General features: G+C 35.6%; 1 pseudogene; it reads right to left on the reverse strand.

Annotated features, from left to right (window-relative positions):
* Nucleotides 1-36,373: 36,373 nt before the first annotated feature.
* LOC112605871 lies at nucleotides 36,374-57,261 on the reverse strand (annotated as a pseudogene).
* Between the last annotated feature and the right edge of the window lie 14,828 nt (nucleotides 57,262-72,089).

The raw sequence follows: 72,089 nt of genomic DNA on the forward strand, positions 1-72,089 counted from the left end.
CCCAACAGTAACAAGGAGTCCTTACCTCAGGTATCAACTAAGGCCAGGAGGAGAAGCTGATCTTCTACCTCTGTCTGGTAATAAAGATACAGTGCCCTCCCCTTCCTTTGCTGGGAGGAAACTGGCTAAAATAGGTTTAAATAAGATTCAGAGACTCATTACATAATATCTAAAATATCCAGGTTTCAACAGAAATTATCTTGTCAAATCAAGAACCTGGAAAATTACCAATGAATGAAAAAAGACAATACATGACAGTACTGAGATGACAGAGATTAGTTAGTCAGCAAATATTTTAGAGAAGCCATCATAAAAATGATTCAACAAACAATTGTGAATGTGTGGAACAAATGAAAACATAGTCTCAGGAAAAAAAAAAAAAAAAAACCTCCAACAAATAAATACAAGATTGTAATTTAAAAACAGGTAGAAACAATAAAACTGAAACAAATGCAATAATGGTATTTTTAAAAGAAAAAAAAAAACCTTAATGAACCTTATGTCTTAACCCCATAATGGAGATGAAAGAGGAAAGAATTAATAAATTGGAAGTGAATAACAGAGAGAACATTCACAAAAAAATAAATAAGCAGACTCAAATAACTGTGGGAACATAGTAAATAATCTAAAATTCATGTCATCAGAGTCTCAGGAAGAGGGAAGAAAGAAGACAAAGCTGAACAAATGCTGAAGGAAATTCCTAATGAAACCTTCACAAGTTTGGAAAAAATTATAGACCTGCAGGTTCAAAACACTGACAGAATCGCAAACAAGACAAACCCCAAAAAATCCACATCACAACACATCATAGTCAAACTTCTGAAAACGACAGTAAAAAAATATTAAAAGCAGTGACAGAGACATAAAACTTTAAGACAAAAGCAATTCTAGTCATAGCAGGTTACACATTAAAAAACAAACAAACAAAAACACACATACACACACAGAAGACCAGCTGAGCGCTGTGGCTCAGGCCTGTATTACTTCAGGTCAAGAGTTCCAGCCCAGACTGGCCAACATGGTGAAACTCTGTCTCTACTAAAAAATTAAAATAAAATTAGCCAGGCGTGGTGGCAGGCGTCTGTAATCCCAGCTTCTCAGGCGGCTGAGGCAGGAGAACCGATTGAACCCAGGTGGCAGAGGTTGCAGTGAGCCAAGATCGCACCACCACAATCCAGCCCGGTAAACAGAGCTAGACTCTATCTCAAAACAAAACAAAATACAATAAAACAAAGAACATGGAAACAAAAATAAAGTGAAAAGACATTTTTCAAGTGCTGAAACAAAAGAATTGTCAATCTAAAATTGTATATCCAACCAAAATGCTTTTAAGTATGAAACAAAAATTAAGAGATTCAAAATAAAAAAAAATCTAAATAAAATTTTCTTAAGCAGACCTATCTTAACGACTGATTAAGCACAGTTCTGTAAACAAAAAGAAACAATGAAAGAAGACACTTTGGAATTTCAGGAATGGAGAAAGAATGTTAAGAATGACCAAAGAACATAGTCAGTCAATAAATAAAACAGGTGTTCCCCAATTTCTAAAAAATATTTGAGAGTTGAAGCAAAAATGATAACACGGTCTGATGTGGATTTTAAGGTAGATAAATAAAATATTTATGAAAATTATACGATAATGGAATAGGGTAAAAGGTATAAAAGCAGGTAATGTTTCTACATTCAACTCTTACAACATCATTATACTATGGTAAATTCTGTATATATAATATAATAACTGAGAAGCCAATGAAAAAGCTATACAAAAGTTACTAAAAAGCAAATTCGAGAAAAAAATTTCAAATAACTCACAGGAAGACAGGAGAAAATAGTAAAATCAAAACAAAATAAACATAAAACAAAGAATTAAATACAATGAAAGCTTAAGCCTTATTCAATAAATATGTAATTTATAAATGGCCTAAAAACACCAATAAACGAAGAGAGAGAGGCAGACTTGAATAAAAACCAAACTGCTTATTTGTGTCTACAAAAAACTAACTCCAAATATAATGATATATACTGGTTGAAAGCAAAAGGATGGAAAAATATACGTTGTGCAAACAATCCACATAAGACAAGAGATAAAGATACAGAGATAAAAGGATAAAGATACAGAGATAAAGATAAAGTACCAGAGATAAAGTGTTACGTTATATATGATAACAGTTTTAATTCACCAGGAAGATATAAAAATCCTAAATGTATAAACAACAAACAGCAGAGTTGTAAAATAATGAAAAGCAAAAATAGATACAAATAAAAGAAAAAATAGGCAAATACACGCTTATAGTTGGAGACTTCCTTACCCTTCTCTCAACAATAAATAAAACAATTAGAAAAAAAATTAGCAAAATATAAAGGATTTCAAACATCATCAACAACAGAATCTAATTGACATCTGTAGAATACTACACTCCACCATAGCAGAATGCACATTCTTTTCTACTATACGCAAGATATACATAAAGACAGACTATTGAGCCATAAGAAAATTAACATTGATTTTGGAAAATTAGTAACATGCACATTGTTTTCTCTATCCACAATGGACTGAAACTGAATATCAGTTACAGAAAGATAATAAACATTTCAAAACTAAACAATATATTTTTAAATAATTCATTGGTCAAAAGATATTCTCAAGGGAAATCAACAAATATATTGAACTGAAGGAAATACAAATGCAACTTATCAAAGTTTTCGGACACAGCAAAGTTTTGTTTAGAGGAAAATTTCGAGTACTGATGTGTACATTATAGAAGAAAAAATGTCTAATCAATACGCTGTGTTCACACCTCAAGAAACTAGAAAAAGTAGAGCAAGATAAACTTAAAGCAAAAATAAAAAAGGAATAATAAAGATAAGAACAGAAATTTATCAAATTGAAAAGAGAAAATAAAACAGAGAGGTGTTAAAAAGATTAATAAAATTGACAAACTTCTAACAAGACTCAGAAAAAAATACAGATTACAAAAATTACCAACAAAAATGAGAGAGAATATTATCAGAGAGTCTAAAGGCACTAAAATGATAGTAAGTGAATACAATGAACATTTCTACACACCTATATTTAACAACTTAGATGTAATGAACCATTCACTGGAAAACACAAAGAACTACAACTCACTCAATATGCAATAGGTAATAGATACCTCTCTACTTATCAAGAAAGTTTATTGTACTTAAAAACTCTCCCAAAAAGAAATTTTTAAGCACAGATGAATTTAGTGGAGAACTCTAGCAAACATTTAAAAAAGAATTAGCACAAAATCAACGATCTTATCCAGAAAATAGAAAAGAATGGAGCAATGCTTAGTTTATTTCATGAAGCTAGGATTACCCTGATAATAAAATCAGTTGAAGATACTACAAAGAAAGGACACCACAGATCAATATTCCACACGTACAGATATAAAACCCCTGAACAAATACTAACTGCTAAGAAGTTAGCGATATATAAAAAGAAATATACATAATGACCAGATTGGGTTTATTTCAGATATTCAAAGAAATTTTAATATTTAAAAACTAATCAATGTCAATATGTAAAAACTACTACAATGTTACCATATCAATAAACTAATAAAGAAAATGCACACAATTATATAATTTAATGCAGAAAAATATTGGCAAGATTTAACATCCCTTTATGAATAAAATTCTCAGAAACCTAAAATAGAGTGAGATTTCAACTTAGTAAACAGCACCTGCAAAAACCCTACAACTAACATCGTACCTAGTAATTAAACTGAGTGTTTTTTCCCTAAGATTAGAAACATTACTATAATGCTAGTTTTCACTACTCTTATTCAAAACAGTGGTGGATATTCTACCCAATTTATAAGGCAAGAAAAGCAAATAAAGAGCCTACAAATTGGAAAGAAGGAAATACAGCTGCTCCTATTTTTAAATGAAATTATTTTTTGTTTTTGTGTTATACAAGATAAACATATAAAATTCAGTTGTATTACTATAACAGCAATGGATGTGTAAATATAGATGATAAAAATATAATACCATTTACAATCACTTAAAAAACAAAATAGAAATCTTACATAATGTGTATAAGACTTGAAAGCCAAAAACCCTGGAACACTGATGAAAGAAGTCAAATAATATCTAAATAAATAAAGAGACATACCATTTACATGGATTGGAGACTCAGCATAGTAAAGATGTCAGTTACACCTCAGTTGATATACAAGTTTAATAATGTTTCACCACATTCCAAGAAGGTGTTTTTTTAAATATATATACATATAGTCAAGCTTATTCTTAAATTTATATCAAAAAGCTGAGGCTTGAGAAAAGAAAATAATTTTGAAAATAGCATAAAAAGTGGTATACCTGAATCTATTTAATTTCCAGAATAATTGTATTGCTGCCATAATTAAGACTGTGTGGTACTGTCTGAAGACAGATCAAAAAAATAGGAAAATCACAAAATAGGGATCCAAGAAGTAGACACAAACAAATATGCCCAGCTGATTTTTGACAAAGATGTAAAAGGAATTCAATAGAAGAAAGAGAGCCACTTAAAAAATGGTTCTAGAACTTTTGGTCATTCATAGGCAAAACAAAACAAAAGTCTCAACACACATCTTATATCTCATAAAATGAATTCAAAATAGATCATATTTAGTAAAAAATAGGATAAAATCTTTTAGATTTTGGGTTAAGAGTCATTAAATTTAACGCCAAAGACATAATGCATAAAAAAATTAAAAATTGGCCTTTGTCAAATTTTAAAATTTTACTCTATGAAAGACTTTGTTAAGAAAATAAAAAGATAAGCTATAGACTGGAAGAAAATATTTTCAAACTACATATCCAAAAATGATGGGAATGGGAATATTCTAGAAAGAGAAATTACACATTCTTTGTTTTTGTTTTTTATATGCAGCCTCCTGAAAATATGATGTTTTAAAAATCACTTCTTTGTGTTTAGAACAATCTGCCCTAATCAAGAATGTTGCTAATTTCCTTAAAGAAAAAATGCTAAAGAGAATGGGGTTTGAATGTTTGTGCTCTTTTGTTCTGTTTGTACTTTTTTTAAAACTTTACTTTCTAATGAATTAAATAACAATTTCAAAGGCAGCCTATAAAAAGACATGATACAATTGTTACATCATGTGGTATTTTTTATATGGCAGCAAAATGGTGAAATATTGATGGACTTTAAAAAAAACTGAGTTCATGAATATCTGGTATGGAACTGAAAGGAGATCAGCCCTATGAAAACTGGAGCTAAGGGCTGGTGAAAAGTTTTTCAATGGGAAACATCTAGTGTACTCTAGGAGACAGGTGAAAGAAAGGAGGATAGTATTAGTCTGAGTGGAGATATTTAAAGTTAGAATATCATTTTACATCTGAGATATACAATATTGATATCCACTGTTCAAATAACAAAAATTAGATATCTGGCAAACACAAGGATGACAGTCATTGTTCTAATAATACAAATCAGAAAATGAATAGTTTAAGATATGTCCAAAAATAAAGAATCCCAAGTTTACAAAATGGAAAACTTTAAAAAAAAAAGAGCTTTCTTAATCAATTAGATGAACATGGAAATAAATTATCTGATTAGGAGCTGTCAAAATTTATTGCATCTTCCTACTCTTAATTCCTTACAATAATAAGAAAAGTTATAATTTATCATTTTACATACCATAAAATTACACAGCAGTGACTGAAATATGTGCAGCAAGATGTGATCAAGATTTTCTTGTGAGAGAAAGAAAATGTAAAAATTTTAAAAACGTGGTTTTTAAATCATTCATACACATTTAGCATAGTGAATTATTATTGATTATTTTAATGTAGGCAACTAAATGGATAAGAAAGGCAGTAATATAATACATGTTTGAAATGTGTCATTTTGAAGACTTGATTTCCAACAATGGATTACAATTGAGTATACTTAAGTAATTTTCTGCAATTATCAGCAAAGCTAAATGTTCATTTCATTTTCTTCTTTGTAGTTGAGATAGCAGTAGAGTATTTCATGGTATTAAGATAATACAATCATATGTGAAACTGAAGGACTTTAAATTCTATTCTTACAATTTGTCTACTCTGTGACGTCAGTGAAGTTAATTGAGCTCTCAACTGTAGTTTTCTCATGTATAAAATAGGCATGGTAATAGCATATGCCTTCTAAGGTTGTTGTGAAGATTAACTGAGGTAATTAACTGAGACAATCCAAGAAGAATGATTAAGACAGTGCCTTGAACATTGAAAATCTCAAAAATGTTAACTTTTATCATCATCTGCTCTCTTTTCTACTTTGCATACGTCTCATCTGTGCCAGTAATATTAAGATAATATTGTACCTCATGTTTTGCATTATCCTGTATGAGCAACATTGCTTTATAATAAAAAACCCTGAATGAAAATGTACAGGTTTTTAATTATAGATCTTGCATTTATACAGGATAAGGCTGAGAAAGTTGTTTAGCCTCATCTTCGTTTTCTTATTTATTTATTTATTTAATAGACTATTTTTAGGGAAGTTTTGGATTTATAGAAAAATTGAACAAATACAATATGATTTTCTGTTTTTGCCTGTCTCTCTAAATTTAGAGGCAGTTTACCTTGTGTCCTCAATTCTCCAATGAATCTAAGAAGAATTGTTGTCTTTCAATTTGTTCAGATTTTTTATTTTTGTGAGAGTGAGAGTGATGACATCCAAGCTCCTTATATTTTTTCAGAGGAAACTGGAAATCTCTCATTTGTCTTAACCTGTTAGAGTTCTCTGCCACTATTCATAGATCTGAAGCCCACTCCTTAGGTATCATTTACACAAAGGGACTCACGCTGGGGGCCATTTTCAATGCCTACCATGCTGAGTAGTAGCAAAGATCCATGGAATCTACCAGAACTAATAATACCTAAGCCCCACCCTGTCAGGATCTCCAGGAAATCAAGGGAATTTATCTTTGTGTAACTGTGTCCTACTTTCTCAATTTACATAACAGATATGCGAGTCCAGAAAGATGTAGCCTCAGAATCCTTTTCAACCCGGTACCCTGAGGAGTCACTATCAAACCATTTGCACTGGCTCAGGAGATTGAACTAGTTCTCCATTTCTCCTTAAGACAATACAAGGAAACCTATATTAAAATAGGGATTCTTTCCTCACAATGTTACACTCTGGCTCAGGTAACAAATTGAACACAATAAGAGTACAATGCAAAGCAGTTGTTTTACTTAGGAAAACACTAGACTCTGGAAGAGACAGACCTCTAAATCTCAATAGCTTAATATAAAAGAAGTTTATCTTTTTATTCATGTAAAGTCAGGATTATGCATTCCTAAGCAGTGGGAACTCTTTATCCAGCATGTTTTAAAAATCCAGGTTTCTTCCCTGAAGTGGTTCTTTCATCTTCCAAAATAAGTTGTTTATCGGCAACGAGAGAATAAAAAAGAGTGTGGAAGATCACATTTGGGAGAGTTCTGGGTACAGATGAATTGGACCTAAAAATTAGCTATACTTATTATATAACCTGTATGGCTTTTACCTAGCTATTTAAGTTTTCTGAATCTATTTTGGTTCTAAAGTTGATGCAATGATACCCAACTTTCAAAGATTATAGCTAAAATTAAAGAACGTGGCTAAAGCCCCTAACAAGTAAGGGTTAAACACTTACTAAATAAGCATTAAATTAACACTAGTATTATTTCCCTTCTTTTTTAAAAAATAGGTTTTTACTAGATTGTGTAGACTATGTATAAATAAATATATGTGTATACAAACATCCACACAAACATACATGTAGGTAACTTTCTATATGTAGTTTAATTTAGAGCTTTTTGTATCATTACTTAATAGCTTTCTAAAGCACTTTCAAATCCCTTGAATCTCAGAAAAGTAAAGAATAGGTGATGTGTTCATAGCAAGTATATTAAATTGAAACAAATTATTATTTTTAAGTCAAAAATAGTTGTTAGCATTTTTGCACAGTTCAACCTAGTCGATCACATTATAATTAGGGAAGGTTATAGAGAAAGAAGCTGTACTGGTTTCGAAGGATGGATAAGATCAAGATACACAACACTTGAAAGGAAACATCTTTATACAGGCCAGAAATATTCTTTGTTCACAGCAGAAACATTTGAAATAAAATAAGCCAGTTGCAGGTTGCTCGGTATTGCCCAAGATAGAGGCAAAAATACACCCTCATTGCTCATCAAATATATTCAAACTTTATAAAAGGAAATGACTTGATACGTATCAGTAGCTGCTTTAATTACTTTTATTCATTCTGGTTCACTTGTGAGCAGCTCTCAGGATACTTGAAAGGACAGTATAAAGTCAATGAGTTCTTGCTCTTCATGAATAATCTTTTTATTCTCTAAACAGTCATTTTATAAAGGAAGACCCATATGAGTACAGTGCTTAATTCCAATCAAGTTGTCCACTTTAATTTGGGAGGTGTGAAGTGTGCTCAAGCACTGATGTAGGACTATTCACCATGCCTCTTATGTCTCCAATAGAATTATATGGTGTATAATTTAAATCCCATGATGCAAATGACAAAAAGCCTTATATCCTGGTCTGATGTTTAAAGCTAATGAGGAAGTCTGCTATACAAGGGAGAATTTTCATGCTAAGAATATACTGTGACAGAGCACATGTAACATAGACTTTGGACTAGAACCTTTCAGAGTGAAAACTGCTCTCTTATATATTAACTTGGACATTTAACCCCTTGCCTTGCTTTCCTCATCTATAAAACACATGTATACAGGTATTTGATGTAAAGCTGAATGAATTTATTGGAACCCCAATTAAATAATATTCATAAATATTCCTTATAAGTGGTAAAGTACATTGACATATAAACTTCATTTGGTAAATGTCATGCGCGTACTAGTGAAGAGACCACCAGACAGGCTTTGTGTGAGCAACAAGACTGTTTATTTCACCTGGGTGCAGGTGAGCTGAGTCCGAAAAGAGAGTCAGCAAAGGGTGGTGGGATTATCATTAGTTCTTATAGGTTTTGGGATAGGTGGTGGAGTTAGGAGCAATGCTTTACTGGCAGGGGGTGGATTTCTCAAAGTACATTCTCAAGGGTGGGTAGAATTACAAAGAACCTTCTTAAGGGTGGGGGAGATTACAAAGAAACTTCTTAAGGGTAGGGGTGATTACAAAGTACATTGTTCAGTTAGTGTGAGGCAGAAACAAATCACAGTGGTGGAATATCATCAGTTGAGGCTATTTTTACTTCTTTTGTGGATCTTCAGTTGCTTCAAGCCATCTGGATGTATACCTGCAGGTCACAGGGGATATGATGGCTTGGCTTGGGCTCAGAGGCCTGACAGTAAACAGATACTAAGTACTTACTAGGTACCAGGCAGTATGTCTAAACCTGGAGACACAAGAATAAATCTTAATGAGAGACAGGACTAGCTGAATTTCCTAGCCTGACTAAGAATCCCTAAACCTAGCTGGGAAGGTAACTGCTTCCACTTTTAAACACGGGGCTTGCAACTTAGGTCACACCCTACCAATCAGATAGTAAAGATAGCTCACTAAAATGCTAATTAGACAAAAACAGGAGGTAAAGAAATAGCCAATCATCTGTTGCCTGAGAGCACAGCAGGAGGGACAATGATTGGGATATAAACCCAGGCATTCAAGCTGGCAACCACTACCTTCTTTGGGTCCCCTCCCTTTGTATGGGAGCTCTGTTTTCACTCTACTTCACTCTATTAAATCTTGCAACTGCACTCTTCTGGTCCATGTTTGTTATGGCTCGAGCTGAGCTTTCGCTTGCTCGAAAGCTCATTTACTGCCTTCGGAGACCTGCCGCAGACTCCCATTCCTCCCGATCTGGCAGGGTGTCCGCTGTGCTCCTGATCCAGTGAGGCGCCCGTTGCCACTCCCCATCAGGCTAAGGGCTTGCCATTGTTCCTGCAAGGCTAAGTTCCCGGGTTCCTCCTAATCAAGCTGAACACTGGTCACTGCGTTCCACAGTTCTCTTCCATGACGCAGGGCTCCTCATAGAGCTATAACACTCACCACATGGCCCAAGATTCCATTCCTTGTAATCCCTGAGGCTAAGAACCCCAGGTCAGAGTACACGAGGCTTGCCACCATCTTGGAAGTGGCCCACCACCATTTTGGAAGTGACCCGCCACCATCTTGGGAGCTCTGGGAGCAAGGACCCCCCAGTAACTATGATCCCATGTAGCACTTTGGGAGGCTGAGGTGGGTGAATTGCTTGAACTCAGGAATTAGAGACCAGTTTGGGCAACATGGTAAAACCTGTCTCTACAGAAAATACAAAAATTAGTTGGGGCATGGTGGCTCATGCCTCTACTCCAAACTACTTGTGGGCTGAGGCGAGAGGCTTGAGCCTAGAAGGGAGAGATTTCAGTGAGCAGAGATCTCACCACTGCACTCCAGCCTGGGTGACAGAGTGAGACCCTGTCTCAAAAAAAAAAAAAAAAAGAAAAGAAAAAAAAAAAAAATCATGATCCCTGCACTCAGAATTCTTAATCTGGAATATAATTCAGTAAAAGGTAATTTCAATTTAATATGGGAAGGTCTATTTTAAGAATTAACATTTTGTTGCACAACTAGTGAAGGGTAGAGCTGGGAAATAACTTCTAATCCATTTAACTTTAGAGCCCTTGTATCAACCACTGCACTAATTTGCAGTGATAGTGATGCTGCTAGCATGCTAAGAAAGCATCAGATGTAAAAACTCACCCAATCTTACCATTAAAGAGTTTATAGAACATATTTCCTGGAAAACATAAAAAGGAGTTTCTCATGTAAAAAAGAGAGAGAAATAATTGCAAACAGAGAAAAGAGAACTAAGAAAAGCAAAGAAAGCTAGAAAAAGGAAGATGTGCTCTGAAAACATCAGTAAGGTTTCTGATGCTAGAGTGTTAGTTGCCGGTTGCTACAACAACAGATTACCACACATTTAGTGTCTTAAAAAAACACTATCACAACACTTAAAACTTACTATCACACAGTTCTGAAGATCTGAATCTCGATGTAGCATAGATTAAAAGGGTACACTGTTTAGAATTTTACAATGCCAAAACCAAGGAATCAGTAGTCTGCAATCCTTTCTGGAAGCTCTGAGGATAAATCTGCTTCTAAGTTCATTTAGGCTATTAGTCAAATTCAGTTCCCTGCTGTTGAAAGCTTCCTGTTTCCTACCTGGTTGTCAGCCTGGGAGCCAGTCTTTGCCTCTAGAGGATGCCCACATTCTTTCTCATGCTTTTCATTTGACTCACACTCTCCAGCCCTTCTTAGCAATGGTGGATCAAGCCACCTTCCTGTCTGCCCAGGGCAAAGAGCTAGTGCATCCCCCTCCCCCACCTCCCACCCCCGCCCCCGACTCCGCCACACCCCTGTAGGAGAGATTTCAGCGCATCTTACCCAAGCTCTCCCTATCACCCCTGTCAGGACAGGTGTTTCCACTCTTCAATGGGGCATGGGTGTGTCGGCTCTTACTCACAAGTGCCGTCTACTGGAAGGAACATTGAACTGCAGAACCAAATTTAAAAACCTGCTAACAGAAGGGAATAGAAGTCGGGAACAAGATAATCTTCCTGAGACCTCTGTACTCCCAGCCCCACAGAAGATAGCGAGCCTGAGCATATGTCCACTACATTACTACTATAATCAACATTTGAGAAAGCCACCACTCAACAAAAAATCTATCTATAACCAAGGAAGTATATACAGAGCTTTTGCCTGCTGAAAGCACTCAGAATCAAAGCCAATTGATCATATAAAACATAGGTTACAGTCACCTTCAAGGAGGAAAAAAAAAAAAAAAAAAAACCTACCATCCAAATGAGAATAAATTGGCTGGATGTGGTGACTCACATGTGTAATCCTAGCACTCTGGGAGGCTGAGGAGGACAAATTGGTTTAGCCCAGGAGTTGAAGACCAGACTGGGCAACATGACAAAACCCTATCTCTACAAAAAATACAAAAATTAGATGATGGTGGTGGCACGTGCCTGTGGTCCCAGCTACTTGGGAGGGTGAGGTGGGAGGGTCACTTGAGCCTGAGGGGTCGAGGCTGTGGTTAGCCACGGCCATGCCACGATCATGCCACTGCACTCCAGCCTGGGTGACAGAGCAAGACCCTGTCTCAAACACAAAATAAAAGAAAAACAAATAGGAGTAAACTGAAAAATAAGAAGTAAAGGCTTCTTCAGATGAGAAGGAATCAATACAAACAAAACAAAACGCAACAGTATTTCCACACCCCTAAAGAGCACACTAGCTATCTAGCAATGTACCCTAACCAAATTGAAAATTCTGAAATGACAGATAAATAATTCAAAACATGGGTTGTAATAAACCTCAATGAGATCCAAGAGAAAATTGAAACACAAAATTGAAAATACAAACCATACAAACAAAACCCAAAAGGAAGTAGGTATACTTAGATAAAACAGATTGTAAGTCAATTAAAAATTACAGTAAAAAATGACAAAGATTATTATATAATGATAAAGAAATCAATTCAAGAAGTTGTAACTATTCTAAATGTGTATGCACTCAACACCAGAGCACTCAGATTCATAAAACAAACACTAATAGACCTAAGAAAAGATGTAGAAGATAATACAGTAATTGTGGGATATTTCAATACTGCATTGACAGCACTAGACAGATCACTGAGGCAGAAAATTAACAAAAGAACCCCGGATTTAAGTTGTATTCTACAATAAATAGACCTAACCGACATTTGCAGAACATCCTGCACTACAACTGCAGAATACACATTATTCTCATCTGTACATAAAACATTCTTAAAAATTTCCTATATATTAGGTCACAAGTCAAGTCTCAATAAATTTTTAAAAAGTCAAAATTATATCAGACATGTTCTCAGGACACAATGGAATACAAAAAAAAAAAGCCAAGATTAATTCTCAAAACTATACAAATACACGGAAATTAAACAACTTACTGTGACTATAAATAGTGAAATCAAGGTAGAAATTAAAAATTATTTAAAATAAATGAAAATAAACACATGGCATACCAAAATCTCTGGGAAACAGCAAAGCAGTGCTAAGAGTGAGATTTATTTCAAAAACATAGAAAGATCCAAATTAACCTTACTTAGCACTTTGAGGAACTAGAAAAAGAAAAACAAACAAAACCCAAAGCTAACAGAAGGAAAATTATAACAAAGATCAAAGCTGAACTAAATGAAATTGAGACCAAAAAAAAAAAAAATACTAAGAATCAATAAAATAAAAAGATGGTTATTTGAAAAGATAAAAATGACAGACTACTAGCTAGATTAACCAAGACAAAAAAGAGATTCAAATAAGCACAATCAGAAATGATAAGGGTGACATTACAACGACTAATACCACCGTAATAAAAAAGAGTATTATATACCACTATGAGCATATCTGCCTACACAAACTAGGAAACCTAGAGGAATGGATAAAGTCCTGAAAACATATAACCTCCCAAAATTTAACAAGGAAGAAGTAGAAATCTTGAACAGACCAATAGCAAGTAATGAAACTAAACCAATAATAAAACATTTCCTGACACTAAAAATTCCAGGACCAAATGGACTTATAGCTGAATGCTTCCAGACATGCAAAGAATTATACCATTCTCACTGAAACTCTTCCAAAAAAGATTGAGGAGGAAGGAATCCTCTCTAGCTCATTCTAAGAAGGAGTATCACTCTGATGCCAAAGCCAAGTAAAGATACAACAACAAAAAAAGAAAACTACAGGACAATATTTTCATGAACAGAGATGCAAAAATCCTCAACAAAATACTAGCAAACTGAATGCAGCATCACATCAAAAAGATAATGCACCATGATTAAGTGGGTTTTATTCCTGGCGTGCAAGGATGTTTCAACACATGAGAATCAATAAATGTGATTCACCAGGTAAACAGAATTAGAAGTAAAAATATTATGATCATCTCAACAGATGCGGGAAAGCATTTGATAAAATACAACATTCCTTCATAATAAAAACCCTCAATAAACTAACCATCCAAAGATCGTAACTCAAAATAAGAAAAGCCACATGTGACAAACCTTTAGCCAACATCATTTTGAGTGAGGAATAGTTTAAAGCAGCAATTCCCAACCTTTTTGGCACTGGGGACAGGTTTCGTGAAAGACAATTTTTCCACTGACTGTGCAGGGAGTGGGGAATGGTTTTGTGATAAAACTGTTCCAGCTCAGATCATCAGGCAGTAGTTAGATTCTCATAAGGAGTGCACAAACTAGATCCCTCTCATGTGAAATTTACAACAGGGTTCATGCTCCTATGATAATCTAATGCCACTACTGATTTGATAAGAGGCTGAGCTCAGGAGGTAATGCTTGCTTGCCCACCACTCACCTCCTGCTGTGTGGCTGGGTTCCTAACTGGTCATGGACCGCTACTGGTTGGCAGCCAGGTGTTTGAGACCCCTAAGTCACAAAGAATTAAAGGATTGCCCCTAAGTCCTGGAACAAAACAAGGATGCCAATTTTTACTACCCCTACTCAATTTAAAACTGGAAGCCCTAAGTAGAGCAATCAGGCAAGAAAAATAAATAAAAACCTTCCACATCAGAAAAGAAGAAGTCAAATTATCTGTTTGCTGATAATATGATTCAACACCTAGAAAACACTAAAGACTCCTACAAAAAGATGCCTAGACTTGATGTAAAGTTTCAGGGTACAAAATCAAGGTACAAGAAATCAGTAGCATTTCTGTATACCAATAACAACCGAGCTGAGAACCAAACCCAAAATTTGATACTATTTATAATGTCTATAAAAACATAAAATACCTAAGAGTACATTTAACCAAGGAAGTAAAAGAACTCTGCAAGGAGAAATAGAAGACACTAATGAAAGGAATTGTAAGTGACACAAACAAATGGAAAAACATCTGATGCTCATGGATTGGAAGAATTGATATAATTAAAATGACCATACTGCCCAAAGCAATCTACAGATTCAATGAAATGTCTAACAAATTACCAATGTCATTTTTTGAAGAATTAGGAAAACCAATTCTGAAATTCATATGGAACCAAAAAAAGAGCCTGAATAGCCAATGAAATTACAAGCAAAAGTACAAAGCTAGAGATGTCACGTTACCTGACTTCAAATTGTATTACAAAACTACAGTAGCCAAGACTGCAAGATATTGTTATAAGAATAGATACATAAATCAACTAAGTAGAATAGATAACCCAGAAATAAAGCCACATACCCACAACCGACTGATATTTGACAAAGTCAACAAAAACAAACACTGGGGACAGAACACCCTGTTCAATAAATGGTGCTTGAAAAAAAATGTTTAGCCATATGCAAAAGAATGAAACTGAACCCACATCCCTCACCATACATAAAAATTAAGTCAAAATAAATTAAAAACTTAAATGTAAGACCTGAAACTATACAAATCCTAAAGAAAAACCTAGGAGAAATTATTCTGGATATTGGCCTAGGCAGAGAATTTATGATCCACTTCTCAAAAACAAATGCAACAAAAACAAAACTGGACAAATTAGACTCAGTTAAGTTACAAAGCTTCTGCACAGCAAAAGAAACAATAATCAGAGTAAACAGACAACCTGCAGAATGGGAAAATATATGTAAACTATGCATTTGACAAAGGGCTAATATCCAGAATCTGCAAGGAATTCAAACAACTCAAGAAAAAATATCAATATAAAAAATATCCCCATTAAAAAATAGACAAAGGACATGAACAGACATTTTTCAAAAGGAGATATACAAGCAGCCAGCAAACATAAAAAATGCTCATCATTACTAATCACCAGAGAAATGCAAATTAAAACTACCATCATACACCAGTCAGAATGGCTATTATTAAAAAGTCAAAAAATGATAGATGTTGGCTTGGATGTGGAGAAAAGGAAATGCTTATACACCATTGCCGAGAAGGTAAATTTGTATAACCTTTATGAAAAATAGTATGACGATTTCTCAAAGAACTGAAAATAGAACTACCATTTGACTCAGCAATCCCACTACTAGGTATATACCAAAATGGAAAGAAACCATTATACCAAAAAGATATCTACTCTTGTTTATCACAGTGCTATTCACAGTAATAGAGCCATAGCATCAACATAAGTGTCCATCAACAGATGACTGGATAAAGAACATGTGGTATATCTATAAACTATAGAATACTACCCAGCCATAAAAAAATGGAATCATGTCTTTTGCAGCAACATGGATGGAACTGAAGGCCATTAAGGCCATTATCCTAAGTGAAATAACTCAGAAACATGTGTTCTCATTTATAAGTGGGAACTAAACAGCAGGTACACATAGACATACAGAGTGGAATAATAAACACTGGAGATTCCAAAAGGTGGGAGGGTGGGAGGGGCTTGAGGGCTGGAAAATGACCCATTTTGTTTTTTTTGTTTTTTTGTTTTTTTTTTTTTTTTTGAGACGGAGTCTCACTGTGTCTCTCAGGCTGGAGTGCAGTGGCCGGATCTCAGCTCACTGCAAGCTCCGCCCCCCGGGTTCACGCCATTCTCCCGCCTCAGCCTCCGGAGTAGCTGGGACTACAGGCGCCCGCCACCTCGCCCGGCTAATTTTTTGTATTTTTAGTAGAGACGGGGTTTCACCATGTTAGCCAGGATGGTCTCGATCTCCTGACCTTGTGATCCACCCGCCTCGGCCTCCCAAAGTGCTGGGATTACAGGCTTGAGCCACCGCGCCCGGCCAATGACCCATTTTGTACAGTGTTCACTACTTAAGTAATGCGCACACTAAAAGCCCAGACTTCACTGCTTGTAATATATGTATATCAGAAATATGCACATATAATCTCTAATACAAAAATAAGAAAAAGAAATAAAAACTTGGTGAGGGACTACTGAACAGTTTGAAATAAGAGAGCAAAGAGGTCAAACCTTCCTCTTAGAAAATAAAGCATAGTAACTACAGATGAAAATGACATAAACACCAGTATGTCACCAGTATATGATAGTGGCTCATACTTGTAATCCCAGCGTTTCGGGAGGTCTAGGTGGGAGGATCACTAGAGCCTAGGAGTTCAAGACCAGCCTGAGCAACATGGTGAAACCCTTGTCTCTAAAAAAATCCAAAAATTTAGCCTGATGCCTGATTGTAGTCCCAGCTACTCGGGGAGCTGAGGTGTGAGGATCACCTGAGCCTAGATTATGCCACTGCACTCTGGTCTGGGTGACAGAGTGATACCTTGTCTAAAACACAAAGAAGAAGAAATAAAATAAAATGACATAAGAAGAGAAACTAGGGGTAGAGACTTTAGTTTGAAGAACACTGGAAATGTTTAAATTAAGAATCCTAAAATGGTTTAGCTGGATGATTTCAGTTCAGGGTCTCTCATTAGTTGCAGTCAAGATGTTGAACAAGGCTGCAGCATCTAAAGGCTTGACGGGGTCTTGAAGATCCATTTCCAAGATGATTCACTCATGTGATTGTATCTTGCCACATGGGCTCCTTTATAAAGTTCCTTACAACATGGCAGTTGGTTTCCATCTTGGTGACTGGCTACTATCACTTTATGAAATTACTGGTGCTCAAAGTTGCTGAAAACTGACCTGAAATATGGTAAATAATCTGAAAACGTCATCTTTTATTATTTTCATTTTTTCTGTAATACTATGTAAACAAATTGCTAAGGAAGACAACACAAGTGAAATAATTAAGATGGCTGAAATAAATGGAGAAAAATATTAATAAGTGGGTTACATCTAAGTTAGTGATTGAATTTAATAAACAGACATGGAAAAAAACTCATTTGATGGAATAAAATAGTTTAAAATGTCCATTTTCAAAAGAATGAAGGATATGCACACAGACAATTCTAGAGACTTGTGAGGTATATTGTGGGAATGGAGAGAAAAAGAGGTTAAAAACAAAAATCAACAAGATCAGTCAGAATCAGATTTTGAAGGGCTACAGCAAGGCATACTAAAAGCACACAATGGTCTATTTTGTAGAATAAATAAAAATAACTCAATTGAAGGTCTTGCCTTTGAATATAGAATATAGTTAAGAGCTGTATTCAAAAGATGGCAAAAATCTTTATGTTTAAATATCATACTATATAATGTGGAGCTATCAAAAATTTATTAAAATCATTATGTAACAATACATTTATTTTATCAATAAAATTTTAAAATAAATAGAAATTTCTTATCAAGTAACTCCTGAAGTAAGTATACCTGGTTAAAAATTGTGATGTAACTTATTATCACAGACAAAATTATTTAATGTTTCAGAGGTGTTCATTTAAAATAATGTTAAACAACTTGCATGGTATTTTTAGTAATATGAGTCTGTAATGTCCAGGTAACAAAAACATAAGTTTGAAGTATCTCTTAAAGTTTATTTTCTAATTAGAAACACCAAGTCGTACCAGTCTAGGTGGGATGAGATATGGCTCAAATCCCTGAAAAGTCATCAGACTCTCCAGAAACCTCACATGCTCATATTTTGTGTTTTCCTAATACAGTAAATATATGTCCCATTACTCTTGTAAACAATGAATTGATTCAGTTGGCAAACCACACAATTCCCTGGAAAGTAACACTGCAATATGTCACACTGTCTTTTTAATTACTTTGCTGCTGCTTCTAACAACAACAGAAAAACATTGTTCACTTTATTTGTTTTCTCATTGCAATAACCTATAAACTCAGATGTGAAAATGGAATTTCACTGATAGCACATCCATATTTCCACATTTATGGCTATTCACTTGAATTTGAGGCACAGACTAGTCCCAGCCTTGATCCTGGGACTGAGACCTAAAGAAATGCAGCCTCTCATATAGGAAGTCAGATGGGTATTGTACAACTGGAGACCTTGCTTTTTATTGCAATGCCTCTGAAAGGATTAATAAATTTTTTAGAAATAAGAACTGCAAATAAATATTTAAAACAGTGTTAATTTCTTATAGATATATTGCATGCTTTTAATAGCATTTATATGTAATTATGGAATACACATTTATTAGGTTTTTTTTTAAGAAAAAGTCTGATATTTTATGGCTGGGTGAAAACTAACAAACTTTCTATTGAGCTATTGAAACAAATAAATTGCATAATACAACATGCTAATAGGGAGTAATGGGGAGTTGATCTAGGAAAAGTAAATGCTATAAAGTGGAGTAGCAATAATCCCGTTTTATAATTTTTCAAAATGATTTTTTAAAAAACTGGTATTTGTTTCTAATTTCTAAAACTGTATATATTTTATATATGTTTATAAAATATATCTAGGAAACATAATTATAAGAGTATATACCAAAGGACTTCTAATTTTTTAAAGAAATTACTTGATTTTGCCTGGTGATTTATCATTGTCTACAGGGAAAAACATTGTATAATATAGAAGAGGACAATAAAGAATGGCTGAGAAAATGAGGAAAAAGTCTAGGAACATAACAGTATGAGGACAAAAGAGACAGAGTAGTCTATGTAAGAACTTACAAATGTGACATCAAAAATAATAACAGGATGTCATAGAGTGCTGATGGTACCTAGTATACTCTAGGCACAGAGTTAGCAGATTTTAAAAAAATAAATAAAAATCTATGAATGAGCCAGGCACAGCGGCTCATGCCTGTAATCCCAGCGCTTTGGGAGGCCCAGGCGGGCGGATCACGAGGTCAGGAGATCGAGACCATCCTGGCCAACATAAGGAAACCCCGTCTCTACTGAAAATACAAAAAATTAGCCAGGTGTGTTGGCAGATGCCTGTAGTCCCAGCTACTCGGGAGGCTGAGGCAGGAGAATGGCGTGAACCTGGGAGTAGAAGCTTGCAGTGAGCCGAGATCACGCCACTGCCCTCCAGCCTGGGTGACAGAGCGAGACTCCGTATCAAAAAAAAAAAAAAAAGAAAAGAAAAGAAAAAAAGAAAAAATCTACAAATGAATGCTAAAAAGCAATTTAAAAGAAAATGAAATAACAAAACTCACTGATAAAATGATAAAAGTAAATATATAGCCAAATACAGAATAATGTAACACCATAACAGTGATGGATAAATAACTTTTATTTCTAGGACAAAAGTGAAAAGAAAATAATATTTAAAAAGCTGTAAATTTAAAATATGTTAGTGGTTACACAAGATAGAAAATGTAAATTGTGATAATAATTACAAAGTATGTAGTCAGACAAGTAAAAGTGTAACATCTTTGAATGCAATTGAAGTTATCAGCTTAAAATAGAATATTATAATTGTAAGATGTTTTATGTAAGCTCCGTGGTAACCCCAAAGAAAATACCTATAGGAAACATACAAAAGAAAAAGAAAGTAATTAAAACATAGCAATATGAAAAAAAAATCATACATAAAGGAAGATAGAGAGGAAAAATGGACAAAAATAACCACAAAACAAATAGGAAACAATTTAAAAAATGGCAATAGTACATCATTCAGTATCAATAATTACTTTAAGAGAAAGTAGATTAAACTCCCTAATCAAACTAGAGAGATCAATGAATAAATAAAAAACAAAACATAATACACTGTCTACAAGCCATTCACATTAGATTTAAGGATTCAAGTAAGCTGAAAGTGAAGGGATGGGAAAAGGTATTTCATGCAAATAATAAACAGAGGAGAACAGCAGTCATTATACTTATATCAGACAAAATAGACTATAAGTCAAAAACTGTTATAAGAGTGCATTTATAAAAATAAATGGACAATCTACCAGGAAAATATAATAATTATAAATATAACAAATATAAATACAAGATATCCCCTTAAGATCAGGTACAAAACAGGGATGCCCATTCTTGCCAATTCTATTCAACACAGAACTGGAAGTACTAGCCAGAGTAATTAGGCAAGAAAGAAACCCTACATGATTACCTCATGTAAGCTGCTATGGAACACATGGAGGTTCTTAAAAAATTAAAAATAAAACTACCTAGCAATCACACTTCTGGGTATATATGCAAAAGAATTGAAAAAGAATTTCAAAAATATATCTATACTTTTATGGTGATTGTGGCATTGTTCATAATAGTCAAGATACGGAAACAACCTTAAATGTCCATGGGCAAATTAATAAAGAAAAAGTGGTAAATACATACAAGAGAATATCATTCAGCCTTAAAAAAAAAACAGGAAAATTCTTCAATATTTGACAATATGGCTGACATTGAGGACATTATGCTAAGTGAAATGAGCAATTCAGAAGACAAACACTGCATTATTCCACTTGCATGAGGCATCTAAAATAGTCAAATCATGGAAATAAAAAATAAAATTGTCATTGCCAGGAACAGCAGAGAGGGGAAAATGAGAGTCATTAATCAACTGGTATGAAATTTCTATTGTGCAAGGATAAGTTCTAGAGATCTGTTATACAACATTGTGCCCATAGATAACAATATTCTATTGTATGCTTAAAAATCTGTTAAAAAGATAGAACCCATGTTGTTTTACAACAATGAAAAAAGGACAAGAATATGGTTGTTTACATATGAAGAAACACGTCTTAAGTGTTCTTACAATTAAAAAAAATAATTATCAGGATGCATTACAAGGATATGAGGAAAGAAATTACATTTAATACCTACTTTTTTAACTACCTGGAAAAGGAGTTTATAATGATGTAGATTTATATCACTAAACTTCAATCTTCTCATAAGGTAATTGGTATCTGTAATTCTAAAATAAGTCAGTATTCTGCTATAATTTTGCTATTCTTGCCCCAAAATCACAAAATATAGTTATTTATAGTATATATGTGTGTGTATGTGTATACATATGTAAAAATTTATCAATTTGTAGTGTGTGTGTGTGTATATATATATAAAAAATATCTTTCTTTTAAAATGGAACAAATTTAATGTCCCCAATAATGATATAGATCTAGAATTAAAGAGCATGTTTATGGCTCACTCATTTAATCCATTTTTTTTTAAATGTGTATTCCAGTTGAACCAATGATTGAGTATAGGAAGCATAAACTGGATGTTGATGGGTAACTGCTATGAACTAAATTCTGTCCCCTTCCCATTCATATGTTTTTGTTTTTGTTTTGTTTTTGAGATGGAGTTTTGTTTTTGTTGCCCAGGATGGAGTGCAATGGCATCATCTCAGTTCACTGCAACCTCTGCCTCGCAGGTTCAAGCGATTCTCCTGCCTCAGCCTCCCGAGTAGCTGGAATTACAGGCACCCACCACCATGTCTGGTAGTTTTTGTATTTTTAGTAGAGACAGGGTTTCACCATGTTGGCCAGGCTGGTCTTGAACTCCTGACCTCATGATCCGCCTACCTCAACCTCCCAAAGTGTTGGATTACAGGCATGAGCCACAGTTCCAGACCCCATTCATATGTTATGTTCTAGGCCCCAATGTGACTGTATTTGAAGATAGGACCTATAAAGAAGTAATGATGTTAATTAAGTGAGGTTGTAAAGGCAAAGCCGTAATCCAATTGGATTAGTGTTCCTATAATAAGAGGAAGAGAGACCAGAATACTCTAGCATCTGAGGACACAGAAGGCAGCTGTTTGTAAGCCAGGAAGAGAGCCCTTACCAGAATCTGAAACTTGACAGAACTTTGTCCAGCTCTATAAGGCTCATTTATGGCTTTGCTTCTAAATAAGAGCAAGTATGTGTTTGACTAGCCTCCAGCCATCATTTTATTGTAATTCCAAACAACCACTCTGAACTTTGGGCTGCAGTTTACAGGCTGACAACAGTCTTAAGACAAAAATGACTTCAGCTGATGTGGGTCAGAGTGATTGTCAAGAAGGTGAGCTCCTGCTTCTCTTTAATTTCTAATCACAACAGAAGGGGAATTAGAGAACTTTGTCATAAACTTATTTGAGAAGAGGAGTTCATTACTCAGTCTTGAAGAGCACAGAGTCAAAGAAAAATCAAAAACAAGATACAGAGTTAAATAAAGTCAACTGATCAAGAGTAAACACACTTATCTTTATTCCATGCCAACTCTGGGGTGGTAAATCAGATGGTATTTTCAGTTGCTTTTGTAAACTAGAATAACATTTTAAGCTGATGAGGTAATTATATAATACGTATGGCATATTAGTTAGAGTGTTTTCAGTTGCCAGTAACCTGAAGACCAAGTTCAAATTCACTTAAACAATAAAGTAAATTTGCTGGTTCATGTAGCTGGAAATTACAGAGTTAAGGTAAGCTTAATTGTCATTTTGATCCAATTATGTCATGCCAATTTTTTTATTTTCCTCTGTTCTACTTTATTAGTGGCATTTTATTTTGGGGCTTGCTCTTCATTTGGTTCCACATGGATGCTATCAGTTTTGCTGTCCTAATATAGACAGCAAGCTCTGTTTTCCATTTTACAAACTTCAACTGCATGTTTTTTCCTACTCTTTATTGTCTATTATTGTTTGCCCTTTTCCTATTTTTTATTTATCCATTGGAGTGAATTGAAAGGACATACTTATTTTAAATCCATTTAAAAGACACCAAAGCATTAGTGAAAATTTAGTAAAATAAAATTTAATATCAGTAAAAAAAAGCATAATGTCTAAATTTTTTCAGAAGGACACCTTCTTCCCACATATTGTGTGTATCACAACTTCAAGAAAATATATCTTACTGGTAAAAGTCACACTTTTCAATTTGGTTATATCTGGGTAATTCTAGAGAAAAAATAAAATTATATGGGTAGGTGCTTTAGAAAAAATATATAATAGTCTTTGTATGTTGGTCCAATTATTTTGATTCCTGTATTTTTTCAAGTTTCCATTAGCTCTCTTAGCTTTGTAGATTGACTAGATTGACTTTTCTTTAACTTATTGATTTCTGGATTATTTAAAATAAAAAAAATAAGAAAAATTAAAAACAAAATTCTGGAATAAAAAAGTTGTCTCAGAGGATAGGAGGATAACTCACTTATAATTATCTTTGGCAATTTTTATGAAAAACTATTTTAAATAAATTTTAAGCTCAAAGTTAATACCAAAAGTGTTAGAGGAGGGGAGCAGGAAGATTGAATTCTACGTATACATTTATCTTTTGTTAACAAATATTAAATGTGCATTACTTTGAAGTAAATATGCAGTTTAATTTTAGGAAGTAACTAATTCTTTTCCTAACCCTTTTACAAATGTGCTCTCATTATCTGCAGTTTTAGAATTTCAAGTTTTATTGTATGTGAATCATTTTATCTCATAACAAATCAATTTTCCTGGAGCAATGGATTATAACCTGTATTGAGTAAATACAGTTAAAAGCATGCTCACTTTTATTTTTATTATTAGATGTCTAACTTCAATTTTATATTAGCTATGATTATATATGTCTTTGGAAATGAACTTAGTGAGAACAGGCCATTCTAAAGAGAAAAAATACTTTCAGAAATTTTGGAGAACTTGGAAGAGTTCTTACCTTTTGTCTGAAGTGTTTCACATTCATATGGAGAAATTCCATTATGTTCTCAGATGCCTGCAGTGAAATGGCAAATGCACTTCAGCTTACAATTTGGGGAGCTAATATATGCCTCATTAGAACTAACAGTGCTGCAACAGAGCTAACTTAGATAAGAAAGGATAATAACATTTCACAGATCTCAGATTCTTTTAGGCATGCTGATTAGGTATAGAGTATCCAAATCATAAGGAAAATGTTTGAATCCTAGCAGACAGAATCCTAGTTATCTTTTATTAGCCATGAGAAACTGGCAATTTACTCAGCATACCAAATAAAGATGGCATGATTTACGTCAAAAAGTTGTGATTAGGTTTAAATACATTTAATCTCTCTATATAAATATGTCTTCCCTGTTATATTTTAAGGGTGCCTCAAATGAAATAAAAGATAGTTATTGTTTATTTTGCTTTGTGTGACAAAAAATATAAGCATTAGAAAAGCATTCTCTAAAACATAGGAAATAAGACAACATGACCATACTGTGAGGAGTATCTACATTCCAGTTAACTAATTTCCATGGCACTTGAAAAATCAACTCAGTTTTTTATGATTGAGGTCTAATTATTCAATGGGCATAGGTGAAGCTATGAGATATTTGAAAATGTTAAGAAAATCTTATTTCTCTCAAGGAGCCAAGATTATGTTCTAGAAGCTATATGTCTACCTAAATACTCAAATACCATGCAATAATAAATGCAAAGAGTTGGAAAAAGTCAGCAATCTCAGCCCTACAGCTACAAGACATAAGGGTCTTTTTTTAGGATCGACACAGAAGCTATCAGATCATTTATGCAGTGATTGAGCTGGTTATTAGAATTGCTGAACTCATTCTTTTCTGCCATCACTTTGTCTAGCAATATTAGGACCAACCAACCAGCTTCATTATATTCATTAGATTTCAAAAATTGTTCTTAAATATCATATTCATGGTTACTCTGCTCTTTGCTTCCTATAAGTGATTAAGAGTATCCAATAGAGCTATTTGTGTATATCTATTTTCGAGTCACGCCATAGACTATTATTGTTCCTTTTACTCCTGGAAATAGAGTCATTAGTGTCTTTAAGTCTAATCAGATTAGAAAGACAATCCCAGAACCAATTTAGAAAAAACATTCTTAAAATTTTGTTACTTTAGAATCAATCTTGGTACTGAAATCTATATTAGTTAGTTTCTCCAGAGAAAAAGAAACAATAGGGAAGATGTATGTTAAGGAATTGACTCTCATATTATGGAGGCTAAAAAATCCAGACTCAGGAGGGTCAAAAATATAGTTCCAGTCCAAGTTCAAAGACCTAAGAAGCAGGAGAGCCAATAGTGGAATTTGGATCCAAGTCTGAATCTGAAGACAGAAGAAGACTAATGTTGCAGCTTGAAGATCATCATGCAGAGAAAGAAACAATTCTTTTTTATTCAGTTTTATTCTCTTGGGACTTTAAAATGATTGAATATGGCCTGCCTATATTAGGGAGGGCCTAATTCAAATACTAATTTCATTCACACACACACACACACACACACACACACACACAAAACACTGCAGACACACCCAGAAATAATGTCTAATAAATATCTGATCTCCTGTGGTCCACTAACATTGGCACATAAAATTAATCACCACAGGAAAGATAAATTCTGACTGAATGATTTTTTATTAAAGATTTTTAAAAACACACATAAGCAATTAATATATTTCCTTCTGTTTTTTAAAAACCAGTTTCTGAAGGGATGCCAAGATGGCCGAATAAAACAGCTCCAGCCTCTAGCTCCCAGCGTGAGTGACACAGAAGATGGGTGATTTCTGCAGTGCCAACTGAGCTTCTACTGCTGACACCCAGGCAAACAGGATCTGGAGTGGACCTTAAGCAAACTCCAACAGACCTGCTGCTGAGGGTCCTGACTGTTAGCAGAAAAACTAACAAACAGAAAGGACATCCACACCAAAACCCCATCAGTAGGTCACCATCATCAAAGACCAAAGGTAGATAAAACCACAAAGATGGGGAAAAAGCAGTGCAGAAAAGCTGAAAATTCAAAAAATCAGAGTGCCTCTCCCCCTCCAAAAGAACGCAGCTCCTCACCAGCAATGGAACAAAGCTGGATGGAGAATGACTTTAATGAGTTGAGAGAAGAAGGCTTCAGTGGATCAAACTTCTCAGAGCTAAAGGAGGAACTACGAACCCAGCACAAAGAAACTAAAACACTTGAAAAAAGATTTGATGAATGGATAACTAGATTAACCAATGCAGAGAAATCCATAAACGACCTGATAGAGATGAAAACCATGACACGAGAACTATGTGACAAATGCACAAGCTTCAGTAACCGACTCGATCAACTGGAAGAAAGAGTATCAGTGATTGAAGATCAAATGAATGAAATGAAGTGAGTAGAGAAGTTTAGAGAAAAAAAGAGTAAAAAGAAATGAACAAAGTCTCCAAGAAATATGGGATTATGTGAAAAGACCAAATCTACGTCTGACTGGTGCACATGAAGGTGACGGGGACAATGGAACCCAGTTGGAAAACTCTCTTCAGGTTATTATCTGGGAGAACTTCCCCAACCTATCAAGGCAGGCTAACATTCAAATTCAGGACATACAGAGAATGCCACAAAGATACTCCTCGAGAAGAGCAACTCCAAGACACATAATTGTCAGATTCACCAAAGTTGAAATGAAGGAAAAAATGTTAAGGGCAGCCAGAGAGAAAGGTTGGGTTACCCACAAAGGGAAACTCATCAGACTAACAGCAGATCTCTCGGCAGAAACACTACAAGCCAGAAGAGAGTGGGGGCCAATATTCAACATTCTTGAAGAAAAGAATTTTCAACCCAGAATTTCATATCCAGCCAAACTAAGCTTCATAAGTGAAGGAAAAATAAAATCCTTCACAGACAAGCAAATGCTTAGAGATTTTGCCAATACCAGGCCTGCCCTACAAGAGCTCCTGAAGGAAACACTAACCTTGGACAGGAACAACCTATACCAGCCATCACAAAAACATGCCGAAATGTAAAGACCATTGATGCTAGGAAGAAACTGCATCAACTAAGGAGCAAAATAATCAGCTAACATGATAATGACAGGATCAAGTTCACACATAACAATATTAACCTTAAATGTAGATGGGCTAAATGGTCCAATTAAAAGGCAGAGACTGGCAAACTGGATAAAGGGTCAAGACCCATAAGTGTGCAGTATTTAGGAGACCCATCTCATGTGCAGAGACACACATAGGCTCAAAATAAAGGGATGGAAGAAGATCTACCAAGCAAATGGAAAAAAAAGAAAAAAAAAAGGCAGAAGTTGCAATCCTAGTCTCTGATAAAACACACTTTAAAGCACCAAAGATCAAAAGAGACAAAGAAGGCCATTACATAATGGCAAACGGATCAATTCAACAAGAAGAACTAACTATCCTAAACATATATGCACCCAATACAGGAGCACCCAGATTCATAAAGCAAGTCCTTAGAGACCTACAAAGAGACTTAGACTCCCACACAATAATAATTGGAGACTTTGACATCCCACTGTCAAAATTAGACAGATCAACGAGACAGAATGTTAACAAGGATATCCAGGAATTGAACTCAACTCTGCACCAAGCAGACCTAATAGACATCTACAGAACTCTCCACCCCAAATCAACAGAATATATGTTCTCCTCAGCACCACATTGCACTTATTCCAAAATTGACCACATAGTTGGAAGTAAAGCACTCCTCAGCAAATGTAAAAGAATAGAAATTATAACAAATTCTCTCAGACCACAGTGCAAACAAACTAGAACTCAGGACTAAGAAACTCAATCAAAACCACTCAACTACATGGAAACTGAACCACCTGCTCCTGAATGACTACTGAGTACATAATGAAATGAAGGCAGAAATTAAGATTTTTTTTGAAACCAATGAGAACAAAGCCACAACATGCCAGAATCTCTGGGACACATTTAAAGTAGTCTGTAGAGGAAAATTTATAAAACTAAATGCCCACAAGAAGAAGCAGGAAAGATCTAAAATTGACACCCTAACATCACAATTAAAAGAACTAAAGAAGCAAGAACAAACACATTCAAAAGCTAGCAGAAGGCAAGAAATAACTAAGATCAGAGCGGAACTGAAGGAGATAGAGACACAAAAAACCCTTCTAAAAATCAATGAATCCAGGAGCTGGTTTTTTGAAAAGATAACAAAATTGATAGACTGCTAGCAAGACTAATAAAGAAAAGAGAGAAGAATCAAATAGACGCAATAAAAAATGATAAAGGGAATATCACTGCCGACCCCACAGAAATACAAACTACCATCAGAGAATACTATAAACGCCTCTACGCAAATAAACTAGAAAAACTAGAAGAAATGGATAAATTCCTTGACATACACACTCTCCAAAGACTAAACCAGGAAGAAGTTGAATCCCTGAATAGACCAATAGTAGGCTCTGAAATTGAGGCAATAATTAATAGCCTACCAACCAAAAAAAGTCCAGGACCAGATGGATTCACAGCCGAATTCTTCCAGAGGTAGAAGGAGGAGCTAGTACCATTCATTCTGAAACTATTCCAATCAATAGAAAAGGAGGGAATCCTCCCTAACTCATTTAAAGAGGCCAACATCATCCTGATACCAAAGCCTGACAGAGACACAACAAAAAAAGAGAATTTTAGACCAATATCCCTGATGAACATTGATGCAAAAATCCTCAATAAAATACTGACAAACCGAATCCAGCAGCATATCAAAAAGCTTATCCAGCATGATCAAGTGGGTTTCATCCCTGGGATGCAAGGCTGGTTCAACATTCGAGAATCAATAAATGCAACCCAGCATATAAACAGAACCAAAGACAACAACCACATGATTATCTCAATGGATGCAGAAAAAGCCTTTGACAAAATTCAACAGCCCTTCATGCTAAAAACGCTCAATAAATTCGGTATCGATGGAAACTATCTCAAAATAATAAGAGCTGTTTATGACAAACCCACAGCCAATATCATACTGAATGGGCAAAAACTGGAAGCATTCCCCTCAAAAACTGGCACAAGACAGGGATGCCCTCCCTCACCACTCGTATTCAACATAGTGTTGGAAGTTCTGGCTAGGGCAATCAGGCAAGAGAAAGAAATCAAGGGTATTCAGTTAGGACAAGAAGAACTCAAATTGTCCCTGTTTGCAGATGACATGATTGTATACTTAGAAAATTCCATTGTCTCAGCCCAAAATCTCCTTAAGCTGATAAGCAACTTCAGCAAAGTCTCAGGATATAAAATCAATATGTAAAAATCACAAGCATTCTTTTACACCAATAACAGACAAACAGAGAGCCAAATCATGAATGAACTTCCATTCACAATTGCTTCAAAGAGAATAAAATACCTAGGAATCCAACTTACAAGGGATGTAAAGGACCTCTTCAAGGAGAACTACAAACCACTGCTCAATGAAATAAAAGAGGACACAAACAAATGGAAGAACATTCCAAGCTCACGGATAGGAAGAATCAATATCATGAAAATGGCCACACTGCCCAATGTAATTTATAGATTCAATGCCATCCCCATTAAGCTACCAATGACTTTCTTCACAGAATTGAAAAAAATTACTTTAAAGTTCATATGGAACCAAAAAGTAGGCCACATTGTGAAGATAATCCTACGTCAAAAGAATAAAACTGGAGGCATCACACTACCTGACTTCAAGCTATACTACAAGGCTACAGTAACCAAAACAGCATGGTACTGGTACCAAAACAGAGATATAGACCAATGCAACAGAACAGAGACCTCAAAAATAATATCACACATCTACAACCATCTGATGTTTGACAAACCTGACAAAAACAAGAAATAGGGAAAGGATTCCCTATTTAATAAATGGTGCTGGGAAAACTGGCTAGCCATAAGTAGAAAACTGAAACTGGATCAGTTCCTTACTCCTTATGCAAAAATTAATTCAAAATGGATTAGAGACTTAAATGTTAGACCTAAAACCATAAAAACTCTAGAAGAAAACCTAGGCAATACCATTCAGGACACAGGCATGGGCAAGGACTTCATGTTTAAAACACCAAAAGCAATGGCAACAAAAGCCAAAATTGACAAATGGGATCTAATTAAACTAAAGAGCTTCTGCACAGCAAAAGAAACTACCATCAGAGTGAACAGGCAACCTACAGAATGGGAGAAAATGTTTGCAATCTACTCATCTGACAAAGGGCTAATATCCAGAACTCACAAAGAACTCAAACAAATTTACAAGAAAAAAACAAACAACCCCATCAAAAAGTAGGCAAAGAAAATGAACAGACACTTCTCAAAAGAAGACATCTATGCAGTCAACAGACACATGAAAAACTGCTCATCATCACTCGCCATCAGAGAAATGCAAATCAAAACCAGAATGACATACCATCTCACACTAGTTAGAATGGAGATCATTAAAAAGTCAGGAAAAAACAGGTGCTATGGAGGATGTGCAGAAATACGAACACTTTTACACGGTTGGTGGGACTGTAAACTAGTTTAACCATTGTGGAAGACAGTGTGGCAATTTTCAAGGATTTAGAACTAGAAATACCATTTGACCCAGCCATCCTATTACTGGGTATATACCCAAAGGATTATAAATCTTACTGCTATAAAGACACACGCACATGTATGTTTATTGCAGCACTATTCACAATAGCAAAGACTTGGAACCAACCCAAATGTCCATCAATGACAGACTGGATTAAGAAAATGTGGCACATATACACCATGGAATACTACATAGCCATAAAAAAGGATGAGTTCATATCCTTTGTAGGGACATGGATGCTGCTGGAAACCATCATTCTCAGCAAACTATCACTAGAACAGAAAACAAAACACCGCATGTTCTCACTCATAGGTGGGAATTGAACAATGAGATCACTTGGACATAGGAAGGGGAAGATCCCACACCCGGACCTGTTTTGGTGTCAGGGGAGGAGGGAAGGATAGCATTAGGAGATATACCTAATGTAAATGATGAGTTAATGGGTGCAGCACACCAACATGGCACATGTATACATATGTAACAAACCTGCACGTTGTGCACATGTACCCTAGAACATAAAGTATCATAAATATATACATATATATATATTTCCTTAAAACACGCATGCATTAAAGATGTTTTGGTTTCATTTTTGTTTTTAATTTACAAGAGAATCAATATAGAAATGTCAGTGTGTACCTTGTTTGTGTGTGTGTGTGTTTCTTGTTTTTTTAAATATTGTTTCCTAGGGTCGAGTGTACCTTTTTGATAGCTGTAAAAGCTTCGATGTAACTTATTCTTTCAGGAGGGTTTTTCATGGTCTGTTTGATTGCATTGCTATTCAAAAAACCAAAAGGAAGACATTTTAAACATTTTTTAAATTGAGCTCTTTTTATTTGTGCACTTTTGAATATGTAATTATTTCCAAATACAAATTTTTAAAACTAAGTCCCCATGTTGAAAGCAACCAGTAGGAAGACAAAAGGAAACTAAAAACATATTTTTAAGGACTCATCTAGGCAACCTATTCAAAAGGCTTTTCTTCAAAACACAAAGGACAGACGTGTTTCAGAGGATCCTCAATTTTTGTTTCACTAATATTATAACAAATTATTAGGTAAATTGTGTTTTGAAGATATTTCAGGCTAAAGTTGAAGCTCGCAGACTAACAGGAATGAAAAACTAATGCTTTATATTCTGAGAACTTAAAACATTTCATTTTCCCTCAGAAATTCTAAGCAAGCTTCTCTTTGGAAACCGTGGAAACCAAAGGTGATCATTTTACATTTTTCTGTAACTTTAGTCTTTTTTATTTTATATTTTTTATTTTTATTTTTTGAGACGGAGTCTCACTCTGTTGCCCAGGCTGGAGTCCAGTGGTGCAATCTCCACTCACTGCAAGCTCTGCCGCCTGGGTTCATGCCACTCTCCTGCCTCAACCTCCCGAGTAGTTGAGACTAAACGATCCTGCCACCACGCCCAGCTAATTTTTTGGTATTTTTAGTAGAGACGGGTTTTCACCATGTTAGCCAGGATGGTCTTATCTGCTGACTCGTGATCCGCCCGCCTCAGCCTCCCAAAGTGCTGGGATTACAGGCGTGAGCCACTGCACCCAGCCTCTTTTTTTAAACTTTAGTTACAGACATCAAAAATCTAATCAATAGAGGTGCCATTTTGCAACAAAATATATACTCTTTCGATCTCTAAATAGAAGTTCTAAAAAGTTAATTTTGAATTTTTTTGCAAGATTAATAATTCATAAAGCTTAGAGTCATTTATGCAACAATAACAGAGAGAAAAACATATTTCCCTTTCTTTCAACTTCATGCAGATTACTCCTTACTTCACCACCACCTCAACAAAGCGAGAATGCACCAAATGTGATCTAACTTGCGATATGAATAACTATACTTCCTATGAATAATGCTAGAGTGTGACATTATATTTGCAGAAATTTAATAATTTCATTAATATTTAATGTGTCGTGATTTTTATTTCATTTCAGTGCTGAAATTATTTTTTAAAAGAATATGTATTTATTAAGACATAAAAAGCAAACACTGCCATTCCTTTGGAATTTGAATAGACTTGATTTGCAGTTACATGTTGAATTAGTAATGTGGCAATGCCAGACAACATTAACAAATGCCTTTCCAGTAAGCAAGTATAAGAAACTAACATTAATGCCAATGAAACTCACATAGCTGATTTAATTTTCTATTCTTATGGTTAAAATATTGGGCAGTCAAAAGTTGCCTTTGTGAAGATGTTCTATCTGCCTTGTTTTGCCATGACCAATTACAAGTGTTGTTTGCAGCTTCAATTTAAGGAATAGGTACCTAAGGGAATTAATACTCAGATTGGTTAATCCAACCCATCTTTATCAAATTGCAATAAAATTATGGTGACATACACAACAGAAGACTCCTAATGAAAATATGACTTTTTCTATTTCTCCACAGAAATGACATTATTATTATTATTATATTAGTAAATGAAAACTATTTTATCTCAAGTTTATGCAGATCAAATATTTTATTCTGCATTTTTGAGCAAGAAATTACACATTGTGCTTCAAATCCAACACCAAAGAATACCACTTTAAACAGTAAAATATGCAATACCATAATGATAGAGAAGTGCTTGGACTACTCAGATCCACCAAGCCATGAAGCCAGTTGAGTCTACTCTGCTATTAAATGACAGAGTGTATTTTGTTGTTGTTATTTTTCTCCATGAGATACGAGATTTGCCTTCCCTCAGTTCTAGGCTCTCATCCTTCTAGTCTCATGATCAGAAAATAAAGAGGGTTTTCTTTCTTTCTTTTTTTTTTTTTTAAGTCAATTAAAAATAATCCTAGGGAAGAATCCCAATTGGAATGGGTTGTAAGAGGTTTTGCTATTTCTTTGAGTAGAACTGCTCTCAGAGAAAAACAATAGCCAACTTAAAAGTTTTTCATACAATGCTTGCTATATAGTAAGTCAGTAAGTGCTTAATACATGTCAGAAAATGTAATTACTGATTCTCAGTTAAGGACAGGAGGAGTGTAACCATATGTAGAACTGGCAATCTGACATTTTAGGCTTTAATTCCAATTATTTTGGAGATATGAACTTCGGTAAATTGCTTTGCAATTCAGAGCATCAAATTTTGGTGGTAAAATCATCTTGATAGAGAACTCAGAACTCATTGTTTTGCTTTTCATTTGTTTGTGTTTTGAATGAGACAAAAATTGCCTTTTGTGCATAGTATGAGGCCTATCCATAGTAGTCAATAAATGCCTGTTCAATTCCCTTTTCCATTTATGAGTTTTGGGATATTAACACAATCCTTACCTTAGGAAAACATCAAAACTTTCTGTCTCACTTTCTCTACCATTGATATTCCTTCCTGACTAGACTGTGTTTTAGATAAAATGAAATTGTGCATGTAATGGAACTTCAAGTAGTTAAAGGCCTTTTTCAGTTGCAAAGGCTTATTATAGTAGATATGGTTCCAATTTTACTTTGTCACTGGAGACCTTTTAAAAAGCTAACAATAAGTCAATCAGCAATTGAGAACCAGAAACTAAAAAAATGCATTCCACTTTCATATAACTTGACACTATCCTAGTGCTTTCTGAGATTGATAGCAGATTTCAATGTCATTATATAAATTATGAATGTTATATAAGTAGGTGGTTAATGTGATTGAGCCTATTTGTTATGGAATAAAAATGACTAGAAATAAGTATGATCATAGCAAAAGCCTGCAGATGCTACTTCTGCTGGAGTCTAAGGAAGCTTTCTCCAAAAATGAAGTGTGTTAAAAGGTTTTCAAGTGCAGCTGAGCTCTTTACCGATTTCATAGTTCTATTCACATGATAAATTCTTAATATCTTTTTCATTTTATACATATGTAAAACCAGGAGGAACTATTTTTCACAAATAATACTAATAAAGCCCTCTCCTCCATGATTTTTTTAAAAAGCCTAGCTACTACAGCAAGGAAGATTCTAGAAATGAGTTATTTAACTAGGACCATGGGAACATATAAGAATTTTATTAGCAGCAGGATTCAATTATAACCACAAGGACTTATATCTTTAAGGCCTTCAAGAAAGAAAAAAGACTGCAATTAAGGTAAAATAGTCAAAGCCATGCATTGGCATAAACTGTTTTTGAGCAAATCTATCTTTCATTCAAATAATTCTCTATTAGAAGAAAAAAGGGCGCACAGTGATTGAAAACACTAATTAATTTATTACAAAAATGGAGATATTATAAAGGAAAAGTGATACTTGGCAATGGAATTTTATGGATAGGCTAGTAAATCATAGAAAAACAAGCTGGCTTCTCTTTTGTGAAGTGACTAAAATTTTATAAAACTTTTTTTTTCAGGTATGTATCTCTGCCACTGATTTGCTACCCAGATTTCACATATCATAGACTGCCCTTCTTTTATATATTTGTTAATTTGGCTATTTTATTTTATTTTATTATTTACTTTAAGTTCTGGGAAACGTGCAGAATGTACAGGTTTGTTACATAGGCATACATGTGCCATGGTAGTTTGCTGCACCCATCAACCCGTCATCACATTAAGTATTTCTCCTAATGCTATTCCTCCCCTTGCTCCTCACCCCTTGACAGGCCCCAGTGTGTGATGTTCCCTTCCCTGTGCCCATATGTTCTCATTGTTCAACTCCCACTTATGAGTGAGAACATGAAGTGTTTGTTTTTCTATTCCTGTGTTAGTTTGCTGAGAATGATGGTTTCCATCTTCACCCATGTCCCTGCAAAATACATGAACTCATTAAAAAGTCAGGAAACAACAGATACTAGAGAGGATGTGGAGAAATAGGAACACTTTTACACTGTTGGTGGGAGTGTAAATTAGTTCAACCATTGTGGAAGACAGTGTGGCAATTCCTCAATGATCTAGAGCTAGAAATGCCATTTGACCCAGCAATCCCATTACTGGGTATATACACAAAGGATTATAAATCATGCTACTATAAAGACATAGGCACACTTATGTTTATTGCAGTGCTATACATAATAGCAAAGACTTGGAACCAACCCAAATTCCCATCAATGGTAGACTGGATAAAGGAAATGTGGCGCATATATACCATGGAATACTATGCAGCCATTTTATTATTATTTTTTTTAACATGCTTAATTCACTTTATTTTTCGTGTATAAAAACCCTATGTTGTAGCCACAGCTAGAGCCTGAGTCCTCTCCACAGAGCCTTTGGCGTGGGTCTTGACAAGATGGTCAATAAATTCCTGATAGGGAGACTTGGTGAATATACTCTCCTTCCAGAGGCCAGGGTCAAGTAGCTGTAAGTCTTGGAGATGGAATAAAAGGTGGCCTTGGTGAAGTTGCCAAGGGTAGCAGTGCAATCCCTGGCTGAGCTGTATCAGTCATCAATACTGGCCATCAGCAGAAGCTTCTTGGGCACTGGGTTTGAGACAATGCCAGTGCTGCTTGGTGCAGGGATGAGGCACACCAGCACCCAGCCACAGTGACCTGTCACCTTGCAAGGGACAGTGTGGGTCTTGTTCCTCCAGTAGCCTCTGTGCATGGGGACAGTGGAGAGCTAGGCCAGGATGTTGGCCCATCGGATGGCAGTGGCAACCTCTTTGGAGCATTTAACATCCAGACGGACACGGCCATTGTAGTCCCTGATGGCAGTAAACACCTTCAACCTGGTGCGCAGGCCGGCGCGGGTCTGCTTCTGCACCAGCATAATCTTCAAAACTACATCATTGAGAGAGGCCCGCAGGAAAAGGTCAATGATCTCAGACTCCTTGATGGGCAGAGAGAAGGGGCAGATCTCCTCCAGGGATTTGATCTTCACATCTTTGACCAGGTGGCCCAGCTTGACGAACAGCATCGACTCCTTGTCCTCAGCCTGGCCTCCTTGAACTCTGGGACTTCAGCCCCTGCCTCAGGCCCAACCATCAAGGTGACCCAAGCCCCAGATGCCACTGACAAAGCCTCAGGGGAAGCCACCACATTTCTCCATCCCAAGGCCCCCAGGGCCTCCAGGCTCGCCCGCCACACCAGTGTCATCCGGGCATCTGCTGTTTCCTCAGAGAAGCAATTTGATTATTTTAAGTGTCATATATTATACTTCAGCTTTTCTTTTCTGAAATGTACCTATACTTAACATTTGTTTGATAGTCTTTTTAGCCTTTATGCCATACCTGGTATTTTAAAAGTTATTTAGATTGAAAGTAACAGGATAGAAGAAGTTGCCATAATAAGAACTAGAATGGCTAAATTAATGTCAAATCAAATAGACTCTACAATAAGAAATAACTCTAGAGACACAGAGGAAACTTCATAATCATGAAAGTGTCAATCAGAAAAATATAATATTTATAAATTATGTGCAACTATCAACACTGCTCCAAAAATATAATGCACAAACTGACACTATTTGAAAGAAGAAATAGACAATTTAATACCAATTTTTGAGGACTTTGGTATCTCACTATAAATATTTGACAGGATTACTACAGAGAAATTTAGCAAGAATAGGCCTGGCATGGTGGCTCACGCCTATAATCCCAGCACTTTGGGAGCTGAGGTGGGTGAATCATCTGAGGTTAGAAGTTCCAGACTAGCCTGACCAACATAGTGAAACCCTGTCTCTACCAAAAATACAAAAATTAGCCAGGCATGGTGGCAGGCACCTGTAATTCCAGCTACTCAGGAGGCGAGGCAGGAGAAACGCTTGAACCCAGGAGACACAGGTTGCAGTGAGCCAAGATTGCACCATTGTACTCCAGCCTGGGTAACAAGAGTAAAACTCCATCTCAGGAAAAAAAAAAAAAAAAAAAAAAAAAAAAGAAAGAAATACACTAAAAAGAAAAAGAAAGAAAAGAAATTCAGCAAGAATATAGAACACTTGAGTAACAACCTCAACTAAGCTGATCTAACTGCTATCTACAGAACACACCATGCAACAAGAGTAAAATACATATTACTTTTCAGCCACAGCAGGAATATTTTCCACGAGATACCATATGCTTGGCAATAAAGCAAACTTCCACAAATTTAAAAGTATTGAAATTGTCCAAAGCATATTCTTCAATCCCAATGGAAAAAATTAGAAATTAAAAATAATTTGGGGAATTATCTAAGTATGTGGATATTAAAGAACATATTGCTAAATAACACATCAAAGGAGAAATAAAGATAGAAATTAAAACTATTCTGAACTGAATGGAAATTGCATGACAACATATCAACATTTACGAAATGCAGCTAAAGTAATGCTTAGAGAAAATTTTGTAGCTTTAAACCCCAACATAGAAAAAAAAGTCTTAAATAAAAAATCTAAACTTCCACTTAAGAAACTTGTAAAGGAATAGCAAATTAAACCTAAAGAAAGAAGAAGGAAGGAAATAATAAAGATAAAATTCCAATAAAGATTGGAAACTAAGGAAACAGAAAACAGAAAAACAATAGAAAGCAATTAAAACAAAAATAGTAAGAAAGACTAGAATACTAGAATCTGACAGAAATCAACACCATTCATGATCCAAGGTTGTGCTTGAAGCCAGATTGTCTTATGGTGCCTGCCTGCACTCACAGGAGTTTGATGGTGTATTATAGATCTCTACAGTAACATGATACAGCCACTCTGTCACTACATGCCTTAATGAATAATTTTATTCGTGATCCAACTGTTAACCAATGATCCTCTCTCCACACCTATAGTTTGAAGTATGTAAAAAAAGAAATCTGGATAGCCCCGTTTGGTCTTGATCATTGCATAGGCCACTACTCAGAAATAAACTGGGATCGTTTCTGGCCATGAGCAAGAAACAACCCAAAATACTGGTTTAAACAAAATACAAGTTTATTTTTCCCACACTAGAGTTTACTAGAACTAGTTTCCATGATCCAATTGTGTACATCTCTTCCCAGCTCTACATTCAGTGATACCATATGATAGGAATATTTACTCCTCATAAATCAAAAAGCACTACAAATCAGGTCATTATACCTAAGGAACTGGTAGTTAAGCATTTACCAGCACACCGTTGTGGGTAGGGTCCCAGATCTACTGTGTTGGTTGCACATGAAAGAGCCAGTATTGTTACTTTCTTGTTGCTCTCCAAGGTCACATCATGGTGGCAGATGCTTGATAAGTTTGCATCACTATAGTTTTATTCCACAAAGCAATAAGAAGGAAAAACATAAGTTGAAGGATATCTCTTAATCAAACCCAACAAAAACTCCACACAACACTGATCCTTCTACCACACTGTCCAAAAAACCAGGCAATAGGCACAGGAAGATATAAAGAGGCCTGCAACTTGTAGCAATGTTCACCACTAAAAATGATGACTTTTGGTTAAATCAGAATGTAGACAATAGATATTTGAAGACTATTAGAATTGCTTGAACCAATCATTTAAATTGATCATCTTGCTGCCACATGTTCACTCTATATCAAGCAGCTGCAGTGAAGAGAACATGGCCAGCAAGAGAAGCACATGGACTGCTCCCTCTGCAGAGGATATGATTAGGCAGTTTATCTCAGAAGCAGGTTATGGGTAGAGCTGCCACTATGACTGGTCTGCCCAAAACAGAGATATTGGCAAAAGAAGTTGGAAGTGAGGTAGGGAGTGACAAAAAACTGATGATATACCTTTTGCCCTTATTAAGTTTGCACAGAAGATAGAGCATAAAAATCTGGTTCTTCAGGACAAATACAATTATTACAGCCCAAGCTACAGTAGACATTTGAGTAGTGTGGCAGGCAGAATAATGGCCTCACAAAGATGTCCAGCTTGTAATTCCCTGGTAATATGATATGTTCCGTAGCAAAGGGGAATTAAAGTTACAGATAGAATTAAAGTCGCTAATAAACTGATTTTAAAATAGGAAGATGATATGGTTTGGCTGTTTCTCCACTCAAATCTCACCTTGAATTACCCCATCATGTGGGATGGACCAAGCTGGAGGTAACTGAATTGTGGGGGCAGGTCTTTCCAGTACTGTTCTTATGTTAGTGAATAAGAGTCATGAAATACGATGTTTTTAAAAAGGGGAGTTTCCCTGCACAAGCTCTCTTTTTGCCTGCTGCCATCTTCATAAGATATAACTTACTCCTTCTTGCCTTCCATCATAATTATGAGTTCTCTCCAGTCATGTGGAATTATAAGTCCATTAAACCTCTTTCTTTTGTAAATTGCCCAGTCTCGGGTATTTTATCAGCAGTGTGAAAATGGACTAATACAGAAGATTAGTCTGGATTGTACAGGTGGATCCAATATAATCACAAAGATTCAGCTCATAGTAATATGATGGGAAAAATAACTCTGTGTTTACTCCCCCTCCTCATCCAATGCATCTCTTCATTTTTCTTCAATATTATGGTTGTCCTGATTTGTATCCTTAATAAGAAAATATAATCATTAATTATAGCATTTTTTGAAGTTCTTTGGGTCATTATAGAAAATTATCACACGTGAGGGGTATTATGGGAACCTCTGAATTTGTAGTCAGTCTGTCACTAGTGCAGGTGGCCTGTGGACCCAACTTGTAGCTGGGATTTGAAGTGAGGGTAGTCCTACAGAGGAAAGAGTCCTTGTGAAGTCTCTGCTAAGTCTGAGTGGTCAGTACACAAGTTGAATTTCAGTACACACTGGCATTTGAAACAGGACACTACCAAATAAAGTTTGAAAAGGGTAGTATTAAAATAAAAATACCATTTTATAAACATCCATGTAATATTTTTATAAGCTGTATTAGTTAGAAGTGGAAAATGAAAACCAAGGCCTAAAAAAGGAAAAATTACTTTAAACATGAATATGAAATTATAAAGGCTTGCACCCCATACTTCTAAGATACCAATTTAGATACTGTAGGATACATTTTTCTTTAAGGCACTTAGCCATTAGTATTCCTATGGACTCCTGGGAACCGATGCTGACTATTCTGTAACATTGAAAGCCGGTTGTTAAATCACTAGTAGCTTGAAAATCAAGTGGTGCATTATTTTATTTACTTGGCTAGACTGTCTTGAGATGCAGTCCACATATCTCCTGCTTAAAAATCATAATTTGATCCTGAAAACAAATGCAATAAGTAAAAATCTTTTAAACAGAAACTTGTGTTATTAATTGTAACTGAAAAACTTCTGATGTATTTCAGCTCAACCCAAGTTACCATTATTTTCTCTGCATTGTTCACATTACCAAATTCTAAACATATTGATTGAAACTCCCAGTTTGCATTCCAACTGCACTTAATAAATAAACCTATTATAGGACCACTACTTTTAGGGCAAAATAAAGATGATTATATGTGTAAATAGTGAAAGTTTATGACATAATGAACAGATCTAGAAGAGGTTACCTCTTTATTTCATTTGATTGGCATTAAGTACATGAAGAAAAATATTTGGAGCTTATTTAAACATGAAACAAAATTTACATTTATCTTATAATGGCATTCTCAGACTAGAAAGTGGAATATAAAGTACATTTATGAGTGCATTACTGCCTGAAACCATAATGTCAAAATCTTAATTTGTAGAGTATTAACTTTGGGGATTTTATGTTAAAAAGTTATTACATTTGAAAAATAAAACACATCCAAATAGTAGCATACTTGTCAAGAACTGTCATGGGGAACATTAGTTGAACATTAACTGAACAGTTTTTGTACAAGATAAGTGTGTAGTTCGTTGGGATTCTCTAAAGCCAGTCCTATGTAGTTTAGCCATCACTGGTATTTGAGCCAAGTAGTATCCTGGCTCCCTGGAATTTTCTCTCCCTCATTTCTTGCTACAATTTTTTTTTCTCTCATTTCTGCATTCTTGAAATTATAATCTCCAGTAAAGTATTAGCATATTAACTTTGTTCCTGATCAGTTTTCTGAGAACCCAGCAAGATGTCTTGGCCCAATAAAATTGAGACATTATTTCTTAATGTTTTATTGGAAGCCAGATAGCTAAATAAATTATTCTTTCATGGTCAATTTTGAAATAAATGTTTAAAGACTTTTTTAAGAAAAATAAGAAAAGCTGACTCTTTCACACTATTAAAAGCAAGTTGGCTATATCTATTTCTGTATCTATACATTTGTATGTTACTGTCTGAAATCATAATGTATGTGTCTATCTATCTATCTATCTATCTATCTATCTATCTATCTATAACATACGTGGGTATATGCATATACATAGACAAATACACATTATATAGACATTTATAGTTGCATATATATACACACACAGACATGCATGTGTGTGAGAAAGAGAGAGAGATAACATATACAACAGTAGCTTACTTTTAGACCTAAGCAAGAATGGTTAAAAGTGGAAGGCAATCGAAAACTGAGCAAGAAAAAGAAAGCATTTTCTGATAGCTTTCTCTGGGAGCTGGTTTGACACTTAAGGTAGATCATAGCGTTCTCCTGTAGAACAAAAACAAACTCAGAGATCAATAACTACAAAAATGCCACTCTGTGATCATGATAGAAAAAATACATACAAGCTTACTCTTCCTCAATGACACCCACTTCATGTCAGAGTGTAAACAAATTGACAAAGCTCACAGATGCCTTATTCACAAATTTCTGCTTTATGAATAGTAAGTGCCTAGTAAAATGCCACCTTTATTCCTGTACTTTTTTTTTTTTTTTGGTGAGATAGAGTTTCACTCTTGTCATCCAGGCTGCAGTGGGGTGGCACAATCTCAGCTCACCGCAACCTCTGCCTCCTGCGTTCAAGCGCTCCTCCTGCCTCAGCCTCCCAAGTAGCTGGGATTACAGGCATGTGCCACCACGCCCAGCTAATTTTGTATTTTTAGTAGAGATGGGGTTTCTCCATGTTGGTCAGGGTGGTCTCTAACTCCTGACCTCACATGATCTGCCTGCCTTGGCTTCCCAAAATGCTGGGATTACAGGCGTGAGCCACCATGCCCGGCCTATTCCTGTACTTTTAAAAACCCTGAACATCACTTGCCAAAAATGTCAGTGATCTTTGATGGTGGCTCCTAGCAGAGCAGCAACTGGAATAAAACCGTCCTAGTTTTCAGCTGAGTCGCCACGTTTTGAGGCGTGTGCATGTGTGCATGTATGTGTACCCATTTGAAAGTTATCAAAGTTGAGATACTTAAGTCCCCAGGTACAACTTAACTCCAGGAAACAGAGTTTACCAAACGTGTACTTTTTCAGAAATGAAGCTAGAACAATTCAAAAAGTAAGTCAGCAATGAACTCAAAAACAAAACCAGGACTGTTATTGTAACATATTAGATAAATTTCTGCCAGATTTGTGAAGTCCTATAGTAGCTTGCTCAGGCCTTCTTTGTCTCTGACTTTAACTAAGTAGAGGGAGAGAAAAGGAAATATAATGAGTTTTTTTCTTCTTTATTTTCTGTGATAAAAGTTTAATCCTCTTAACACATAAATACTCATCAGCTGTGCTGGATTAACATGTTTTTCTAAATGGATGTGGATGGAAGAGAGAAAAGCTGAAAAGCTGACTTACCCAGAGTCATGCAAAGTGTCAAAAATAAAATTAATAGCCCTTCTCTAAGAGAAATAAAGTGTCACTTTGTAGGACTCTATTCATGTGTTCTGACCAGCACAAATGATCTCCTTCTACAGATGACATGTTTTCACTATTGGGGAATTGAATTATTTCCTCAAAAACCATTCTAACAAATGACAGTACACTGCAATCATACTAGGAGCTAAGATTATAGAGATGTTCTTAAAGACCTTCTCATTTAGCAGAGGAGGAGGAAGAAAGAAATCAATGGTGATTAGTTATAAAGTACAATATTCAAATGATCTGAATGGAGACAATACAAATAACTGGTAGTGTCATCAGTGAATAGGTGTGTTTGGAGGTGAGAGGGTGGTGTGCCATAGGATACAGTTAAGAGTTCAGATCCCAAATTTCAACTAAGTTACAATCTTGGTCTTTCCTGGTGTTTGTGTAAACTTGGGCCAGCTACCTGCTTTTGTGGAGCTTATATTCTAGCCAGAAATAGAAATAATAATAATAATAATAATAATAATAATAAAGTAACAAGTAAGTAAATAATAAAGATTTTAAAAAGGAAGATCAGAATAAAGGATGGGAATTTCACGGTTGGAATGCTGCTTACAACAATAAGGAGGATAGTCATTAGTAATGGAGAGGGTACTTATAGAGAAGTGAGTGTGAAAGTGATTAAGGTGGCAGAATCATGTAATATGTTTAGGAGCAAACCACAGAAATTTACTGTGGCTAAAGCTTGGTGAGCGAGTGGAGATTGGTAAGATTTGAGGTCAAGGAGCCATGGGCGGCCAAGTCTTATATGACTGTTTCAGAAGTTGTAAGAACAGGAGCAGTCATTTCAGGACTTTAGTCAAGAAGAACTGGCATTCTTTTAGCAAATATAAGAGAAACATTCTTAAGTCATCAACCTATAGATAAGCTAAAGAATTCTGATCATAGATCACTTTATGATTTTCAGCATGTAATTTTAAAAGGGTTTGGAGCAATAAATGTTATTGCTATAAAAATATACCTTTTAACACCATCTAGGTCAACATATGAACATTATTTTATTACATGCATCTACAAAGATGCAAAATGTTTTATATTATCATTGAAATGTGTCTTCTTTGAAAAATAATCAAAAATGATCCACAGGCTAATTAATTACAAAATTAACCAATAAAAATACCTGTGTCAACATCTTAGGGGATGTGTTTCCAATAACACATTATTCCCACGTTTAGTCAAATGATAACTAAATTCAGATCTTAAAGTCACAATAAAAAAAAAAGATACTTAAGTATATATACATATTGTTGTTATGGAGGAATTGTAATAAGGTGATTAAAAATATATTTTCAAGATAAAAAATACATGTATATTACATTAACATAAATTTGGTAGCAGAAATAGAATAGAAATATAATTCAAGGTTAAAAATGGGAAATTTTGAACTATTACATAGATTTTTAAATGGATGATGGCACATATCAAATCTCTATGGTATTTATATTTCAATGAATAAATTTTAAGGAATATTGTCAATTTCATTTTAGAACATAAGCATTTGGAATAAAACAGAAAAATATATTATTTACAACTATTTAAATTTATAATGAAAAATTTTTGTGTTAATAAACTGTTGTATTAAAAAAAAAAAAAAGTTTTACAAACTTATTTAGGAGTGAAAGGGAAGAGTTCCAGGCTGGGCGCAGTGGCTCAGGCCTGTAATCCCAGCACTTTCGGAGGCTGAGGTGGGTGCATCACTTGAGGTCTGGAGTTCAAGACCAGTCTGGCCAACATGGGGAAACCTCATCTCTACTAAAATACAAAAGTTAGCTACTCAGGAGGCTGAGGCAGGAGAACTGCTGAAACCCGGGAGGTGGCGGTTGCAGTGAGCAGAGATCGTGTCACTACGCTCCAGCCTGGGTGACAGAGTGAGACTCCGTCTCAAAACAAAAGAAAGAGGAGAGTTCCCTGATTCCCCTCACAGGACATGTGACAGCGATGTGGCTCATCTGTTTCGTCACTGTTCAAACCCCTTACGGGATGGGGAGCACGCAGACAGACAGGTGCAGGAGCCCAGGTGGGTGCGTGTTACAATGCACCCTTTTAGCCTTGCTATCCGTGGACAGCTTAAGTGTTAACCAGCTCAATGAAGCCATTGCCTTTCTGCAAGGGCAGAGGGCCAGTGTGACAGTTTTCTGTATCCCGAGCTCTTGTTCAGCGTCCTGGAAGAATTGGGTCACACACAGGCTAGAGGAATGGTGAATGTGAGGTTTTATTGGGTGGCGGAGCTGGCTCTTGGTGGGATGGATGAGGAGCTGGACAGGAGATGAAGTAGGAGGGTGATTTTCTCCTGGAGTTTGCTGTCCAGGGACCAATTCTCCAACTGTCTCCAGCCAAACTTCTCTCAACATTCAGATGCTCCTTCTCTTCTCTCTTTCTCTGCCACGCTGTTCATCTGCTCATCTTGTCTTCTGCTTCTGGAACCTAGGGGTCAGGGTTTATATGTGTACAGGATAGGGGGTGTGTCAAGTCAAAAAGTGACTTTTTGGGTGCAAAAACAGGAATGCCTGTTCTCACTTAGGGCCACAAGTATCTAGGCTTGAAGGAGAGGCCTTTGCCAGGAAACCACCCTCTTCTGCCAGTGTTTACTTGTCTCCTCTCCATATCAGGGACACTCATATAAAGTGTTGAAGCCCCCCACAAATTAATAAATGGCAATAGAATCACCATTGTCTTGTGTCCACTCTTTAAAAATGCATTAAAAATTTCTCTATTAAATATATTTGCTTTAGATTTTGAATCTAATGTGTTAACTTTCATTTTTTAATCTTTACCTTGTTTAATTTTGTTCTTGTATATTGTCTGACTTCCCACTAAGTTATTTGGATCTAAAAATTAACATTCATGTTCTATTCCTGAAACCTGAAATAGTCTGGAACATTTTACATTCTAAATAAAAATTCATTAAATAAAGTAATATAATTAATTAATATTTAAATAAATATTTAAATGACTTTTTAAATGTAATTATTGATTCACAAGTGTTTGTTTTCATAATTATTCATGAAACAGTCTAGACTACCAGAATTTGTACTAATAACATTAATAAAAGAAGCGTAATAATGCTAACGTAAAATAAAGTTGATGAATACATTAATTAGTAAGAACAGTAAGAAAAAACAAAGTCATCATTTCATTTGTGATGAAATGGAATTTACTGGCATTATAAGTTACAGGACAATTTTGGAGGCAATGATATGGGGAAAAATTAAACCAGAAAAAAAGCAATAATGTGTTTTTGTTAAACCTGTGGCTTTTGAGATAAATGTACCCTAAAACCATTTAGGTATGTGTTGAGCATTTGCATATATTAAAAAGAGGCTAATCACAGAAGGAGTGACCCAATGTCTTTCTAAAGTTCACATTACTTGGTGAATATAGTTATTTGCCCACCAGCATACATTCATGGGTACCTACAAACCTATTTGATTCAGACACCTGGTAGATATTTGATATGAACAGATGTTTGAGACACAGAAATCAAAGACAACATTCCTTTATGCAAAGAGCTCAAGAGTCCAGAGGAGTCAGATATGTAAACCAGCAATTACTACTTAGGCTAATGGAGGTAAAGAGGAAAATAAGAGATAGAGAAACAGAGAGAAAGGTAGTTGGTATTCAGAAATGATACAGTTGCTTAGGTGATGCCTCAGCTTGTTCTTAAAAGACATATAAAACATAATTAAAACTAAAGTGTAGAAATGGAGTTCTAGTTCTATGTTTGTTAAGGAAGCTTCAAGAAGGATCATGGAGTGTTTGGTGAACAACAAGAGGTCTGGTGGTCTTTAGAACAGAGGAATATTCATTCTACTTTATACTCCTTATTGTGTAGGCCATGTCCTATTGTGTAGGACAGACTAGATCTTGGAGAGTCTTGTATACCTGTTTAAATTTGGATTTTATTATTCATGCTAACAGACATGTATGACAGTAGCATAATCAAATCTGTAGTTTATAAAGATCATTTTTTCCTGAGAATGGAGGACAGAATGAAAAAAAGTGGGAGTTAGTGACAAAAGCAACAAAGATTATTCAAAAACTAATGCCAGACTTCTTCTTCTGACAGAATATCAGAGACTGATATTACACCCTCAAATGACACAACTAAACAGGAAAAAAAAGTAAGTATATGGAACAACAATTTTCATACATTTATTAACAGGCAGTGTAGAACAATGCTCCTTGAGAGAAGAGTAATAAAGGGAAACCAGGAGTTGGACAAAAGAAGAAGAATACTAACAGCAAATTTAGGAAAATAAAAAATAATTATTATTTAAGAAAATAAACTGGATTTTAGTTTTTTTTTTTTTTTTTTTTGAGACGGAGTCTCGCTCTGTCGCCCAGGCTGGAGTGCAGTGGCCGGATCTCAGCTCACTGCAAGCTCCGCCTCCCGGGTTCACGCCATTCTCCTGCCTCAGCCTCCCCAGTAGCTGGGACTACAGGCGCCCGCCACCTCGCCCGGCTAGTTTTTTTTTGTATTTTTTAGTAGAGACGGGGTTTCACCGTGTTAGCCAGGATGGTCTCGATCTCCTGACCTCGTGATCCGCCCGTCTCGGCCTCCCAAAGTGCTGGGATTACAGGCTTGAGCCACCGCGCCCGGCTAGTTTTTTTTTTTAAACATAAGTCAAAGTACAATGTATGAAACAATATCATAAAACTTGGGAAAAGAGAAGTATATATATTGTTGTGAAGTTCTTAAACTACATGAAAAGTAGTTAATATTGCCTGAAGATACATTATAAAATACTTTAAATAAAAACCTTCTATTGCCTCATAAAATCTAAAATATTTTCTATATTATCCTTAGCAAGAAAAAAAAAAAAGTTGCTGAGCCCTGCTATAAACCCTAAAGTAACTACCAAAATCTGGGAGAAGGGATAAGGCAATATATAAGATAAAATGAAGTCATAATATATATTCAATTAATTCAGATGAAGGTAGAAATAGAAAGAAAAGGGAATGAAGAACAGATTGAAAAATTTGAAAGTACTTAAAATCTGAAAATAAAGTAACAACAATAATTTTTAAAAATAGAAGTCAAAAGAGAAAAAAATCAATGAAGCCAGTGGCTTAAGGTTTGAGATGATCAATAAATCTGATAAATGCTAGATAGATTAATTGGTTGAAAAAAATATAAACTCCATATACTAAGATTGAGAATATCACTTTAAATCCCCATGAAAATTAGGACAATAAAAAGAGAACATTATGAACATCTTTGAGCCAATAATTTTGACAAAGACAAAATATTTGAAAGATTAACAAGTGTCAATATTTGACAATTAACAAGTGTCACCAAAAAAAAAAAAAAAAAAAAAAAAAAAAAAACCACCATTCTGTTTACTTTCTAGTAAAAAGTCTTCCACAAAGCAAACTTCACCCTGAAAAGGAAAGTTGGGTGGAGAGAGAACATAAAAACAGACCTAAAATTTAAAGCATATATAATTAAAAAAAAAATTAAAAAATGCAATGTGTATAATGGTCAATAATTTAATCTAGAATTTGGGTAACCAAAACCAAGAACAGAGTTGAGAAGATGTAAAAGTTTCAAACTTAAAACTTGAATGCTTAGTAAGAACTATTCACAAATCCCAAAGAAGTTGTAGACATCATCCCCAAATACAAGACATGACAAATTTAAGCTGGTTTATTTCAGCAAGTTCAATGAAAGTTTTATTTTTGTAAGTCTGAATGGGAGTTAGAGATAAAATAAGGCAATGATACTGGCTAGTCACAGTGATAAGCAGTTGATCTCATTCTAGCTCTCAAAAAGCAAGGGTAGAAGCAGTTACCATAAAGAGACCTGTATAAAAAGAATTCCCATGTATGCAGAAGGGTCAATGAATAAAGCCCAAGGTGAAATAAAACTGTCTGTCAATCCAAGATAAGCCTCTGCCTCTTCATCTAATTGTATTATTTAAATTTCAATCCCACGTTCCTTCTTTGACTACAGCTTTCAGAATTCACTTGACCAGCTTCCTGCTGTCCTGTAGAGGGACCAGGTTTTCGGTCCAGACATGTGCCTGTGACTCTCCCACAGTACCGTGCATATATTTCCTTTACATCGGGTGTTATTTGCAGCAAAGTCCTATTTAAGTCTGTTAGACTTAAGATGCGGAAATGTTACATTTCACGGCAATAACTACAACCTACATTATAGGACAGGCAGTTTGCATCCCAAGCACATTATGTTACTCATTTTATTTTTCACAACAGTCGTATTATTATGTCCATGATTCAGAGGAGGAAACTCAGCTGTGGAAAGGAAGTTGAGCAGTAGCCCAGTACTGGAGTTAAAACGCCATACCTATAGCCGAGATTTGTACTCAGGTGGTCAGGCTCCAGAGTTGGAGGATTAAAGTTAACGTTATGCTGACTAACTCAATGGTTTTTTGGGAATTTTCTTCAGGTTTTGAAATAAATACATTGATATTTTTCCATTGTTGATTGTTGCGAAGAGAAACAATTTTTGCTCATTTTCTGTAACAAAGTAACGGTGAGATCATAGATATTGCCCGTGTGCTATTTTCCACCTAAGACTTCAAAGAGCTCAATAAATATTATTTTATTAGCTGTCTTATCATCTCTTTATCAAACAATCTGTCATTGAAGTAGGTAGATAATTAAAACCAGATGAATTAATGACTTCTCCAAGGTCAAGACACAAATTTGGAAGACAATGGAGAAAAAAATAAAGTGCAATAAATGTCCACATCCTTGCCACTGTTACTAAATATCAGCTGAAATTATTTCTAAGATACTGTTCTTATCATTAAGTTTCTGAATGGAGAGTTGGATCCTAGGTCAGCAAGTACTTCCTTCCTATTGCAATAATACAAACAGCCCTTTCATTTGTGTGATGTTTTATAATTTTGTCTCATACTTTGCTTATATGTGATTTCACATCAGTATTTTGACTCTTACTTTACAAGCTGGGGGACTGTGGCTAATAATAATGAGAACTGCAGTTTACCGAACATTAACTATAGGCTTGATATTTTGTGTATTTTATCTATTTGTTAACAAGCAAACTCCACGCCACCTATACTAGTACTATTTGCATTTTATAGTTAAGTAATTGTCACTCAAAGAAGTTAAGGAGCCTATCTAAGACCAGACTTCCAGTAAGTGGCAAAGCTGGGATTTTTAACTCTGCCTGTCTAATGCCAAAACTATGCATAGAATCACACAGAATCAGGTCACATATCTAGTGAGTAGTAAAACCAAACACAAATCCAGGCACTGAGTGAGAGAGAGTGAATATAGCAAATCTGGGTCTAAATATGATCTCCAATGCCACCACTGCCCCACTGTTGGTAACAGCACCATTATCAGTAGTACTTATTGAGAATGAGTTATGTGCTTGGCACTGTGATAAGAACTTTGCACACACCAAGTCATTTAATCTTTACTACAACCCTGTGAGGTAACTGCTCTTATGAGTCTCATTTTATTAATAATAAAGCTAGCTAAATCAAGGCAACATGGCTACTAAGTGATATCTCCTGCACCAAATCACTTTTGTTGACTATACTCAAATCCCCAAACCGAAAAGCAGCTAATTCCTCTCCCTCCATCTTATTAAAAGTAAGAACTTAAAGTATAATAATAATAATAAATAAAAACTATTTAAATTACCTAATTCTGTCTGAATGTAAATTTTGAAAAGAAACAGAAGTCAATGATACCTAAAAGCTGTGCTAGCATTCAGAACAAGACAGGCTGTAGTACTGCACGTTTGAACACAGTCTCACAAAATACCGTCATCTGACAAGGTCACTCTGAGATGGTGATCAAGTAAGACAAAGACAAAATAAAACAAAGCAAAAAACAAGTCCACTTCATGATATTGTCTGAACACTGACAGAAAAGAAGTTCCCTGCAAACATATCCTCCCCCACCCATTGTGAGTGATGAATACAAAATTACCAATCATAGCTTTAGCCTAACTCTATTCTTTCTTCCTGCCAGGTAAAATGCATCAAGATTCTCATTCATTGAACTGCTCTAAGCCAGAGCAAAGCATCACTTTCTTGAACTCTTTCCGAAACTACCTAATAGAAGCTCAGTCCTATAATAAATTTTCCTCATAATAAAACAATCTTATTGAGATGTCTCTTGGTATTCCATGATATACATTTCTCCTAGATGCCAGAAGTAATAAACTCAAATGTGTTCAATTACAGGTGTATTTCTGGTGGTCTTTCATTGAAGAGCATTGACTATCTGAACCTATTTTTTTTAGCTACTCCCTCTTCTGTGTATAGTAAAACTTCCATAATCTGTTGGAAAAAAACATATATCAAACTTAAGCTTCTGAAAAGAAGTTGCAAAAAGCCCTGTGAACTTTTTAAAATAGAGTTTGGAAATGAGGAGTAGCAAGAAGCCTGAATTATATAGTTTTATTTTTAGGTTTTTATGTTTTGCTCAGTCCATGCTCAAATAAAGAAAAATATGAAGAAATTCTGGGTCCTACGAGGGCATAAATGCTACATCTTATTAATCCTTATTTTCTCCCCATTAACTAATACATTTCATATTATAAACCTGGTGCTTAAATTTAACTTAAAAATTGATACTGAGAAATTATGGAATTACAATGTGCAGTAAATTGGAATTCCTTGTCTGTGTCAGAATTTCAGCTTCTGGATCATATTTCATGGTGGCTTTAGGGATGTTGTTTAGCCTCCGTGTGTTTCTTTTCCATCGATTATAACAGCTTTACTTCCCCTCCATCCTTCAAAAGTATCAGAGTGCTAATCAAGCCAAGGTATGTTATTAGAACAAAAAACAAAAAATCTGTGTAATCAATTTCTTTCAAAGGTGCATTACCTATTTTCCTCTGATAGTTTTTTCATTGAATAACTGAGATCTAACATAAACCCTAGTTGTTGTTTAGTGAGTAAGATGATTGCCTTAGACAGCGTAGAAAGAGAGTATAATGAATTACAATTAAAAATAGAATATCAAATGGACAAAAAAGTGACAATAAATACTTTCTTATTTGGGAGTTGAAGTGTTGAAGTATCACTGTGATAAATCCCACAAGGCAATAAATGGAAAGAATAGAAATCTCAATATTTGTAGTCTAGAATGCAGCTCAAAAGCACAGCAGCTAAACTTCAAGGCAATACAAACAATGGGAATGAAACTTTGGGACCTATTTCAAGTGAATGAAACCAAAGTCTGTCATGGAACAAACTCACACCTAGTTCCTACTACTGGAGAGAAAATGAAATGATAACAGCTTCCATTACTTTCAAATTTCATGAAAGCAACAGAAATAGAGTGAAGTAGAATTTCAAATGTGATCTGAAAAAACGTCAAATGGCATATTTGATGTGGTCTGCTTTATTATTGGTTAGCATGTATGATTTCTTTCAGTTCTCACAATAGCCCAACCTTGGACCTGGCTTTGGGTTGGGAAAGTCTCTGCTACATATGATCAAGCATCTATGATTTTAAAAATCGACACATATATATGTATATATGTATTTATGTATCTTGATCACATAGCTTATATATCTATGTATAATATCTGAATTATATAAAAATATATCATATATATTTTTATTAACATGTAGACATTTGGTCATTATATGTTTTATGTTATATATACACACATTATGTAAAAGCGCATGTGTCTACAACATTAACTCATTTTTCTTACAAGAAAAATACTCATTCAGTATTTAATGGGTGATTATTGGCTTAGTTTTATTTATTTCAGTATCATATATAGATGCAAGTGTGGAAGATCTGATTTGAGGAAACAGATGGCTTTGTCAATCTCATTATAACCTCTTGGTTTTTTTTTGATCTGAGCCTTTGGATTAAATGCACAATCAACAATTCCTTGTATGCTTTTATTTCTGGGTTTCATGGAAGAATAACAGAAAACCCCGAGGCAAGTGCATGACTGCCCCCAACCAATGAAGAAATAAAATAACCTGTGTCAATATTCTCTTCAGTGGAAGTTCAACAATGTAGATTTTCCTATAAGAAACTACATTTAAATAAAACTAAAGTAATACACTAAAAATAAAAGTGAAAAATAGGCAATGTAACCACCAGGAAATTGGTAAAATAGTGTTTCAAAATTTTTCATTGAAAAAATTTAAATTTGAATCTTAGATAAGTTAGAGCATGCCTTGATTGTATGGTCTGGTTAATCATAGCAGTTACAGCTCCAATACTTGGCACACATCATATTTGATAAATATTAGTCTAATTAAAGATTGTCAAGAGATTAGTTTTGATCTCTAAATGTTTACTTGGATTAGATAGGGCTGTATCTTAAATTATGCATACAAAGTAAGTTTAAGATGCCAATTTATTGCTGGGGACAATGTGATATACAGGAAAAAAAAAAGAAGAAGAATTATAGGTGACTGGACAGGAAATCAAGACATGAAATAGAATCTTCTCCTACCACTGTTTACCTTGAGCCATTTACTGGATCCCAATTTTCTCATTAAAAGCAAAAACAAATGTTGATTTGAGTTCAAGTTGTCTCAGCTACTCATTAGCATATTTCCTTGGACAACTTGTGTAGCATTCATGAGCCTCATTTGTTTTTACCTGTAAAATTGAGATGAATATTCCTATTTCACAAAAAGTAGTGGTGAAGACTAAATTATACTTTATATGTGAAAAGCATTATGTAACCAATGAAATATTAAATGGAAATATGTTTTTCTTATTAGATAATATAATCAAATTCTTCCTCTTTGGAGAGGTCTTCTTTGACTTTGAGGCTTTTTGAACTCTGTGTATTCTCACATTACACTCTGCTTACTCCTGCTGAGGGAGATAGGAAGTACACATTTGGAATCCGTTAGACTAGATTCTAAAGAACAATAACACAGGGCATAACATGCCTGTATAGTAAAAGCCCTATATGTTTTATATAATGACAGAATTCTGTTATAGTAACTCAAGTTCTATTTCTTCACCTTTACAATCCTTTATGTCTAGTTTTATGCTGAATATATGTTTTAAAAGCATAAGTATCTATATGTTTAAGTATAACATGGAAGAGAATAATAGAAAGAGAAGAGACATGCCTTGTAAAGATAAGTAGGGTCCTTGGCCCAGGACCTTTAAACTAATAAGGAGGATTTTTGTTTACATAAATTACGGTGGGGGCATGTATTTAATAAAACTCCACAACGGGGAAAGGAGTAAAGTTTATAGACAGTGATAAAGAATTATTATACTAGGGTTCTGATAAGAATGGAGGTGGGACTGGGAGGTTGGATTAAACAAATATATATAAGAGAAAATCAACAGGTCTTGGTGATATGGGAAAAGGGGAAGAAGTAGAAATAAGGGATGAAAGACTCTTGGGTTTAAAAATCAGATGTCTTAGAAGTTGAGGATTCCAGGAAATACAGAAAGATGATCAGAGAGAAAAAGGAAAACGCTGATTTGAGTTCAAGCTCTATCTCAGCTACTTACTACTAGCTGTATGTCCTCAGGCAACTTATATCATATTCTTGAGCTTCAGTGTGTTCCAGTTTGCCTTGTAGATATTCAAAAGAATCCTTGGAAAGGGACACACATATGGGAGTCATCTTATAATGGTAGAGGTCAAAACCATAAAAATGAAAATAAGCTCACCTTGGTTTGAAAAAAAAAAAAATAAGAATCAAAGACTGAACCTCAGGGAATGCCAGTTTAAAAGAGAAGAGAAGAAAGAAAATCCAGGAAGAAAACAAAAGCTGACCTACAAGAGAGAGTCTAGTGAAATTGTTTGTTCTTATCAAAGACTACTGTGGTTGGAACTCAGTGTGAATTGCCCTATGCTAAGTGTGCCTGCTATTTTCACTGCTGGATTTTTAAAAATTATATATTGACCCTCCAAAACCCATGAAATCAACTTCTGGATTTGAATTTCCCTGTGACAAAGAAGAGAGGATGTTTTGGAAAATTAAGGTCAATAATTCCCCAAGAAGAAAAGATATCTGGGCCCGGCGCAGTGGCTCATGCCTGTAATTCCAGCACTTTGGGAGGTCAAGGTGGGTGGATCACCTGAGGTCAGGAGTTCAAGGCCAGCCTGGCCAACATAGTGAAACCCCATCTCTACTAAAAATACAAACATTAGCTGGGCGTGGTTGTGGGCAGTGGCAATCCCAGCTAATCGGGAGGGTTAGGGACAAGAATTTCTTGAACCTGGGAGACGGAGGTTGCAGTGAGCCGAGATCCTGCCACTGAACTCCAACCTGGGCAACAGAGTGAGACTCTGTATCAAAAAAAAAAAAAAAAAAAAAAGATATCTGATAAGAGGATGAAACATAACATAATTCAAGATGTACTTCTTAAATGCTACATATGTTTCCAAAACTGTAGAGTTTATTTCTCAAGATATAGTTTGCTCATACATCTATCCCTTCTAAGATAGGTAACTTTTTTCCACTTAGAGACAATGAACAGGTAAATTAAACTTGAAATTATGTTTGTATATAAAATATAAATAGATACATGGGACTGACTTCACTTGAATATGTCTAAACAAAGATTATTTTGACTTTTTTTCTAAATTCATAAGAATGATGAAGATTTTTTTACTTTACACTGACATGCCTAGAAGACAGTAATGAAATTTGAGTTGGGACAAAGATTTTCTCTTTCCCTGGTTTCAAAAGAGGAAGTTTTATCATAATAGGTTTTGAAGTGATGCAAACCGACTTTGAACGCCCATCTCCATTTTAATAGTAACTAAGTGACTGAGCAAATTAACCTCTCTGTGACCACTTCCTCCTCTGGGAAAAAAAAAAAAAAAAAAACAATGATAGAAATGTTTGGTGTTCTCAACTTCTGTGATGGGCACATGAGATCATGAATGTGAACATGTCATGCCAACAAAAGGTATTTACAAGTTAGAATGACATATACTATGTATGTTTATATGTACCTATTAGAAAATCATCATATGGCATTATAGAGAATGCATCTTAAATGATTAATTTTTAACAGAACTGAAAAGCTATCATTAGAAAACTCTAGCAAGAACAAAATGAAATGCTATTTTGTAAATGGAAGTCAGACTACTCTTTCATTCCTCATTTTCTCTTACCAAATTACATGCAGTTTATATGAGTTGACTATGCCTACTTAAATTTTTGTCACTTTTACCATTAACTAAGGGAGTGCTGTCCAGTTTGCAAATATTACTGCTCAGCTGGTTAGGTGTCATGAAGTTTAAAATACACTATTTCTATTATGCATACATATTTATTACTTCAATTCCATTAAAAGCAGTAAATGAAGGATTCGCAGATGCATTTTCTCTTCATGATACACCTTTGCAAGAGGGTGGAGTTATGTCTCTATATGCATGTGTATATGTATGTACATGTATATGTATGCGTATGTGTATGCATATGTGTATGTGTGGCCTGGCCTTGCCCCACCTTGCCTCTCCATATAATACTTCCCACTCCCAACCTTCAGTAGGCGTCCCTTAGTTAACTGGACACTGAGAAGCAACAGGGCCCGGAGGAGGCTGGAAAGCCAGAGAGGGATGGAAGGATGCCCCCTGCAGGCAAAAGCATGAGATTCAGCCCATGAGCTACCTGCTGCCTCTCCTGCAGGCATTGGTGCACAGCACCAGGTGAGTCCTGGAGCTCCAGTGACCTCAGTCAAGGACTGCTGCCCTGCGAGGTTGGTTCGACTGAGGGCCGCCAATGGGGGCCAATACACTTCAGCTGCTTGCATGTCTCACTTAAGTTAGAGGGTCCCTCTACGATTCAGAATTTGAAATAATTGTTGGAAAGCATGGCACTTTTCTGATTATCCTAGCCCCCAGGAGAACATGTCCTGACAACTCCCAGTGCTGGGATCAATGACTTTTCTTTCCAAAGATGTTTCCCTCCAGATAACAGAGAAACTAAAAATAATGAAACAGAATCCAGATATAAAATGAGAAATTAACACCAAGTAAAGTTCTTAAACTGGGGCAGTCTCATTCTCAGTGGACTTTACTCTCTGACAAGTTATTGATAGTAGGGTGCAAGAAGCCAGAGAGAGCCAACTGGTCATTGGAAATATGGAGGCAATTAATAAAAGTTCTGGCCCTCCCTTGCAAAATAACCTGTTTTGACAGGTTGGTTGGTGAGGGAATGCATTAACAGGTTCATTGTGAGGGAATGTTTGAAGTTTCATTTGGGTAACCTGCGGATTTAGGATAACACATGTAATTAAAAGTTAGAAGCTGCTGTCTGAATGCTGGTGAAGAAACTTACAGTCATAATATATTGCATTTTATTTCTCATTGACTTATCTCTTTTGTCTCTTCCACTTTTTCTTCTTTCCTTTCTTTCCTTCTTTATTTTCTTCCATCCTTCTTCATTTTACTTTTAGCATTTTAAGATGACATTGCTTAACATCATTTCCGTCTTTACTCCCTTGTATTCCATGTGCCATATTCTTAGGCTGCTTTCTTTCCTCTTCCTCCTCTCCTTTTTTCCCCCGCTCTTCCTCCTCTTCTTCCTTTTCCTCCTCCAATTGTCCTTTTCCTTCTTATTCTCAGTAGTTGACTGCGTTTCTGGGTATCTTATTTTTTCACTTGTTTATCTAAGTTGGGTTTTGCTGAGCTTGTTGGATCTGTGAGTTGATGTGTTTTATCAATTTTGGTAAGTATCTCAGCAAATATTTTCCTACTCCATGCTCCCTCTTATCCTTCTGAGTCTTCAATTACATGGATGCTAAAACCTTTGTTATTTACCTAGAGATCTCAAATGCTATTTTCACTCTATTTGCCTTTGTATTTTAGTTTGTGTATGTTTTACTGACTCAGCTTTAAGTTATCAGATTCTTTTCTCTGTTGTATATAAATATACGAATGATTTTATTTCAAATATCACATTTTTTTTTTTTTTTTACATTTCAGCTTCCTTGGTTTTATTTATTTTGCTTCCCCCTCTCTGGTGATTCTTCCTATCTTGCATACATGCAGCATAAATGTTCCTGAAGATTCTTTAAAACTTTGTCATAATTATATCTGATTATTCCAACATTTGGGGTAACTTAAGAGTTTGTTTCTATTGACTATTTTACCTCTCAAACATTGTATATTATTTGCTTATTCTTTGTCTTGTAATGTTTGATTCTATGAAGGACCTTGGTACAAGAAAACAGTAGAGTTCAAACTAAAAATACATACCTTCTAAAAAATATGTGCCTTTTATTTTATAACAACACTGGAGTTTCGCACTAAATCAATCCGACTTGTAGTTGAGCTGGATCTGGGTATTGTTATAGCTTTGAAAGTAGAATAGGATCTTTTCTTCAGGAAGGTTTATAAGCCAAACCTTAAATTTCTTTCAGAATGTACCATAAAACAGAAATAAAGACTGAGTCCATGTGGGTTCTGGTTTAGCTTTAAGGTGCTCTGCATAGTGAAGAATGATATTCCTGTGTTGGTCACAGGCATCAAAGTATGATATAGAAAATGTTGAGGAAGTCACTCTGAAGCACTGGCTTTCTCAAAACTGGGCAAGTTTTCATAGGTCTAAGGGAAATTCTTTTTATGGTAAACTACATTTAGATGTATTATTTACAAAACATTCAGAATCAATTGGTGATCACTTTTGTATCATGAATTTATCACAAGTGTGACATGAATTTGTGACACAAAAAATAGTTTTGCAATACACTATCAGAAAGACATGTGAGATTAGAAAATAATAAAGTTGTGCTGAGTAGGTCAGAGAACAAGTTATATTGTGCTGCTAAAAGGAAGGAAGAACTATGGCAATGTCTCAAATCTACATCAAATAAAGAGAAGATATTTACTTAAAAACTTAAGAACATTTTGAAATGAATATATGAGAGATTGAGGAATTTAGAGTAAACAATTTTAGTCAAATAAAAACTGAAAGTCAACCAAGTGAATAGTATGTACATAAGGAATGTTTTTACTGATGTTGTGAGACATCATTATACCATTAGGTAATGATTGTATTGCAATTTTTCTGACTTGTTTTCTGGTGCTTTTCGAATGTTTTAATCTTTCAAGTGTGATGTTAAAAAATTGATATTGGAAGGCATGTGGATATAGTAGTATACAAACTGATTGCAAGCTGTTTTACATCATATAAACTTATTAATATATGTTTGTGTTAAATATTTTGTCTTATATTTTAGAACTTTTAAAGGGTTAGGAGTGGAGATTTTCTCAATTCACTCATGTTCCATAAAAACAATTAACAGGGCAGTTTTGAAAATAATAACCTTCTATAGGTGATGGAGGAAATGAAACTACTCTAATTGCAACAGTAATATTGCTTGAATGGTGTACATCCAGGAAAGTCTAAGTCCCAAATCCAAGTATTAGAAGAGACAGGCTCAAGTTATTTAGGTAGAATCTAAAGGCAATGTGTGAAAATGACCTTGAGAAAGGTGTTCTAGAGAAAAGAGTCACAGTACCTTCATTTGTAATGCTCAAGGCCATGCTGAGCAATCACAACTATTAAACTATTAAAATTATCTGTGGATAAGAGTATCACTGGAACTTGAAAGTAAAATGTGCTAATGTGGGGGCCATTGGTTCTTGGCACACTAAAGGTTCACTAAGAATCACTGACATGAGGCAGATTGAGTAATACAAGGAGAGGTATACAAATTTATTTAAGGTGCATACACAGGAGCTTTAGAATGAAGACCCAACTTCCCAATGAGTTACAGAAACGTATATACCATTTTTAGGTTATAGAAAGAATGGGGGCTTAGATGCTGGTAAAACAGGTTATTTGAAGGGGGAGAAGAGGCTTGCTAGCAAAGGTGGCCTTGCTATGTAGATGAAACCTTCCTCAGAGAGACCATATGATAAAAATATTTATTTTCAGATTTTTAAATGTTTCACACTCTCAATTTCTGCTGGATTTGGAAAAAGGAACAGAAAGGGAAGGGGGCATGGCTGGATTATTGGAGATTCTCTACAGATACAAATTTTCCCCACTTAAGACAGCTTTGTGAGGCCACTTCTACCTACTGGCCAAGCAGCAGTCATTTCAAAATATATCAAAGAAATCTATTTTGGGGGGTAAAATGTTTTAATTTCTTCACTAGACTGTCTCTCATTGCTATTTCTCAGACTTTGAAAATACTAGAGTCAATGTTCTAATTAATACCTCTGAAATTTCTAAAAACTTCTGTTGTAGAACTTTATTATTCATCTGCTTCCCCCCAACTCCCAGAGCAGATTCTAGAATTACTTTCCAGGCTCAGTATGTGGGACTTTTTCTCCCCCTCACTACTGGAGGTCTTAGCTAGTGTCAATAGGCAAGGAAAGAAAAATAGCATTTAGAAATGAAAGGAAAAAAAAAAAAAAACCTTTCTTTATTTAAAACAGCACATTGGTTTTATGCAAAACAACACAAGAGCAAGTAGAAAATTTTACTATATTCAAAAAGCTTTGTCAATGAAAAAGAGGCAAGGTCTGCAAAACATTGAAGAGATTTATTCTGAGGCAAATGTGAAGACCATGACCTGTGACACGGCCCAAGGAGGTCCTGAGAACATGTGCCTAAGGCGATTGCATTACAGCTTGCTTTTATACATTTTAGGGAGACAGAATTTTCAGGCACATATCAATCAGTATGTGCGAGATATATATTGGTTCTGTCTGGAAAGGCAGGACAACTCGAAGGGCAGGGGCCACTTACAGGTCATAGGTGGATTCCAGGATTTTGCAACTGCACAATATGTTCTCCTTGCCCACTATCCTCATAGAGCTGATTTATCAAGACAGCGAATTGCAATAAAGGAAGAGTTTAATTCACACAGAGCCAGCTGTATGAGAGACCAGAATTTTATTATTACTCAAATCAGTCACCACAAAAATTCAGGGATCAGGGTTGTATTAGTGTGTTTTCACATTGCTATAAAGAAATACCTGAGAATGGGTAATTTATTTTTTTAGAAAAGGTTTAATTGGATCATAGTTCTGTAGGCTGAACAGGAAGCGTGGCAACATCAGCTTTTGGGGAGGTCTCAAGAACTTACCATCAAGGCAGAAGGCAAAGGGGGATTGAAGCATCTCACATGCTGGGAGCAAGAGCAAGAGGAAGAGTGAGGAGGTGTCACACACTGTGAAATGACCAGATCTCACAAGAACTCACTCATCATCAAGAGAACAGCACCGATGGGGAAATCTGCCCCCATGATTCAATCACCTGCCAGGCCACACCTTCAGTATTGGGTATTACAATTTAACATGAGGTTTGGGCGAGGACACAGATCCAAACCATATCAGGGGTTTTTAGGGATAATTTGGCAGGTAGGGGTCTGGAGAGTGGGGAGTGCTGATTGGTCAGGTTGGAGATAAAATCACAGGGAGTCAAAACAACAGTGATGTTATTATCCCTAGGACAACTGGGGAGGTTTAGAATCTTGTGGTCTCCAGCTGCACGATTCCTAAACCATAATCTCTAACCTTGTGGCTAATTTGTTAGTTCTGCAAAGACAGTCTAATCCTCAGGCAAAAAAGGGGTTTGTTTTGGGAAAGGGCTGTTATCAGCTTTGTTTTAAAGTTAAACTATAAACTAAGTTTGTCTCAATGTTAGTTCAGCCTATGCCCAAAAAGGAAGAAGGACTGCTTGGAGGTTGAAGCAAGGTAGAGTCAGTTAGGTCATATCTCTTTCATTGTAATAATTTTCTCAGTTATATTTTTTGCAAAGGTGGTTTCAACTTGCTCATTGGCAATTGGTTAAAAGAGTTAACTTATTATCCAAAGACCTGGAACCAACAGAAAGGAGTATCTGGGTTAAGATAAGAGGTTGTGGAGACCAAGGTTCTCGTCATGCAGATGAAGCTTCCAGGTAGCAGGCTTCAGAGAGAATATATGGTAAATTTCTCTGATCAGATCTAAAAAGGTGCTAGACCATTAGTTAATCTCTCCTGGATCAGGAAAACACTTGAAAAGGAAGAGAATTCTCTACAGAATGTATATTTTCTTCACAAGACAGCTTTGCAGGGCAATTTCAAAATGTGTCAATTTGGGGGTAAATAGTTCAATTTCTTTCCAGACTTGCTATCTGTCTTGTGATGGTATATGAGAATTAGGCTGTAGTTTGATGTCTTGTTACAAAGAGTTTTTCACTTGTAAGGTCTCTGTTTTGATGTTAATGATGGTCAGTTGTGCCTCAGTTACAAAAATACAAGATTATAATGCAGTGTATCCTTCCAGAACTAGTTTTTCAGGTTTACTTTGGAATCCCCTTGGCCAAGAGGAGGGATCCATTTAATTATTTGGGAGGCTTACAATTTTATTTTTGGTTTACAGCAAGTGGTACAATGCTTTAATGATAGATGTTAAGACATGTTCTATTACCCATGGGCTGCTATTTTTATACACACTATTGCTTCAATTCAGATAACTCACTTTCCTATATTCCAATAAAAATAAATAGCTTTAAATAGTAATATAATAGTTGATCTACAAATGGCATTCATAAAGAGTATGTTGAAAATAATATAAGCCAAGCAGAAAAAAAATAGAATATATATTCTTTAATATATAAAGAAGGTTATAGATATGTTTATACTCACTCAATTTCTACATTTTTTCTTTGGCATAATAATTAAATACTTAAACTAAAATAAAAAGAAGTTGAACCAAATAAAAATGTTGATGAAATTTGGTACTATGAAAAATGCAGCATGAGCATCGTATCAATGATTTTTTTTTTTAAATTATACTTTAAGTTCTGGGATACATGTTCAGAACATGCAGGTTTGTTATAGGTATACACGTGCCATGGTGGTTTGCTGCACCCATCAACCCATTATCTACATTAGATATTTCTCCTAATGCTATCCCTCCCTTTGACCCCTACCCTCCAACAGTCTCTGGTGTGTGATGTTCCCCTTCCTATGCCCATATATTCTCTGTTGAACTCCCACTTATGAGTGAGAACATGCAGTGTTTGGTTTTCTGTTTCTGTGTTAGTTTGCTGAGAATGATGGTTTCCAGCTTCATCCATGTCCCTGTAAAGGACATTAACTCATTTTGTTTATATAGCTGCATAGACTATACCATGGTGTATATGTGCCACATTTTCTTAATCCAGTTTAATATTGATGGGCATTTGGGTTCATTTCAAGTCTTTGCTATTGTGAATAGTGTTGCAACAAACATACATGTGCATGTGTCTGTATAGTGGAATGATTTATAATTCTTTGGGTATATACCCAGTAATGGGATTGCTGGGTCAAATGGTATTTCTAGATGTAGATCCTTGAGGAATCACCACACTGTCTTCCACCATGGTTGAACTAATTTACACTTCCACCAGCAGTGTAAAAGCATTCCTATTTCTCCACATCCTCTCTAGCATCTGTTGTTTCCTGACATTTAATGATCAACATTCCAACTGGCATGAGATGGTATCTCATTGTGGTTTTGATTTGCATTTCTCTAATGACCAGTGATGATGAGCATTTTTCATATGTTTGTTGTCCACATAAATGTCTTCTTTTGAAAATTGTCTGTTCATATCCTTTGCCCACTTTTGATGGGTTTTTTTTTCTTGTAAATTTAAGTTCCTTGTAGATTGTGAATATTAGCCCTTTGTCAGATGGATAGATTGCAAAAATTTTCTACCATTGTGTAGGTTGTCTGTTCACTCGGATGATAGTTGTTTGTTTGTTTTTTTGTTTTTTGTTCTGTGCAGAAAGTATTTAGTTTAATTAGATCCCATCTGTCAACTTTGACTTTTGTTGCAATTGCTTTTGGTGTTTTAGTCATGAAGTCTTTGCCCATGCCTATTTCCTGAAGGTATTGCCTAGGTTTTCTTCTAGGGTTTTCATGGTTTTATGTCTTATGTTTAAATCTTTAATCCATCCTGAGTTAATTTGTGTATAAGGTATAAGGAAGTGGTCCAGTTTCACTTTTCTGCATATGGTTAGCCAGTTTTCCCAACAACATTTATTAAATAGGGAATCCTTTACCCATTGTTTGTTTGTATCAAGTTTGCTGAAGATCAGACGGTTGTAGATATGTGGTGTTATTTATGAGGCCTCTGTTCTATTCCATTGGTCTATATATCTGTTTTGGTACCAGTACCATGCTGTTTTGGTTAACGCAGTCTTGTAGTGTACTTTGAAATCAGGTAGTATGATGCCTCGAGCTTGTTTTCTTTTTGCTTAGGATTGTCTTGGCTATACGGGCCCTTTTTTGGTTCCATATGAAATTTAATGTAGTTTTTTTTTTTTTTTCTAATTCTGTCAAGAAAGTCAATGGTGTCTTGATGGGAATAGCATTGAATATATAAATTATTTTGGCCAGTATGACCATTTTCATGACATTGAATCTTTGTATCCATGAGCATGGAATGTTTTTCCGTTTCTTTGTGTCCTCTCTTATTTCCTTGAGCAATGGTTTGTAGTTCTCCTTGAAGCGGTCCTTCACATCCCTTGTCAGTTATATTCCCAGCTATTTTATTCTCTTTGTAGCAATTTTGAATGGGAGTTAGCTTATGATTTGAATGGGAGATTTGACTCTCTTGTTGTCTATTATTGGTGCATACTAATGCTTGTGATTATTGCACATTGCTTTTGTAGCTTAAGGAGTTTTTGGGCTGAGACTATGGTATTTTCTAAATCTAAAATCATGTCATCTGCAAACAGAGATAATTTGACTTCCTCTCTTCCCAAGTGAATACGCTTTATTTCTTTCTCTTGCCTGATTCCCCTAGCAAGAACTTCCAATATTATGTTGAATATGAGTGGTAAGAGATAGCATACTTGTGCTGATTTTCAAAGGGAATGCTTCCAGTTTTTGCCCATTCAGTATGATATTGGCTGTGGGTTTGTCATAAATAGCTCTTATGATTTTGAGATGTGTTCCATCAATACCTAGTTTATTGAGTGTTTTTAGCATAAAGGGGTGTTGAATTTTATTTAAGGCCTTTTCTGCATCTATTGAGAAAATCATGTGGTTTTTGTCATTGGTTCTGTTTATGTGATGGATTACGTTTATTGATTTGCATATGTTGAACCAGCCTTGCATCCCAGGGTTGAAGCTGACTTGATAGTGGTAGATAAGCTTTTTAATATCCTGCTGGATTCAGTCTGCCAGTATTTTATTGAGGATTTTCACATTGATGTTTGTCAGGGATATTGGCCTGAAATTTTCTCTTTTTGTTGTGTCTCTGCCAGGTTTGGGTATCAGGATGATGCTAGTCTCATAAAATGAGTTAGGGAAGATTCCCCTTATTTTGAGTCTATGTATGTCTTTGCACGTGAGATGGGTCTCCTGAATACAACACACCAATGGGCCTCGACTCTTTATCCAATTTGCTAGTCTGTGTCTTTTAATTGGGGCATTTAGCCCATTTACATTTAAGGTTAATATTGTTATGGGTGAATTTGGTCCTGTCATTATGTTGATAGCTGGTTATTTTGCTAAATAGTTGATGCACGTTCTTCATAGTGTTGATGGTCTTTAAATTTTGGCATGTTTTTGCAGTGACTGGTACCAGTTTTTCCTTTCCATATTTAGTGCTTCCTTTAGGAGCTCTTGTAAGGCAGGCCTGGTGGTGACAAAAATCCCTCAGCATTTGCTTGTTTAGAAAGGATTTCATTTCTCCTTCACTTATGAAGCTGAGGTTGGCTGGATATGAAATTCTGGGCTGAAAATTATTTTCTTTAAAAATTGTTGAGTATAGGCCCCCACTCTCTTTTGGTTTGTAGGGTTTCTGCAGAAAGATCTGCTATTAGTCTGATGGGCTTCCCTTTGTGGGTAACCTGACTTTCGCTCTGACTGCCCTTAACATTGTTTTTTTTCATTTCAACCTTGGAAAATCGGACAATTATGTCTCTTGGGGTTGTGCTTCTAGAGGAATATCTTTGTGGTGTTCCCTGTATTTCCTGAATTTGAATGTTGGTATGTCTTGCTAGGTTGGGGAAGTTCTGGATAATATCCTGAAGTGTGTTTTCCAACTTGATTCTATTCTCCCCATCACTTTTAGGTACAACAATCAAACATAGGTTTGGTCTTTTCACATAGTCCCATATTTCTTAGAGGTTTTGTTTGTTCCTTTTCACTCTTTTTTTCTCTAATCTTGTCTTCACCCTTTATTTTATTAAGTAGATTTTCAATCTCTGATATCCTTTCTTCTGCTTGATCGATTTGGCTATCAATACTTTTATACGCTTCATGAAGTTCTCATGCTGTTTTTCAGTTTCATCAGGACATTTATGTTCTTCCCTATACTGGTTGTTCTAGTTAGCAATTCCTCTAACCTTTTATCAAGATTCTTAGCTTCATTGCATTGGGTTAGAACATTCTCCTTTAGCTCAGTGGAGTTTGTTATTACCCACCTTCTGAAGCCTACTGCTGTCAATTCATCAAACTCATTCTGCATCCAATTTTGTTCCCTTGCTGGTGAGTAGTTGCGATCCTTTGGAGGAGAAGAAGCATTCTGGTCTTTTGAATTTTCAGCTTTTTTGTGCTGTTTTTTCCACATCTTCATGGATTTATCTACCTTTAGTCTTTGCTGGTGGTGACCCCTCAAATGGAGTTTTTGCGTGGTTGTCCTTTTTGTTGATGTTGATGCTATTGCTTTCTGTTTGTTAATTTTCCTTCTAACAGTCAGGCCCCTCTTCTGCAGGTCTGCTGGAGTTTGCTGGGGCTCCACTCCAGACTGTTTGCCTGGATATCACCAGTGGAGGCTGCAGAACAGCAAAGGTTGCTGCCTACTCCTTTCTCTGGAAGCTTCGTCCCGGGGGGCACCCACCAGATGGCAACTGGAGCTCTGCCAGATGCCATCTGGAGCTCTCCTGTATGAGGTGTCTGTCAAAGCTTGCTAGGAGATATCTCCCTGTTTGGAGGCATGGGTGTAAGGGACCCACATGAGGAGGAAGTCTGTCCCTGAAAAGAGCTCTAATGCTGTGCTGGGAGATCCACTGTTCTCTTCAGAGCCAACAGGCAAGAACATTTAAGTCTGCTGAAGCTGTAACCACAGTTACCCCTTTCCCCAGGTGCTCTTCCCAGGGAGATGGGAGTTTGATCTATAAACCCCTGACTGGGGCTCCTGCCTTTCTTTCAGAGATGCCCTGCCCAGAGAGGAGAAATCTGGAGAGGTGGTCTAGTTACAGTGGCTTTGTGGCATTGCAGTGGGATCTGCCCAGTCTGAACTTTCTGGCAGCGTTGTTTACACTGTGAGGGGAAATCCGCCTACTCAAGCCTCAGTAATGGTGGATGCCTCTCCCCCCATCAAGCTTGAATGTCCCAGGTCAACTTCAGACTGCTGTGATGACAGTGAGAACTTTAAGCCAGTGGATCTTAGCTTACTGGGCTCCATGGGCATGGGATCTGCTGAGCAAGATCACTTGGCCCCCTGGTTTTAGTCGCCTTTCCAGGGGAGTGAATGGTTCTGTCTCACTGGAATTCCAGGCACCACTGGGGTATGAAAAAAAAAAAAAAAACTCCTGCAACTAGCTCAGTATCTGCCCAAATGGCTGCCCAGTTTTGTGCTTGAAACCCAGGGGGCTTGTGGTATAGGCACCGTAGGGAATTACTTGGTCTGTAGTTTGCGAATAGAGTGGGAAAAGCATAATATCTGGGCCAGAGTACATTGTTCCTTACTGTACAGTCCCTCAAGACTTCCCTTGGCAAGGAGAGGGAGTTTCCATATCCCCTGGGCTTCCTGGGTAAGGCAACGTCCTGCCCTGCTCCTGCTTGACCTCCATGGGCTACACCCACTGTCTAACCAGTCCCAATGAGATGAACCAGTATCTCTGTTGGAAATGCAGAAATCACCTGCCTTCTGTGCTGGTCTTCCTGGGAGCTGCAGACTGGAGCTATTCCTATTCTGCCATCTCGCCCTGTTATTTTTATTTTTATCTTTATTTTAATTAATTAATTTAATTAATTAATTAAAGGCAGTCTTGCTCTGCTTCCTAGGCTGGAATGTAGTGGCATAATCTCAGCACATTGAACCCTCCTGCCTGCCAGGTTCAAGCGATTCTTATGCCTTAGCCTCTGTAGTAGCTGGGATTATAGGCACCCGCCACTATACCCAGGGATTTTTTTTGTATTTTTATTAGAGATGGGGTTTCACCACATTGGTCAGGCTGGTCTGGAACTCCTGACCTCAGGTGATCTGCCCACCTGGGCATCCCAAAATGCTGGGATTACAGGCATGAGCCACCGTGCCTGGACCTAAATTGGATATTTTACCATTGCTTGAGATTGAAGTTTATTAGTTAAAATAATGAAATAAATTTCACTCCATCCCTTTAAAAGTTTCTTAGGACAAATTTTTTTCTGTGTTTTGAAAATGTCACATAATTTTTATAGTGAACATTTCTAAAGAATATTAAAACTAAAATTGCCACTCCAATAGGTACAACTATATTCTTTGTAATTATAATGAGCAGAATTAGGAGTGCTTTACAGCCAAATAAATCATTTTTAAAATCATTTCTATATGTGTAAGACATTACACTATGAAAACAAATCAAGGTGATCACCCACTCTATACTTTCCTTCTGAAATATAGGCCAGAAAATCTGGATAGTCTCTGTTTTGCATCAATTAAGGACAATGAGAGATAGAAAAAGCATGTGAACTGCTTCTTTGCTGCTTGTTTTTAGAATTTTTCAGATATCTAAGAACAAAGAGTTTTATAAATAGGAAAGTGATGTTATATTTTTATTCATGATGATTTATATAGTCAAATCTTCAGTGTTTGTTTGAATTATGTTTGAGTAAACCATTTCTCATTGACTTATTTTTCTATTAAAAGACAGCAAAGCAACCATTTTTGCACATCATAAATTCAATTTTGAAGTTGACTATTTTTTAAATGGGGCATTTTAAGATAGATCCTCCAGTGTGACACATTGGAGTTTATCCAGAAAAGTGCCCCAGATGCTGAATAGTCAGAGTCACCTATCAAGACTGCCTAAGAAGCTAATTCACCTTAATAAAATACATAAATATTTTAAACTAGACAGAAATTTCATAGTTCAATGCTTTGATATTTTTTACTATTTATATCATGAAGCCCTTGACTTTTCCTGAGGTATACTGGAGGATTTCTAAGAAGACTGAAAGGGAAGCCAAGTAGTTGGGCTCTCAGCTTTTCATTCTGTCTCTAATCACAACATATCCTTGGTCTGAAGTTTATTTATGAGGATATGATGCTGGTATTTTGTTTTGTATAACTAATTCCACTGCAAAGAATTACCCTGCAAATAACTAAATATACAATCTATGATAAAACTTTCCATTTACAGGTGAGTAAATAAATTGTTAAGTTGCAGATAGAGAAGAATTTGAGTTGAGTGAAACATAAAATTAAAAGGAAACAAACCACCTGTGTCCAAATATTTGGATGGCCTATGCCTAAGGATTAGGAAGCCAAAGGATTTTTTAAATATTCATTTTTATTTTTGTTTTATTTTTTGATACAGGGTTTCAGTCTCTCACCTAGGCTAGAGTACAGTTGTGCCATCATATCACACTGCAGCCTGTACCTCCTGGGCTCAGGTGATCCTCCTGCCTCAGCATCCCAACTAGCTGACCCTACAGGTGCACATCACCATGCCCAGCTAATTTTTTTTTCTTTTTCTTTTTCTTTTTTTCTTTTCTTTTTTTTTTTTTTTTTTAGTATAGATGAGGTCTTGCTATGCTGCCTAGGCTGGTTTCAAACTCTTGTGCTCAAGAGATCCTCCTGCCTCAACCTCTCAACGTACTGAAATTAAAGCTGTGAGCCACTGCACCCAGCTGTTTTTGTTTTTGTTTTAAATCATAATTTAAGCTGCCCCCAATGAAAGTGGGCTGCTTTAAGAAGCTGCAACTTCCCAAGGTTGTGCAGATCCCAGTGCAGAACCTGAATATTCACTTTTAAGGGTGAGCGAGAGGAGACTCATGTACCAGGTTGAGGGCAGAGGAGGTGGCCTTCAGATCTGATAATCTGTGATTTATCATGTACAGCAAAGTGAACCCTGAAGCTATGGAAGATCTGACAAAAATACATTTGCATGTCTTGGTAAGTACCGCTATCTTTGTTCTCCTATCATATTGTCATTTTGAATTTGTGTTTGGTGAATTCCTGTTTCCCCCACAGACCACTGTAAAATAATAAGCACATATTATAGATAATGTTTCCTTATGTTTCTTTTTGTCCAAATATTATGTTAATATAGTAGACAAGTGTCACCTCACATGCCATCTCTAAATGTTTATTGTTGCCTGCCTAAACAGTTGATTTTTTAAAAAATAAAATTCACATTTAAATTGAAATAACCTATGCAAATTGATTTTCTTCACCAAAAATAACAACAAAATTTTCTATATTATTTCTAGATGAACAACAAAGCACTTACTTTTGTAAGTTTCCCAGGTTTTGCTTATAAAGATGAGGCAGTAGATATAGTTATGGAAAAATAGAGAAAAAAACAGACAAGTCAGTTGTCAGTACCCCAGCCTCTGATTCTGCCTTAACCATGAAACAGAAGACTTCAACATATACCTGCTACAAAGCTTAGGAAGATGTAGGCTCCACAAAAGAATGTAAACAGCAACAATCAGATGTTGAACAACAATGGCAGGCTCTTCCATTCTAATTTTAACTGTAATTCATTCCCTTAAGTTCATTTGAGAGAGATAAAATCTACAGTGAAGTCCTTTTTTGGCAAGCTCACAAGCTTCTCTCTCTGGTAATTTAACTGTCCAGTACAGATGTTTAACAACATACTAAAATCTCTTATTAATCAAAGATCAATCAGCTTCACTGTAACATTTTATAAAATAGATTCCTTTCTCCCACACTTCCTCAAAATATATTTCTTCAAAGAATTGATAAGTCAACCCCCAAGAACTAGAGATCTACTGTGACAAAAAGTATCATGTCTAAAATCACTTCACTAAAACAATTTCAGAGTGCTACTAGAAGAGATCACACAGAACTCAAACATGGCACTTTCAGTGTTCTTTTCTGGAAGAACAGATAGGTCTTCAAAGCATGAGAGTTTAAATAGGGATCATTTAAATGGGTAGATTATCAATGGCTAATATAGTCAATGGAGGCCTACAGGCAAAGATATTTAGTGATTAAGTGGCCTACATACACCTTAAGGCTTTTTTCCCAAATATCAAATGTGAGAAAGCCTATTTTTAAAAGTTCCCTAGGTATTTTCAATGGTTTTTGAATTATCTGTAGGAAGTTCTGACATAGTTGTATGGAGTTTAGTGTGTGTGTCCACCATTACATTCAGATCATGTTTCATATCAAAATTTATGTTATGCAAAGCATGGTTACCTTTAAATTTGGTCGGTCAAGGTGTTCCTCAAGTATACTTTCATACCACTCGTTCTCAACCTTCATCACAGGAAGAATACACAGGTCATGCATGCATACATACTAGGAAAAAACTTGATGTCAGGCAGATTGAAGACTTCGTAAATGGTGAATGGAAGCTTTACATCTTCCCTTATGTGTTTCCATTTGATTCTCCAACAATGAAGCTTGGCTGAGAGCTTGACGTGACTAGGTAAGTTACTTCTGTACAGGTCAGCATTGTGTTCCTTT

This window comes from Theropithecus gelada, chromosome 14 (assembly GCF_003255815.1).
Source record: "Theropithecus gelada isolate Dixy chromosome 14, Tgel_1.0, whole genome shotgun sequence".
In the NCBI taxonomy this organism is placed as follows: Eukaryota; Metazoa; Chordata; class Mammalia; order Primates; family Cercopithecidae; genus Theropithecus; species Theropithecus gelada.